This window comes from Sprattus sprattus, assembly GCF_963457725.1.
Source record: "Sprattus sprattus genome assembly, chromosome: 7".
NCBI lineage: Eukaryota > Metazoa > Chordata > Actinopteri > Clupeiformes > Clupeidae > Sprattus > Sprattus sprattus.
In genome coordinates this window covers 28,135,811-28,207,899 of record NC_137926.1, presented here as the reverse complement: position 1 = coordinate 28,207,899, position 72,089 = coordinate 28,135,811, and positions in this window count along the sequence as shown.

Below are 72,089 nucleotides of genomic sequence, written 5' to 3'. Positions count from 1 at the left end.
GTCTCCGAACACCCGCTTCTGTATTTATGTTTTCCAATGCCTTAACTGATTAGTGATGTGTACTTTCAAAGTTAATCAACTGAGAAGAATTGGTGTGAAAACAGACACACAATGTATCTTTCGAGTTCAAAACTTCAGACAAGTTTTCAAACAAGAGTGCTCATGACTGTCAGTTGCAACTATCTGCGCACAATTTCAGTTGCATTTTTGAAAGCTTGCCTGAGGTAATCAAGCAGAAAGGGAGCTGGACTGGGCACACCTGTCAGTCATCTGAAATACGAAAACTGTGATATTATGATATAATGTGATATAACGTGTGTCAATTGCATGCAGAGGGATGTCAATGGACTTCTGAGGTCACTTTAGAACAGTTCGCTTTGGGATTCAACATGTGAAACCCCTGAGTAAAATTGATAAGACAAAAACAACATCAACATCTTTTATTGTTTGGAGACTTCAAAAGCATGGAACCCTAACCCTTGACAAGATATGATGTCCACATTTGTAAAAACAGTGCCATCATGTAAAATATTCAAAATCCCCATTCAACCAGCACAATCAAAATGCAGTCACCACTCGCATACACTAGTTAAGCAAAAGATGTTTCGAAGAGTACAATGTTTCATGAAAGACTTTTTTGAAAAAGAACAGCAGTGCAAGACCGGTGAACTATTGTTACTCAAATGTGGGTCTAAATATAAATTATGTCAGCCCTTACTCAAGCAGTAGTCGTGTCCCAGAAAAAAAAAGAGTGCATGTCTTCACTCAAACAACAATAGTCGTGTCCTAGAATAGAACAGAGCCTTGGTGCAAAGAACAAATTCAAAATGTATGCTGCACAAGCGCATTAGCACGTTATGTGCCACGGGATCAGATGGATTGCTCTCTGGCATGCGTCATTCGTTGAAAGGTGATATCGTCAGAGATGTGGACACCAAGGAATTTGAAGCTTGACACACGCGGTACTACAGCTCTGTTGATGTCTATGGGGCATGTGTGTGGTCTTATGGGGCCAGGTTGTTGTCAGCACACCACACGGCCAGGTGCTGGACCTCATCCCTGTGGGCCATCTCATCGTCCCCTCTGATCAGGCCTAATACCGTGGTGTCATCTTGATTATGGTGTAAGAGTCATGTACAGGTCGTGGCTGAGGAGGGAGCACAGAAGAGGGCTCAGCACGCAGCCTTGTGGCACGCCAGTGCTCAGGGTGAGAGTGGAGGAGGAAAGGTTGTATAACTTAAAACATTGGGGTCTTGTTTGGGGGGGATCGGTGTTTAATGCTGAGCTGAATGATGAACAGCATTCTAATGTAAGAGTTGGGACAGGTAGGTCAGGGTAGTGGAGATGGCATCCTTTGTTGACCCGTTGGTGCAGTAGGCAAACTGATGGTGGTCCAGGGTAGTAGACATGCTTTCAGATGTGACAGGACCAGTCTCTCAAAGCACTTTACAATGATGAGGGTGAGTACAGTTGTCTTCCGTACACTTACCCTGCTCAGGGTGTTTCATCCGGGCCAGTTGTCTTCCGTACACTTACCCTGCTCAGGGTGTTTCATCAAGGCCAGTTCTTTCATCCAGGCCAGTTGTCTTCCGTACACTTACCCTGCTCAGGGTGTTTCATCCGGGCCAGTTGTCTTCCGTACACTTACCCTGTTCGGGGTGGCGCAAACATTAGAGCATATACCCACATGGCAAAAAGTAGTCCCTAACTTGGCAATTTAAAACAAACTCCTAAAAATATAAGGTGTGTCAGAGAGCTTAAAAAGTAGAAGCTCCTAAGTAAGAATTATTGTGGAGTTTAAGGGATGCCAACCAACTGAAAGAACCCATTCTATGACAAAATGTAATTGAATGTAACGTTTTATTGTAAATTCAATTAACTAGTTCTCTAGTGCTTCACTACTTTACACTACTTAATGTTTTCTTTTTGCAGAGTAGCCGGGGAATACAAAAATAATATCCACTGGCATAGATCTGTCTGTCACCAACCAATCACAGAGGTTATTGAGAGTAGCCTTGTCTATGAGACCTGACGTCAGTCATAGCATAGTCTTTCTCTTAGCTTAGGAGACGCTGAGTTGGTCTCAGCATCTTTGTGAATAGGATTGATGGGAAAACTTTCAGTTTGAAACTTTTAGTGCGACTTGCAGTACTAAAAGTAGAAAGCAAGAGAGGCAATTCATCAGGTGGGAGATACACTTAGAGGGCGATCCTCGTCTTTCTCGTGTCCAAGCAAGCGTAGAAGTGGTTAAGCTTGTTAGGGAGGCAGGCAAGCTGTAAGGGGGCACGGTACTGGGTGGTTTAAAGTCTGTAATGGTGTGTATGCCTTGCCACATGCACCAGGGGTCTGAGGAGTTGAAATGCTCTTCGATCCTCCATATGTGTGCTAAGCCTGAGAGATTTCCCTGCTTAGGTTGGCCCAGGCTGAGCTGTAAGCCTCACCGTCTCCAGACCTGAAGGCTGCATCTCTGGCTTTGAGCAGGACGTGAACCTCCATGTATATCCAGGGTCTCTGATTGGGGAAAGATTACATTTGTTTAAAAGAAATGCACAAAAATAGGGAATTCAATTACAAATTTACCTTTTGCATCAAAGATGATTGAAATGATGATCATTACAATAAGAGTGCTTTCACACTGGGGTTTTGAATTCTGCATGTAGCTTCATTCTAACTGCCTCTTCTTACTTGTCTTCTGATCCTTCACACCCTCAGTTCCAGCTAGTCTTTCCCTCAGTCTTTCAGGAATCATCAGGGTGGATCACAGCCATATTTCTTTGCATTTCATAAAAAGGCAGCAGCTGTATAGATAATTCGTCAGTTATTTTACTAAAGATAAAGGGTCAAAGTAGTCCTTGCCATGGTATAATGTCACCGTTAAATACAGTGTTTTTAATATGAAATTCTGCTGCTGTCTTGCTGTATAGGTATTTCAGGAGAACATTGTGTTGAGGCATTAAAACAGAATATGTGTATACACTTTGGGGAGTATCTGCTGATTCCACAAACATAAGGTGTGTTTTTTTGGGTCTCACCCTGATTTTCATAAAGAAGAGGGGGGAAAAAATCCACATTTTTGCCGCATGCGCATTATCCCACATGGATTCACCTTCACAACTTGTATGTATAATGTATGGCATATGATATCTTGTAAAACATAAATAATACACACCATTACAAGAGACATTTATTTTTCAGTGTACAACAGGTTGCAAGAGATGCTGTTATGCAGAGAGATTTACCAGTGTAAACAACACATCTTAGAGACATTATCATTTATGCTGTGTCCACCTTAATACATCTGGTCAGGGCAGAGAGGCAAGACCCAGCTTTAATGGGGCCCTGGATAATGATTGCTTTGAGTGATGGCATAATGAGGACTTTATAAATATGCATGGCCGCAGAGGGCTGTCTTACTGGGGATGAATAAACCTACTGGGTGAGAGGTCAGGCTAACGAGCGGAAACTGGAAAAGGTTGTGACCATGGCTACTGAAATACAGAAGTCAGCTGTTACAGTCCAACACAGGCTGTTGTTACATTAATTTGTGTTGTTTAAACAATGAGGCAATGCTTTATATTTCCTTTGATATACTGTAATTATACAACGCAAAAGTAACACACTGACGGTTTGGTCTATAACAGCGCAATGACAGTATGCAATTACATGTACCGTATTACATTGCTACATGTACAGAAGAAAATGCACTGCTGCTTGTGCTTTATGACTATTCTGTATGTTTATATCTATGATTATTCAGAATAAAATGTATAACTTTGCTATGGAAAACCTGCTAAGTATTACATCAAAATCGGAAAATCGGCCTTTTGCCACAGCACAAGCCTCACCACTGTTGTGACCACACCCCAGAACAGCCAACATCATATCTCCCACTCCAATGTAGTTTCACAAAGGTAACCAAAGCAACCTCCCTTCCTTGTGTTGCAGAGAAGGAACAAGGACGATCATTATTTTCTTTCATACAATCCAATTCAATAAGAAGCATGACGCACATATAGGTTGGGCTAAGTTAATCAGCGATGAGATGGGCCATGGTTATCAAATCTTTTCAGCCAATTATATACATTCAGTAAATTCAGTGTGCAATGACAATGAATATTATTGAAAACATCACATTTCAGGCATGGCTTGTGCAAGCCAGACAAGAGTGAATGCTGGAACATGTAATGTGAAGGGGAGATAAATATATCTGTCATTCCTAATAGCTGCCTCCACTATTCACAATATAGTTTGGTGATCCGGGCAAGAAATCCCGTAAAAATGTATAAACAGCTTTTACAGCACAATGCCACAATGATATATGTCACTGAAATACAGTAGTGGGCAGGCCAGATAGCTTTTGTAGGTGCTGGTTGTGTTGTTGGTGGGTTTTACAAGGCAACTCTGTGGGTTGGTAGGTAGATAGCTCACTTGTTTCAGGCAAAATATCCATTATGACTCTTCAAGATTAAAATAAATGATTTAAATTATTCAAGGCAGAATACTTTTATGATAAACAACTAGACGTAACGCAAAGCGTTACAAAATATGACAGCCGAACTGTTCAGTAGGTTTTGGCACAGAATGAGTCATGGTTGTCAGTGTGTTTGTGTGTTTTTATGTGTTTTGTGTGTGTAAGTTGGTTTGTGTTGAATTTTTATGTATTAAAGGAATTATTTGTGATAGATTTTGATGATTTGGTTATGTAATGTTTTGTGTACTACTTTTTTCTGGATTGTTTTGGTATATTTTTCTTTTGCAATGTAGTTTGTTAAAACAGGTCAAATAAAGAGGTGTGGAAACAAAGTAAAGTTTCCAACCACCAACAGGTGGCGCTATAGGTGATATCAGTCAGGCATATGTACGCGTTCGAGCTGGATCCAGCGTCCACCCTAAGACATTTTCTCTGGATCAAACAATGTACGCAAGAGTTATAAGAGACTTTGGGCCCTATCTTGCCGATCAGAAACGCAAGTAGGACGGCGCCAAGCGCAAGTAGCTGTGTGGGCGGCTCTATGGCGCAGTTGCTATTTTAACGGCGGAAAAAACACACTTGCGTCCAGCGCAAGTGTCAAAAGGGTTGGTCCAAAGGAGGTTACTCAGCCATAGGTGTGGTTTGGGCGTAATATGCATTAAACCAATCGGAGCGTCATTTCACATTTCCTTTAAGAGCGAGAAGCGCATAGTCCATAGCGGCTTGTTATTTTGATGGCGGAATTACCTGGTGGAAGACCGGAGAAGTTCACAGCCGAGGAGACCGACGTGAGATTTACACCATTTTTTTGGCAAGCCATATATAATTACAAGGAAAATAAAGTATTTACCACTTGAGGAAATCCTTGTGAAATCCATATCCAAGATATTTTAAAAATAAGCATACATGTAGCCTACACATTGACCCAAATGATTCAGGTTAATTGAAGCTGCGTGACATTTGATTTATTGTATGGCTTTGTAAAAAGCCGGGAGATAGATATATATGGGGATGCGAGAAACCCTCCAAAAGTAAGCAAAGTCAAGCAAGCATGTCAAGATATTGCCGTGATTGTTTCTGCAACGGGGCACCCGAAAACGTTGCCGAAAACGCTATAATGACGTCCGGAGACGTGGGACATCCAAGCTGGAAGGTAACACACGTTCTCGTGCCTTCACGGGAGGTGGATCTGCCTCGACCCAGGATCTGACGGCAGCAGAGGACATCGCCACGTCTACCCTCACGCCTGAAAGCGTGCAGGGATTTGGGGGCATGGAAATCGGCACCCAAGCCAGTGCACCAGCTGACCAAACCCAAGGTACATAAATAAAGTCCACATACACACAGATGAGTTTACAAGATTTATAATAATACTGGCATTAAATAAATGCAACAAAGCCATACAATAAATCAAATGTCACGCAGCTTCAATTAACCTGAATCATTTGGGTCAATTGTGTACGCTAGATGTATGCCTAGTTTTTAAATGTCTTGGATACGGATATCAAAATGATTTCCTCATGTGGTAAATACTTTATTTTCCTTGTAATTATATATGGCTTGCCAAACAATTGGTGTAAATCTCTCGTGAAGACGACAGAAGTAAAGTGTAGCCTACAGGTCCTATACTGTGCGGGCAAGCACATGCGCCCTTAAAATAGCGTTCTGAATACGCGTTACAGACTTTAGACATTGCGCCTCACATTAGACCAGCTTTTTTTTGGTCAATGGCGCACGGCGCACGGCGTTGTTTTGAAACTGCAAAATACCACTTGCGCCAGAGAAACGCCTTCTCTGTTCCGCCCCCGCCCATGTCGACGCAAGTTCATTTCGAAGCGCGCCTCTGGAGGGAAAATCGCGCTGTGCGCCGGGTGCAAGATAGGAATGATACATGCGTCGGTGACAATGTCAATTGCGCTGGGTGCAAGATAGGGCCCTTTGTGTTTTGTGGCAAGCACTGGAAAGTTGGCAAAGTTTGAGGGTCTGCCACGCCCACACCTTCCGACTAATGAGAAAATCTTATATAACTTTTAGTCGCCCATGGCTGAAGAGTAACCTGACCACATTTCAAGGCGTTACCATTAAATTTGTCGGAGGAGTTCGATCAGATGCGAGGTGTGCAAACGCCGTCAAAATGCATCTTCCACTCAAAATGGCCGACTTCCTGTGGACCTGCCACCATGGCGTCAAGAGACTTTTTAGTGCGTCCAAGCATGATGAAGACGTGTACCGAATTCCGTCAAGTTACGGCAAAATAACGCCAATGCGCAGGTTTTTTTGCAATGTTCAAGGGGCGCTACACAAAACATACAAGAACAATTTGGCCCTCCAAGGCCCTACGGTTCTCGGGATATTCGAAGAAAACTGTGTCGCGCCACCTACAGGCCAGTTGGTGTATAATCAGAATCAGAATCAGAATCGGCTTTTATTGGCAAAGTTAGTCTGCACAAACAAGGAATTTGTCTTGGTGCAGTGGCTCTCAGTGTGCTTACACATATTACACATATCAACACATCACAACACAAAACAATACAACAGTGAAAATCAGTGCAACAGTGCAAAACAATTCAATACAACAGTGCAAAACAGTACAATACAACAGTGCAATGGATAAACAATAGTGCAAAGTGGAGAGTCCAGGAAGAGCAGGCATAAATAAATACTATATGGTATTGGGTTATACAGGAAGGGTGAAATAAATAGATATGGTTACGGGGGTCATTTTACATTGGTTATTTTTACAGTGCCACAGAGGGTTAGCTGTTCAGGAGAGAGACAGCAAGAGGGAGGAAACTGTTCTTGTTTCTGGAGGTCTTGGCGAACAGAGATCTGTAGCGCCTACCAGAAGGGAGGAGTTGAAACATGTTGTGTCCAGGGTGGGAGGGGTCTGCAGTTATTTTTCTTGCCCGCTTCTTGACTCTGGATGTGAACAGGTCTTGGATGGTGAGCAGGTTGGCACCAATGATCCTTTCTGCAGTCCTGACAGTCCGTTGAAGTCTGTTCTTGTCCAGTTTGGTTGCGGATCCAAACCAGACAGTGATGGAAGTGCAAAGAACAGACTCAACGACTGCTGTCTAGAATAGGATCAGCAGCTCCTGAGGCTATTTATATAATCATATAAATCAATTTATTGCATGCCCCCCGTGAACGGAATTCCACGAAACTTAACGTGCAGTCAGAAGGTGTCATAATGATCCCACACCTCCGATTTCGTGCAGTTCTGACTTGGCAACTTACAATTAAAATGTTTTACAACACTCCATTTTTGCTTTTTCATTTGTAACTAGGTGGCGCTATACATGAAATAAGTGATAGTGGAATGGTTGATGTGGCCTCTTAAGTCCAACATACAAAAAAAATACGGTCCTCCTTAGCCCTACGGTTTTCGACTTATTCACAGAAAACTGAATCGCCCCACCATCTTTAAAATGGGTCCAGTCCGATGGGGGTGCAACGGATCAAAACGAAAATCTGTGGTTCCGCGCTCATCTAGTGGGGCTACATGCCCACCCAATTTCGTGCACCTCGGTGTTTCAGTGTCCCGGGAATCGTTGACTCCGACTAAACCTATAACCTAAACCGCTGTCGTGCGGCGGTCATAATAAGACAAGAAAAATGGCCAAAAAAATGTATCAGAGCAAAGTTTAATCTTGCAATCTTGTGCCGGAAAGCGGCATGTTTGATGTGAACCTGGCCAGGACAACCACAGTGAATGCATAGTCCAACAGTAAAGCACAGTGGAGGGAGTGTGTCGTGAGGAGCAGGTGAGCTGGGAGATTATATTTGTAAATGGCACCATGAATGCATGTGGGTATACCGAAGATGACTCCCAGTCTGCAGCAGCTTGGCAGAAGAGGAATTTTCCAGCATGAAAACAATTCAAAGCACACTGCCAATATTACACAAGAGTTTCTAAAGGAAATAAAAAAGTGAAAACTATGAAACTAAAACTATGAACTATGTCCATCAAATGTTGCCTGACCTGAATTCAATAAATAAAATAAAACACCGTTGGGGTATTTTAAAGAGAAAGGTAGAGAAACAACCACTCTAGCAAAGAGTATCTGAAAGAAGAATGGAATCTCTGAAAAATGTCAGAACATCTCTCAAGAAATGTGTGCAATGCCGAGGGGGATTGAGAATGTTATCAAAAGCTAAGGTAGGCATACAAACAAAGTATTAAAAATAATTGAATCTCAGTATTGAAAGGTGGGCCTGTATTTTGAATATACTTAATCTTAACTGTTAGTTTTTTGGTGCAGGTGAAAATACCTTTTAGCCTCTGTGTGAACAACAACAAAAAAATTCTAAAGTTGTGCTTCAGACTGTAACAATGGCTGACAGCCTCAGTGGGCAACATTGATGCTGAGTTCATCAGTTACTTTGAGGACAAGAACAGCAATGAATTAGAAGATAATTATGTAGTTCATCCACTGAGTATTGGTCAGCAGGTCAGCAGAGGAGGTAGGCGAGTTTGTGTGATTCCAAGATGTCCACCTCTAGATCCACCCATGCTCAGATTTGATACAGCATCAGCCAGTTGTGAAGACAGACCATGTGTGCATCTTGTTTACGATGAAAATGGTGTGAAAAGCCACAAGCCACAACACACAGTATCTGCTTGTAGCTTGATTAATTCAGAAAACACCATGCTTTTTGAGGTTTGCTATGTTTGTCTAACAGACGCTATTACTGTGTATGTTATATTTTTGAAATATTATGACGAGGAAGGACTCGATTCCAGTAAGACTGAAATGTACTGGGTCAGTTGACAGGATGATCAGGCATTGCTGGAGGTGATGTTAAATAATTCATGGCTGTATGATTTGGTCTAAGCAGCTTGCTTTTCGTGGTGCTGCAAAAAGCATCTGTTTCCATTGCGGAGAACAGCTGCATGTACAGCATGCCTTCAATCCATGCAGTTCTACTGTTCTCCCACAGCAGCCGAGGTCACATGACTTTTCACACAAGTCCTTTAAATATTGTAAGACTGTAACACACACATAAAAACTGCTACAGGCTAATAGTGATGTCAGATGCCTTTGCTGTCTACACAATGCTGTTAATTCTCTCCACCATGTCAGAATGTGAATGGGAACACGCTCCTGTACAGGACACACAAAGCTGCTCCTTATTATTCAGAAAAAAATTCCATGATGGACATGTCTGTCCGTCAGCCATTATATTTATTTAAATTGATGAATCGTTGATGGCCACAGAACAAAAATGCCCATTATGTTTGAAACATAAGACTTTGACACTAACTAGTCATTTAATTTACTATACATTAATGAGAAGTGATGGTTATATTCTGTAGCCGTCCCCACCGAGATAGTGCACAGCAGCCAGCATGCTGATAGGCGGACCATCCCCAGCTGTCACTCAAGGAAACTTGTATCGAGGAGGAGGAGGCACCACGAAAAGTAGCCAGTGAGCTTAGAACCTGTAGTTTAATTTTAGTGTCATTGGAATTTAAGATTATTCCCTTAAACTGAAGGCTATTTTTTTTTTTCGTTTCGATCGATGAATGGCCCTCAGTTAAAGGGGACCTGTGATATCTATCTATATGTATATACACACCAATATTAAATAAATGTTATGCTTTGAAGGCACAACAATTTTATTGCCAATGAATATTAGGTTAGAAAATGCAACATTTATCCGAATACAGGTACAAAGACAGATCATTTTGTTGGTTCAACAGATACAGATACGGATAATGACGTCAGTGTACACCTCTAATTAAATGGGGCATCAGGTTTGACAGTGTGAGCGTGCAGTGCTTCTCTTCGAGGCATCCTGCTCAACATGCACCCATGTCACTCTCAGTTTGCTTATGCTGCATGAGTGCTGTATTAGCTGGGACTTTTCAGTGGAGTTGCCTCAAACGCTGTAGCTATTGTCTTGACTTTTGGACAATTCCTTGCTTATTACAGGATACTCAAATAAAGCGGTGAGGATGGGGCTATAAAGGCATCCTGTCGATACCTTCCTAAACTGCCTCCACTCTCCTCCAATCCTTTTTTTGGCACATTTCAATACCCTGTTTGGATCAGTGATGCTCAGCCCATCCCTAACAGCACCACATTAAACAGTATCACACCTTCGCACTTAACCTTTCCTGTTGTCATATTGCAACTTTGGGCTTCTTTAATAATCAGCCTGCTTTGCCTCAGAGTATAAATCACTGTTGTCTGAGAGCAAGACAAACAGAGATGCATAGTGCAGCTGAGGACTGGACTGGATTCTGGAGTAGTAAGAGCATCTAAGCAGTTTGCAGCGTCCTGGCCTCATCCCTGCTCTTTTTTCCCCCGTTTCTGCCTTCAGCTGCCAAGCGTCTCTGTGCTCTCCCGATGCGGCAGCACCCAGATCAAAACGGGGAATTGAATTTCATTAGTTGCATCTCCAGTGTTTGCACAGATCATACAGAAGCTTTCTTCCTCCTTTATTTTTTTTTCTAGTAGCCCCCTCCCTTCCTCTCTCTCTTTTTTTCTTCTCTACATTGCAGCTCCTCCCTCTCTCCACCTTGTGCCGTCCGAGCCCCCTCCTCTGCTACCCGTTCTCTCTGCCTCACTCTCCTCTCCCTATCCCTCTTCCTCCCGACGCTGTCTGCCTGCCGCTGGTGCTCCCCGTGGTTCTGTTTGGCTGGGGTATCTAAATTTGCGTTTATCCGAGCCGAAGTCTGGAGGTAGGCTTTTAAAGTATCTGGGACATGGATTCTGTACACCTTGCCACCCGCGCCATCTCTTCAGACTGATTGGACCGTTTTTTTTTTTTATGATATAGCAAGAACCATATTTTTCTGCCTGAAAATCACTTTGATGGCATCTTCAATTTTTACTCAGCAATTTGGATTTAATGACTAGCCGTGTGGATTGAAAGAGACAGCTCCATAATCAGAATTCTGCGTACTGCTCTGGTAAGAGCTCTCATTCTACATAGTTCTGTGTGATGGTGTGTTGCTGGAGCACTGGGATTATTCTAAAGATAGGAACAGAGAGTGAGAAGACTGTTCCTCAGTATATCAGATTATGAGTCAGACTGATAACGCTTTTGTAATGCAACCTTTTGTGTTGCTATCTCACTTTGATCTGTAGTTATTTTTAATGAATTCCCTTTGAGGAAACTTCATGCATTGTGTACATCCTGGGTAATGTAAAGAGATGAGGAGCTTCTGTCTCCATCCTCTAGAACACACTGTGGGCTTTATGATGGGTGACACAGAGGACTTTTATAAGTATAGGTATTCAGAACCAAATATGGATCTTAAGTAAAGAGTTTTGTTGAGCTTATTTCTGCAGTTGATAAAAGGCAATTGTCAATGCCCATTTCGTCCGAGACTGAAGTTCCGCATTTATTCTGCTTAACACACAAACACACACTGTTTCACAGATGGGGCTTTGGCAAGTTGTATAAATGTAGTCCAAAACTATGAAAACATCATTATTTTTGCAGATGTTCAGAAACTGACTTGTAAAAAGGTAATGACAAAAGCGTTTTAAGTCCTGAAATAACTGGCTGTATTAGAATAACTAATTTGATAGATTACATTAGAAAACTACATTTCACTGACTTGAGTATAAAGTCACGTGGAAACCTTAGAAATAGTATAAATTACAAGATGCGATTAAAATACATAGATACACAGGTGATCTCAGGTCAATATTTCATTTGCATTCAAATATGATATATAACACATTCCTAAGAGATACATAAAAAGAGTACAAGACAGAAAGGGAGCAGAAAAGTAGAATATAGCTTTAAGTCGCCGGAAGCGTTTTGGTGATGGGATGAAATGCGCAGATACATACACACAGACACGACTACAAATACACATACACACACACACACACACACACACACACACACACACACACACACACACACACACATACTCATACACACAAACACACACATACAGAGAGAGAGAGAGAGAGAGGAGGGGAGGAAAGGAGGGAAAGGGACAGAGAGAGAGGAACCAGGAAAAAACAACAGAAACACAGAGTGCAATTTCTACTTCCTCTACTCTGAAGAACATCAATATTTATTACATTTCCCATGTCAGAGGTGGGACCACAATAACATAGTGTAGGCCGGAAAAGTAATAAAAGATAAATACAATTGTGTAACTGTGGGCAGGGATTCCACCCCTATTTCATTTATAATTCTTCTCCTGCATAGAGTTATTGCATATTAAGATGTTGCTTTTTGAAAATACAGATCTTCATGCCCTCTGTTCATTTGAAAGTAAAGAATCCTTGAACATATATATTACAGTGATGTGAATAGGAAATGTATCTAAAAACATCTACACTTCTTCATTGGCTTGCTTTTCAGTAGAGTAGTGAGTAAAATATTTTCTGGGAAAAGGAGTTTATGCCAATGACATAATCTTATATGGATTGTTCATTTTAGATGTATTACTGTTGCAGTTTTGCCATTTGTCTAGTATGCTTAGTGACCTGTTTCATAATATAAAATCTCATTGTGTGATTTACTTGTAGCACATAGCTATTACACAATAGTACATTTGACCTCAGACATTGGCTCTCATCCATGTGGACTGACATTTTAGGGAGATTATAACAAAACTCCTGTACTTGTTAATGAAGGGGTGACACCACCCACTAACTTACTGCTTTGAAATATTTGAAATCTTTGTTTGGAAATATGTGTCAGCGGCGCTGGCAGGTTTACAGACAGAACCATATACAATCAGTGACAGGCAAAAGGAGAGAGGGAGTTCAGCACAGTGGCACAGTTTCACCAAACTGAAACCAGTGGTCCTATATGACAACGCAGGTGTATCTCTGCTCTGAACTGTAACTGATGATAACAGATGAGTTATTTTAATTCATGTTACTTTTGAACAGGAATACAGTTACAAAGGGATACATTGATTTAACAGTATTCAGTATGCCTATGGTAAGCTATTCAGCTTGTTATGGTACAACTTGGTTAGCTTAAGAGCAGTAGTCTGAGTATTGTGCTGGCTCCTGGGGTGAACCATGATCTAAGTGTGAAATCCATTGAGAGTGAGTGTAATGTTGAGCCTCTGTATACTAAATCTTGAATGAAGGAAGGCTGACTACTATATCCAGCCAGGGCGGAACTATGAGATTTCAAATAATCTGCTTCGCAGAGGATGTGGCGTCATGTTTATCAAGTGCCAGACCTTAGATTGGCTAAAGGTTGATCCAATCTCTTTAAATTGAATCAAGGACAATGCCCATGGGCATGCCGTGGATGAACAAATCCCCAGTAGTACTTGGGCCAGACACACACACACACACACACACACACACACACACACACACACACACAAACAATCACACTATACTCACAAAACGTCAAGGCTTACATAAAGCAGCACAGAACCCCAAAACAAAATGGAAGACAAACAAAGCTTAGACAAGTAGCCAGTGTTTGCTTGTCTGTAATGTTAGTGTATGCTCTTTTACAATGATGTGAACTAAATCCCAGCACAAGTCTTTGTGATCCACGAAGAGATGGTCCCTTCTGGATAAAGGAGGCTGTGGTTAACCACTCAAATTTAGTGCAAATCGTTAAAGAGAGTCTATAAAGAAATTCAGTCAACCAAAATATTTTTCTCTATCCCCAACTGCCATTAAATCAGTGAGCAGTATTATGATTGTATGGCAACTTTATGCTGATTTGATAAGACTCATTTAATGCACTCTCACAAGGACAAGGCACAAACTAAATAGACATGCAAAAAAATGTCGCTAGAATCACATTCGCTTCACATTATTGTTCTCCACAGTTGAGAGGAGCTGAAAGGATGAAACTACCAGTGCACAGAAAATAGTTTTTTCATGTTTTAGGTAGCATATTATCGAATTAAACAAGATTTGCTTACTTCTGATGAGACAGTTTGACCTTTTTTGTCCAGTAACTGTGCGTGTGAATGCGTTTCCATTCAAATGTCCCCCCAAACTATGAATATCTCTCCTTTTTAACACTAAATGATAGGAATCATTGTCCAGCTAATGACCCACAAAGCAGTCCCAGCCAGAGGTTGCTTTGGTTGTCAGTGTGCTGTGATTAGACAACTTTTTTTAGATAGTAGTGTTCCAGAGCCAGCATACGAACACCAATCCCAGCATCAAATTCAGACACTAACATAAGATTGCACAGATTACACAAATAGTACTTCATAGGCATAGCCAATCTGAAAGGACATCTACAGTATGTGTCCTACAGGTATTTGTACAAGCTGCTTAGTAGCAAATGAAAGCAGGCGAGAGTGGCTCTAAATTCCGGATAACAGACCTATTATTCTTTGTTCTAGTTGCTCAGTTTTGGGGGAAATAAGCCATGCATTCGTGCTTTTGATTCTAAATAAGCTAAAATATATTCTGTATCTAGGGGAATTTTGGTTCCATATTAGCCATGAAGAACACCTCTTGGTGTTTTTGTTTTCATTAGAAGTATCATTAAGGGCCCTGGCCTTCCAGTGGCCTGACACTTATTTGACACAAACTGATTTATTTGAGTCTGGACCCCTGGCACTGGATCCTATTACGATATTGCCATGTACTCTAATGAAATGATCTGTTTCCAATATCACCCATAGTTCCTCCCTTACCTCACCATTGGTTTGTCTCTTCTGTGACCGTCTCCACTAGGATGATGTACACTAATGCTTTGTCATTTTTCGCTTTCATTGTGTAGTTGCCAAACCAATTAGAGTGACCTCTTTGGTTGTGTCCACTGCTGATTGGTTGGCCTTTGTGAAAAAGAATCTCCTCCCTGAATGAGACATGTTTATAGGGCCTTCGTTATATTTAAGGGCTTTAGTCCTTAAAGTCCTTCGGGATGAAAACAAGTGTGCAAAGACAGGGTGTAGACAGGTAAAGGCCAGAATGTATAGATTTGTTCAGAATGATCAGGATCAAAAATCTCTCACAGAGTCTGGCCTGAACCATAGAGGCTATTTACAATATGTAGGTAAATATGACGACCAGATATAAGTAAGACTTGATGGATTATCCAGTGGAAATGTATTGCTTTTAAGTTACTGTAAGGTAACGCTTTATATTGCATAACCCTTGATATGAATACTATTTAGAAATGTCTACAAATGTACAATAGAATAAGAGTACAACTAAACAAATGACATCTGCTTCCCCTACTTCCCTTGTCCCATCCCTAGTTTATTAAATAAAAGTATCAGTGTGCTATAACACCATTAATGTTCAACTGTACTCTGTGTAGTTACACAGTATCAAGTCAGGTGGTACAGGAGGTAGAGCTGGCTTTAAATAATCGTAAGGTTGCAGGTTCTCCTCCTTACCAAATGTGTGAGTGTCCTTGAGCAAGACACTGAACCCCTAACTTATCCTGATGTATAAATGCAAATTCCTTTTACTTTGCTTTGGATAAAAAATGTAAATGATAGTGAACCAGTTAACATTGAGAATGTTTATGTTTATTACTACTTTTTTTAAATGAGCTTGAACGCTTATTTTCTAAACCTTCACAAATAGCCAGAGCACTTTAGGCTAATTCTGTGTCAAATGTGTCTTGCCTTTAATCGAATACTGTCACCAGGACGGTATGTGACAAGGATGTTATTCCATGACCCTGGAGACACAGGTAGTAGCTCATGCTTCAACAATTCTTTTGCAAAGCAATAGGATTTCATAATAGCATATGAAACAAAATAAAACATTTATACTATTTTATTACTATTTTACATTCATTCAACGTATACATTATATATATTATACAACGTTCATATGCAAGGTAAAGAGGGACTGTACCCAGAGGACACAGTTTCAAGACGATGTCTTCACACTTTCATTGTTTATACTGTTTCATTAAACGCAGTACAAGAAAAAATGGCTGTGTATAATTGGATAATCTCGTAATTTTTTTACACTTAGAAAACTGTAATACTCAGAGGTCAAGAAAGGTTATTTTGTGTTATGCCAATATATGGCTAACGCTACATGGTAAAAATCAAACTTCAGTCTTGAAAACATTTCAAAGGCAAAGATGATTATTTGCATTGATAAGAAGATATGTTTGAATAGCTGAGACCAGCATAATAAAACAACTAACATTGAGAGAGTCTAGGCCAGGATTAGGGTAGGCAAGCCACACTTGAAACAAATTGGACAGGCACTCCAGGAGGAAAGCAGGTGGTGACTGTTACCCAGCCATATATCTGGGGCTTTTAAAGGAGGTATTAGTAGCTGAGATCAGACAAAGCATTTGTGATGAGATATATAGACCCATTTTAGACTAGACTGCAGAATGTTCCATTAAATGTATTGACCACTCCCAACGTTGTGTGTTGGGGTCCGGCTTGTCTTATCACTATTTAGAAAATCCTGGCGGACCAGACATTATCCCTGACTCACTTTTCTCACCAACAATCACAAACAAGACTTGCATGTAATTGACCCTCAAGAAACAGATTTATTTATATCCATGAACAGCTCATTAAGTATGGATACTTGGTTCCACTTACCTGATAATGCAATTTTGACAAATATGAATAAGGGGAGGGCCCTAATTTCACAGGGCAACAAGCAACCCATCAATACTGTGAAATTAGGGGCAGATAACTATATTTGCAAATTTCATTGACACAAAGCAGGGCGCAATCAAGTATAAATGGGTTGAGTAATTAGTGGATGGGGCAATGAAGTCATTCTTTATCAACCAATCACAATGAATTGAACATACCTTATTACCGTGCACAGGGAGCTCAGTAATTGTTCTGCAGTCGAGCAATCGACAACTTTTCCGTCGCAACATCCTTCCTTACCAGAGTAGGCGGATGTTCTTGTGCGGGTGTTCTGCAGGACATTAAATCATTAAGAAGTTTCACGGCCCCACAATGTGTAAAGAGAACACTGTGATTTGTCAGGCTGAATTTGAAATAGAAGTATCTCATCTCATGATAAATCTCTTTGCACTAACTGGTGCTGGGAAAGTGCTGAGAATAATGGTGTATTTTAGCAGAGGTAAATAAAAGGATTGGTATGCACAGCAAGGGTTAGTCACAAAATTAAGGTTAACTTCATCATTTACTTGCATGTCTCCCTGCTATCAATCTACAGTTTCTACGGTCTCTCTGTGGGACTTCCAATTCTTTAATTCTTAAAAGATTACCTTTAAAGAAAGCCTTCAGTATACTGAGAACACTCTTCATCACTAGCAATTTCAGCTGCCTAAAAAGGTTTTCTTTTTTATCACTCTTTTTTAGCATTGCAAGCAACAAATGCTGTGAGGCTACTTGTACACGTTTGTATGTACATGTTAACTTGCACATTCCATTAACTCCCTTTCCTTACTCGAAAACCATGTCAAATGTAATGCTGAAAAAAAGAGCCTCTTTCTTTTTAAGGGTATGGTCCATGAATCTGGCAAAAGGCTGTTGATATTAGAACACAGCCGGCAAGATTATGTCCCTCCCTTCTGTGCTCCTGACACAACGTGTTGATTGGCTGGTAAAGTACAGGACTGAGTACAAACACCAGAGTGTTTTGGCCGTGCACACAGAACCACATTTAGGGGAACACGAGAAGGAATTTCACTGAATCTAACAAAAAGCGTATTGGATTTGAAATGCAGACTCTCCTTTTAAGAAAAGAATATTTGGTACCACTTTACAATAAGACTCCATTATAAATGGTTTATAAATGGTTTATAAATAGGTTACTAATTAGGTTGTAAACCCTTTGTAAGTCATTATTAAGCCCTTATAAATTAGTTATAAACACAGTTTTTATACATCGATGCGGGCTCACTATTTGGGAAGATCCCCATCTTGGCAACCCACTGTCTATCCCTTAACTTGCTCTACTAGCCAATAATGCTCCATTCTGCCAGTTATAAATGTTTGTAACTGATTACTAGATGATGATGTGTCACACACTTTACAATAAGGCTCCGTTTTGCCAGTTATAAATGTTAGTAACTGATTAATAAAGGGTGATTTGTTGGTAATGAGTAGTAAGCAGTAACTTGATCTTGGATAGATGGATACTTTATTAATCCAGAGGGAAATTTTAGGAAATCCAGTAGCATCCAGACACAACATCCATTTTTTTTCAATTTGAATTTGAATTACATGTCTTATCTGGCCCACGGCAAATAGGGAGCTTGAGTTTTAAATCCTGCCTATATGGGGGGGGGGGGGGGGGGGGGCGCCTTCTTGTGTTTCCATTCTGTTCCCACTCCTTTAGAACGTGTTCTCCCTATTTGTGGATGTTGTGTCTGGATGATACTGGATGTCCTAAAAATCAGTTCCGTTCCCACTCCTTTTGAACGTGTTCTCCCTATGTGGATGTGATTTGTCGATGTTGTGTCTGGATGCTACTGGATTTCCTAAAATTTCCCTCTTGATTAATAAAGTATCCATCCATCCAAGATCAAGTTACTGCTTACTACTCATTACCAACAAATTACCCTTTATTAATCAGATACTAACATTTATAATTTATTTATGCATTAATGCCACCAATAGCATATTCTTTATAATCGTGTTCTTTTAAACATCTCGCTGTAGGTGATGGCGGGCAGAACAACAATATGGCAGCGCACACATTGACTCAGGTTCAGTGATTGAGCGAACGTGAACCAATATATCTATCTCCACTTCGCTGAAGCTTCATTTTCTCTTCCTAAATAAATACCATGGAAAATGCGCAAAAACACTGTGCGTTAATGTGCGAACGCAGTTTAAGCAGCGGTCGCAATGTTAATAAATCAGGCCCTATATAGGGCGGAGTAAACACAGTTTGCCCAGCGCAGATGTGGTTTGATAAATACCACGGAAAATGCGCAAAAACACTGTGCGTTAATGTGCAAACGCAGATTAAGCAGCGGTCGCATGTTAGTAAATCAGGCCCAAAGTCTCTTATAACTGTCGCGTACATTGTTTGATCCAGAGACAATGTCTTAGGGTGGACGCTGGATCCGGCCCGAACGCGTACATATGCCTGACTGATATCACCTATAGCGCCACCTGTTGGTGGTTGGAAACTTCACTTTGTTTCCACAACTCGCATGTGATTGAACTCCTCCTACAGATTTAATGGTAATGCCTTCAAACGTGGTCAGGTTACTCTTCAGCAATGTGGAATTAAAAGTTATGAGAGTCTTTTACAAAGTTTGAAGGGTGTGGGCGTGGCAGACCCTCAAACTATGCACTCTTCACAACTCCAGTCACTTATAACTTATGCATATATTGTCGAAAGTGCACGAAATTGAAAGTGGTGGATCATTATGAGACCCTCTGAATGCATGCCAAGTTTCGTGCAATTTTGTCCATGGGGGACCATACAATAATTTTTTTTTTATGTGACTGTACACCAACTGGCCTGTAGGTGGGCTGACACAGTTTTCTACGAATATCCCGAGAACTGTAGGGCTTAGGAGGGCCACATGTTTTTTGTATGTTTGTCTAAAGGGGTCACGTCAACCCATCCCATAACCACTCATTTTATGTATAGCGCCACCTACTTAAAAATGAGAAAGCAAACATGAGGTGATGTAATTGCAGGTATCTCTGGCTGACATGGTCAAAACTGCACCATAATGCATGGTCAAAACTGCAACATACACACACATACACAGTAGACATTCGTATGCACACATACACACACAGTAGACATATGTACGCATGCACAAATAATTCCTTTAATACATAAAAATGAAACACAAACCAATTTACACACACAAAACACATAAAAACACACAAACACACTTACAACCATGACTCATTCTGTGCCAAAACCTACTGAACAGTTCGGCGGCCATATTTGGTAACGCTTTGCGTTACGTCTAGTTTGATATTAATTTGTCCATGAAATACCTGCATGCTGGTTCACTTTTGCTCTGCCATTGCGATGAAGGATGCAGGAAAGATCAGGGCCATGAGAGAAGCAGAGGAGAGATCAGGTCCATGAAAGATGAAGGAGAGATCAGGTCCATGAAAGATGAAGGAGAGATCAGGACCATGAAAGAAGCAGAGGAGAGATCAGGACCATGAAAGAAGCAGGAGATATCAGGGACATGAGAGATGAAGGAGTGATCAGGACAATGAAAGAAGAGGAGAGATCAGGGCCATGAAAGAAGCAGAGGAGAGATCAGGGACATGAAAGAAGCAGAGGAGAGATCAGGGCCATGAAAGAAGCAGAGGAGAGATCAGGGCCATGAAAGAAGGAGAGGAGAGATCAGGGCCATGAAAGAAGGAGAGGAGAGATCAGGGCCATGAAAGAAGCAGGAGATATCAGGGCACATGTATCTCTTGGGTGAGATCAGGGTGATCTCTTGATATCTTGTTATTTTAATACCACACCTCTTTACAAACACACTGTACATATTAAATTGATTAAACCTGTAACAGTTTGTTATTTAAAGGAAAATACATTTTAAAATGAGATTATGCATTTATAACATGTACATTTGAATGGAATATTTATCTCACACCTGTTCAAGATTTCCATGCCTTTCCAAAGGTGTCCACACACAAACACACAAATTGCACACACACATTAGCACACCCATGTGTCGTGTCAATCCTAGAAATCCCGATCATTGCCTTGAAAGTGTTGGGGGAGTCATTTCCTGCCAGGGTTCCATTAAGGGCTTTTATGTCTGTGGCATTTTGTTCTTTGTTCCACTCATGATTCATTGTTTTTGTGCCATTGGCCACGTATTAAATGACTTACTCACTTCACCATTAATAGAAGAAAACTACACAAAAGTTCCAATCCTCTAACACAGAATCAGAAAGAAAATGTTCTGCCGGAAAACGTAAATGCTGTTCCACTCCAAACGCACGTATTAAAACATGTCTTCAGTGAATGCTGGTATATTATACTATCAGTCATGTTCTAATATGGAGAAGAGACATTTTCAAAAGGCTCCATTTAGGCTCATTCATATATAATTTATCCATATTGTAGTTAAACTTGGTTATATATATATATGTAGCTTAAATAGAATTATGATGCATTCTTTCCTCCTTCACCACATTTAGTAATTTAGTAATGGCAGCAGATACCAAATAGAACCTGTCCTTGTGTAAGTGTGTCCATGATATATCCACTACACTTAACTGCCATCAGCTGGTTCTACAAAAATGTTTCTCTTCTTTCCTATCCATCAATCATAAAAATGTTATCCTTCATTAAAGGCAAGCTTACAGGGTTTCTGGCATAGAATAAAAATATCAGTGATCTTCTTTTATAGTTGTGTTCCATGTATTTGTACAGGACTGGATGTGTATGTAAGGGTGTGGCTGGCAATATGTCATTTGTTGGGTATAAGGTCCGAGGTGGTAGTATACCTTAAATGCTATTTAATGAAAGAAAATTCTAAGGATTCGTCTTTATGGATTATTGTGCCTGTAAGAGTTTGAAAAGGACAGTGTTACAATGGTTTGATCTTTTAAAACAGAGTAAACAGCCACAAACTCCTGGGTTCCTTCCTGTGTTTGAAGGTCAGTGCACTTATTGTGGTACTCCAGGAAATGTTTTACAATGCTTAATGTTGAACAGCTGGAGACTACCCGGCCCCCACAGCAGGAGTGAGAGACTGCAAAATGGCTGAAGAGCTGATTGCAGCCATGCTGATTTTGAGGACGAAGGAAAACTAAAGGCATTGAGTGGACTGTGTCATTCCAGTTACAATCACAATAAGTCTTTCATCAAAACCAGTTACTATCATAAAATGCTTTAAAATCTGTGGCTGTTGTCTAGAACTGTTCAAAAAGCTCAATAGTTCACGATCAGTAATTGTTTATAGACGCAGATGTGTTTTGAGATTTTCTAAAAGTTGACATGAGTTTGATTTGATCTGAACTAACTCTCTTTGTCCAGGCTGATTTTCTTCCTTCCCTGGTGCACAAACAGCATTAGTGGGTCTACTGGCTGTTAATTAAAAACAAGTGGTTGCAAGAACAGGGCACAGAGCAAGAACAGACCATCAATAATTTATCTCTGCTGTCCATTTTGAAAACCATTCAACACCGAAGGGCGTTTCCCAAAGGAATACCTTTGTTTGCATGCACAGAAAGCCTGTTTTCTGTTACGGAATATTAAAATAATTCAGATACCAACACTACTGCCTTTTTAAAGCCAACCCATGTTCCGACTCTCAGTCCGGCCTTATAAACACAAAATCACATGCCTCATGGGTTGAGTTCAATCAAGCGCTAAGAAAAAAACAGTTAAACTAATGTGCATTATGTGTGGGAGTGCCAGTTAGATAATGACTAATTATTCTCCATATCTAACTTGAAAATTAGGACACTTTGGTGAAAATAGATGCCAGTGGCCCACAGCATTTAGCAGATACTATCCTCCCTATTAACATCAGTCGTTTTTAAACAATGAGATGTCTCTGTAGAATGTCTCTGTATTTGCTGTATTGCATCTAATCTGTAGCATTCAGTTTGAAATTCTATACAGGTAGCCTACATAACTGTTATAGCTCAGTAGCAATAAGAGCTATGCTAGCTTAATTAAGCCAGACATAGCCACTGAAAGAATCCACCGCTTTCTTTTCAGCTTTAGGCATTTCTACATTTAGGCATCCATATATTTATTTTAACCTCCATTAGTAACTACTCCGTTTGCTTTGTGATTAATGGCGAGCAGCTATTTTATCAGGATTAAATGGCATTCTTAATGCCCGAGGAGGGTGCTACATTTGCCATGTATCTTGTGCCTAACCCCTGCACGTAACTCATCACGGCTAACTTCCACAGCCCTAGCATTTGTTTTTGTGCGCACACTCAACCCACCACCTCCTCTTTCACCAACTCTGTTCCTTTGGTATTTAACAAAGCAAGACAACAAGGCCTACGCAGTGACTCGCGCGCAATCCCTGCAAAGTGTTTCAGGACCTTGGCTAGAGACCTTGCCAAACATGCTCATCTGCTCCCATAATTAAGGCCAAGTTCTGTACTCAAACTCGAAACAATATCCTATTTCCAGAACTATTTTCAGATGCATTAATTGTGTCAATTCTTGTTTCCTGTAAAGAACAAACAAACAAAGGAGTATATAGTTCCCCTAACAGTTTAGGAATTCTGTGGTACGCTGACATAACTACATGACAGTACAAAAGCACCACTGTGATATATAACGTGTGCCAAATGCTGCTCTCTGGGGAGAAGATGATAAAAAAAACATTATTCATCTTTATTCAGTTTCTTCTCAACCAACAAAAGTGAAGAACCTTTACCGCATCTTCATGCAGCTGCACACCCAAACACACAGATAAGTATGCACTCTTTAAGTGTTTATTTGAATTGTAGTTTTTAAACACACATTGCTCAGTCACAGCACTGGTAGGTGGGGAAATGGAATAGTGAGGTAATGTGGGAGAACATCTAGAGTAAACACAAGCAAATACAAGTCAGGTTCAAGCTGATGGAGATGTAACTACACTCAGTGGTGTACTGGCCATCTGGCATACTGGGACAATCCCTAGTGGGCCGACGCACCTGAGCGCCGGTGGACCATTAAACCAAAATGTATATTACCTTTGTACTAGCCATCACTAGTATCACTGGCCTTCTATACCTCATCACTGGCCTTCTATACCTCATCACTGGCCTTCTATACCTCATCACTGGCCTTATATACCTCATCACTGGCCTTCTATACCTCATTACTGGCCTTATATACCTCATCACTGGCCTTATATACCTCATCACTGGCCTTCTGGCCGATGGTAGCAGAGAGGTCCAGGGCCTAATCTCTCCCCAGAACATCCTTGACACGCTTCTGTCCACTCATAGTGCTATGAAGTAGCAGCGGAGCAGCTACTATTCCAGGCAGTGATGCAGAGAGAGGATTGTCTGGGAATTCCCCGCCCCTTCACTGCATTTCATTTGCTCAGTTAGTCTGGCCAACTCCTCAATGGAGGTCCACTTCACTCACGTAATTGGACACGCCTTTAACCAATCAGACCAATGATACTATACAACGATACAACGATCGGTAATAAAGCAAACACATCTTTTTTCTGTATGAATTGTTCCAGAGCAGGTTTCTGTTCTATTTTCAAAGAAAACTTGCCTTTGAAATCATCCAAGACAGCCGCGAGAGCAGTATATAGTTTACTGTGCTTTTCTCTTAAGTTTCGCTTTTGTTACGGTAGAAGTGGTTATTTTAAATCCGCCAATGGCGCGCCAGGTAGCCAAAAGCCAGTTTGTGATTGGCTCCAAGGATTCTGGAAATCTTGAAGTGAACTGCTATCCTAAGTTTGCCAGACCCCCTTCAGAGGCTAAATCAAATTGGCCGGAGGGGCGGGACTTCCCAGACTAGAGAGAGGATGCTCTCAATGGTGCATCTGTAAAAGTTTGTGAGTGTTTTAGAGGACATGCCAAACTTCTTGAGTCTCCTCAAGAAGTATAGCCGCTTTTGTGCAGTTTCGGTAGTCATTTAAGCAGGTGATTGATGTTTTCTTTGGTAAGGGGGTGATGGTGGCCTGCTTGAAGCAGGTGGGGACCTCAGACAGATGTAGTGAGAGGTTGAATATGGAGTTTCATGTGTTTTATAGTAGAGATGCTCCGATCAGGTTTTTTGGTGCCGATCACCGATCACTGAAATCAGTATCTGCCGATCCGATAATACCGATCACGGTGTCGATTGAAGCATTCCATTTATTGTGTAGCATTATTTATTAAATGAATTATTCTGAACAACATCGGTATTGTATTTTAAGTATTTAAATAACAAGACGAGAGAGTATCATGAAATGACAACCATCAACTTTATTGCAGGGAACGTGCAAAATTCAAGTGTAGAAGATCTCACTTTAAAATGTGAAAATAATATAATATAAATAAATCTTTAAATGACAATAGAAACACATTTATTATTCAACACTCCACTCTCAATAGAACTTGTAACTAGTCTAGTCACTTCAGTCTAGTCTGAAAAGTAGCTTTCCCGGGAAAAATAATAAAACAAACTTGCAACTGCAACATAAACAGGCTATAGCCAAATATCTAATCAGAATAAAGGTGCACAGGAAGTCAGCAATTAAACAAAAAACCTAAACATATCTTTCAGTATAGTGTCTCACTCACTCACTCACTCACTCACTCACTCTCACATACTTCACTCAGTCTCACATTATTCACTCACTCACTCTCACATACTTCACTCACTCACCTCACTCTCACATACTTCACTCACTCACTCACTCACTCTCACATACTTCACTCACTCACCTCACTCACTCACTCACTCTCACATACTTCTCATTAAGCAGCATCCTACCTCTGATGAAGCAGCATCACTGGCAGATTTGCCTTGATAAATATTAGCATTTCAGCATTTTTAGGAGTCAACCTGTTCCTCATCTCATCTAAAATATGTCCTGCTGTGCTGAAAAGTCGCTCGCTATCTACACTTGTACAAGGTGCGGAGAGGAAGACTCGTGCTGCTTGTGCGAGAGCAGGAAAGCGGTCTTTGTTGGCCTTCCAAAAAGCAAGTGGCTGTCCTTGACTGTTTGGGACAACTGGCTCTGATAGGTAGAGATTGAGTTGTGATGCTGCTGAGCTGATGTCACCCCCACAACACTCATGCCGTTGCTCATCTTCAGCCAACAGTTCAGCATGCATAGCATGCAAGGAGCCAGCTCGTGGTACCTTCTGTGGGGGCTCACTCACTACCGCATTCTCCTCCTCACCGGTCTCTTGCGCCGCTGCAGCAGCAAGGACATCAGTAAGCTGCCTGCGCACCTGTGGCTTGAGTCCGACGGGGAAATATCTGTCCTTATATCTTTTTTATGAGAGAAACAAACGGCAACATTAATTAATTAATCTATTTAATACATGTTGTAGGTCATCATGCTTAACTCTTGAATTTATTAGACATGGGCTCGGCCCCATAGCATAGCCCCAATTTCCATTTGTATTCTATTTATTCTTTATAGTTGAGATGAACTGAGTTTGGAGGAAATGCAAACCATCCTACACTACAGAATAACACATCAGTATTACATTTTGCCTTTAACTTCAGCATAGCCCCTTTTATCAATCATGTCTAGGCCATGGCTTAATAATTCATCGGTAGCGTCGCTCAGATCGCTCATCTACGTCACAATGGACTAGCTCCCGTTGAAATGTATTGGGTTTAGAAATCGCGTCGCTCACAACGGTGGCATGGGTTTTCACCGTAAGCATATGAATCATGTCTCCCTCTGTCTCTCTCACACACACACACACACACACACACACACACACAGAAATGTGGAGTTCTCACCCTGGATCAAGGAGTGTAGCGATGGTGTACAGGCGCTCAGATTCAATGTCACTGAATCTCCTCGACAGCTTCCAGGAGCGTGGTTTTAGCTGTCTTCACACCGTGGTCATTCTCTGTTGTTTTCTCAAGAAGACGAGTTAAAGCTTTGACGGATGGTATGACATCTGCAGCTGCTGAAGTTGATGAACTTATCGTTTTTGTAAGCTCGTCAAAAGGGTCAAGCACTGAAATCATATTCTCCACCAATTTCCACTCATGGACGGTCAACGTGGAAGGCAATTCAAAGTCAGCTGCATAAGCACATAGGGCACGTTTCTGTTCCATTAAACTTTTTAGCATGGCAACAGTGCTATTCCACCGGGTGGGTATGTCCTGTTGTAGCCTCTTTGTAGGCTGGTTCGGATTCATTTGCTTTTGAATACTGAACAGTCGGGAGTAAGCAAGCTGTGAATGCTTAAAATGACCCACGATGCGTCTTCCACTTGCGATGACATCACGCTGTGCCAAAACTCCCTCATGCACAGCGAGCTGGAGGGTGTGCGCCATGCACGGTAAGCTAGGTAAACCCGCGTCCCTCACAGCCTTCTCCATGTTCCTGGCGTTATCCCGCAGAATAACGTGCACCTTTTCCGTTGGGATTCCCCATGCTTGAATCATGTCTTTAAAAGCTGCAGCAAGAGCCTCCGCGGTGTGCGATCCGGGAAACTCTTGTGAGTGAAGCACCACTTTGGTCAGCTCGAAGTTTTCATTAATGAACTGCGCAGTTAGGCTCAGCATAGACATCGGACAAACACTCGAACTCCAAATGTCACTAGTGAAGCTCACTGCCCTGATGTTGTCCTTCATTAGGCTCTCGACGTGCGTGTAAACATTTTTGTACAGTTCCGGCAGACAAACATCAGTGAAGTACTTTCGGCCTGGCAGCGTATAGCGTGGATCCAAGCAGGATACGAGGCGTTTAAACCCGGTGTCTTCCACAACAGACAGCGGCTGCTGATCAAGGCATATGAATTCAATTACCTTTGCATTGATTTCTTTTCGTCTTTTGTTGTCGTTACTGTATTGTTGCTGTACTCTCAAAGTTTCTGTCACAGTCAGCTGAGTGAGAGGCGTTTGGGAAGAGGTTGCAGGCTCTTTGCTTTTCTCTGCCTTAACCCTTGCCAACTTCGTAAACTCCTCAAATTCCTTTACGTGACAAGCCTTCAAATGCCGTATGAGGTTTGTGGTGTTGAAACCTTTGATGCGTTCCTCCACGGGGAACTGCTTTGGAGCAGGCGTTGCGAATTGCAAATTTATTGTCTTTCTCCGACACCTTGTAAAACTGCCAGACCGGCGAAGCCATTTTGTCTCAGTAGTTTGACCTACCCGCCACCGACAACGGGGGCCAATTAAATTTCATAACATGGAGATACAGCCAATCACAAGCTTCTTTTTTTTAAAGAATCATTTTCTACCAGTAGCGGCCTGAAATGCCTGTCTCTAACGTTTTATTGAAACGTCTCTGATAGTAGTTCTCGCATATTTTAAGTAATCTGATCGGATCGGTTTGAGCGGCCGTTTTGAGAACTCCGATCGATAACGATAAGGGGGATATCTGCCGATAACGATCGGCGCCGATCAGATCGGAGCATCCCTATTTTATAGCCTATATGAATACAGTGGCGGCAACCTTTTGTGCTGATAGCCTGGTTGGCCTAGTTTGTAGCCAGGCTCCCTAGGCTGGTCTCAATATCAGTCAGCATGCCTGGGTCAGTAAAACAGAGAGGGAGTCCATTGATGATTTTGTACAGTTTTTTCCCCTGTTATCTTGTTAAGAAATCTAGGTCCCTCTCTAACCTTCCATGAGATTTCAGCTCATGTGATGACATTCAGATGTTGCATTCCAGGGGTATACTATTGTATTGAAACTCTGAGACACCAGGCACCGTTGTTTGGCCTTTAGGAGGTAATTCAACAAATCCCTGATGAAGGACTGAGCTTGCTTTGCTGACTCTTTGTTGTTGTTGCTAAAGGTGAAGTCTGTAATTCGGTTTTATGAAAGGTTGTTGATATTTCAGCTCAACAGCCAATCAAATTTAACCCATCCCTTCTTTGCTCCTGAAGCACCATATTGATCGGGTTGGATTGTTTATGACTCGGTCCAAGCCCTTATGTTTGTTTCCCCATTTACAGAGCCAGGGCTGTGTATGAACACCATTTTTTAGCGCAAACTAGACAGCTAAAGGACTATGAGCAGCGATTCACTGAATTTCACAAAAACTATATGGGATTAGAATCACGGACCTCCCCTTGAAGTATTGTTGAGTGTAAGTATGGTGTGTGTGGCGAGCACTGATGTGTTATAGTATATTGTTCAGGATGTTTTGGTATGGTGACTTGCATGTGACATCAAGTGCACCGGTCATTGTGAGAATAGCCCCAAAAATGATTGAAATAGCATCTTAACAGTCATACCTGTGTACAATAAATCTTTCACCCTGTTGGCGGATTTTAAAATAACCCATTTTATTTTAATTTGTCTGCTTCTTTTTGATTGCTTTTATACTAATAATATAATAATATTCTATTATTCTTTCTATCTTATTAAGCACATTGTATGTGCAGATTATGGGCTAATTCATTAAGCCTGTACTGATGTCTTGGGATTGCTAATTGCTTCCTTTGCGTAATATTACTGAAAGACTTTTTAAGGTTAGCTTTTGTAATACTGAAAAATAGTGGTAAAATAAGCCTCAGCTGTGGTCTCTTCAAAGATATGAATGGCGTTCAGTTTTCTGTGGTTTATGGCTTTGACCTCCCTTGACCTTTGTTAATCATAACTGGAGGTGCCTACCACTTAGTGAAAAATATATTTAAAGAGGGAAATCACACAAGTCTTGCTGCCTTGAATATCTAGTCAGTTTGTGAGGCTTGAAAATATAAATTCACTCCCCATGTTCCACTCTGCTTCTGCCTTGTTTCCATGGCAACACAGCAGAGCTGAGGGACAAACTATTGGCTCTGAAGTTTCTTACTGCACTACATACATAGATGAGCTCCTTACAGAAAACATATGGTGCTTCCCAATAGCAAAATGAAACCACACCTCAGTTTAGCTTCCATCTGGTCTTTCAAGGGAAAGAGACTGTTGGTCATACAAGCGTATGGAGAAAGACACTGGGAAGTCAATCCAGATTTCTTGTGGTTATTCTCCTGGGTCTATTTATTTTATCTGTTCATTCCTTAGAACAGAGAGCTTTTTCAGTCATTGGAATTGGTTGGAATCCATATCCATGTTTGTTTAGAAGAGTTCTTTATATAATAATAAATATAGTCATTTATTTAGGCACAGCTGCTGTGGTTTACGTGCAAAGGCCTAAGTTGTTTAGTAGAAATGTAACTGGGAATGCCAAATATAAAAGTGCACTGCCTGCCACCATTAAATGACAAAGAATGACTCATTTAGGAAAAAAGGTGTAATTATTTTTTCTTTTTTTTGCTGCAGTAGTGAAACATTTTCAGCTTCATCAAATGTATGTGTAGAGATTAGTAATCATCTGAGACTTTAATGTTCTGCAAAAGTGCACCGTGGGATAATGCTTCCCTAAAACAAATCAAAAGGGTTTGGATGGGCTCACCCACCAACGTCTGAAACTGTACACAGACACATTCTGATGGTTTCACTTGACTGCATTTTGACTCTGTTAGTTAATTTTCTAACTTCTGACTGTTTTTTTGTTTTTTAATCTAAGACAAGTAGACAACTGAATTGACTCCTGACTACTACTAATACTACTGAATGTGTGCTAACATATTTTTGAAACAGTGATCTCAGATTTGTTACGCAACTTTTACAAGAGCTTTAGAATTTAAAGTTTGTAGAAAATAAATCTTCATGTGACTTGACTATGGCTTCTAGAATTAGTTCTGAGGCGAAGCAACTTGAATCAGCTAATAGGATTGTATTGAATATTCTTGTCTTTGCTAATTCTATAGATATGAAGCAGTTACTTGGTGTAAATATTGTTATCAGCTGGTTGTCCTTTCTGCTGTGTTTCACAGTGATTTTTTGTCATTGACATTTAGATTTTTGTTAAAGATTTCAGTAATATTGTTTGACCACTTTTTCAGCCTCTTGTAATGGTTTCTGTATCTCAAAGGTAAATGTGAGGTGATTCACTGGATATATGTGTATTATTATGACCGCCGCGCAGGTCATATAGGTTTAGTCTGAGTTTTTTTTCTGTTTTTTTTTCTTTTCTGTTTGCCGATTTTCTGTCAACGATTCCCGGGAAACTGAAACACCGAGGTGCACGAAATTTGGTGGGCATGTAGCCCCAGTAGATGAGCGTGGAACCATTGATTTCGTTTTGATCTGTTGCACCCCCGTCGGACTGGACCCGTTTTAGAGAGGGTGGGTCGATTCGGCCATTTTAGTGGAAGATGCATTTTGACGGCGTTTGCACACCTCGCATCTGATCGAACTCCTCCGACAGCTTTAATGGTAACGCCTTGAAATGTGGTCCGGCTACTCTTCAGCCATGGGTGACTAAAATTTATATTGGATTTTCTCATTAGTCGGAAGGTGTGGGCTTGGCAGACCCTCAAACTTTGCCAACTTGTTAGTGCTTGCCACAAAACACAAAGTGTCTTATAACTCAATCGCATGTATGTCAAAGTGCTCGAAAAATTACCAAATTTGCCAGGGACATCAAGTCTGTAACCGTCCATCTTCGGTAGAGTTTTTGTCCATGGATGGAGCAAAATGGCTCTGTAGCGCCCCCTAGAACATTGCAAAAAAACCTGTGCATTGGGGTTATTTTGGCGTAGCTTGACGGAATTCGGTACACGTCTTCATCATGCTTGGACGCACCAAAAAGTCTCTCAACGCCATGGTGGCAGGTCCACAGGAAGTCGGCCATTTTGAGTGGAAGATGCGTTTTGACGGCGTTTGCACGCCTTGCATCTGATCGAACTTCTTCGACAAATTTAATGGTAACGCCTTGAAATGTGGTCACGATACTCTTCAGCCATGGGCGACTAAAGGTTATATTGGATTTTTTCATTAGTCGGAAGTTGTGGGCGTGGCAGACTCTCAAACTTTGCCAACTTGCCAGTGCTTGCCACAAAACACAAAGTCTCTTATAACTCTTGCGAACATTGTTTGATCCAGAGAAAATGTCTTAGGGTGGACGCTGGCCCGAACCCGTACATATGCCTGTACATATGCCTGACTGATATCACCTATAGCGCCACCTGTTGGTGGTTGGAAACCAAATCATCAAAATCTATCACAAATAATTCCTTTAACACATAAAAATGAAACACAAACCAATTTACACACACAAAACACATAAAAACACACAAACACACTGACAACCATGACTCATTCTGTGTTAAAACCTACTGAACAGTTCGGCGGTCTTATTTTGTAAAGCTTTGCGTTACGTCTAGTTAAAATATGTATTATCATGTGGTTATGTGTTACTACATCATTTCAACATTACTAGTATGGTCTGGTGTGGTTTCCCATAGCTGTTCATATTCTGGCCAAAAGATGAGCCAAGTTCCACCGTCTTTTTTTCCAAAGTTTAGCTTGAAGACAGAAAACCTCACAATGATCTCAATATTGTATTTTGCGCACGGTACATTTGCATTATTACATTAAAATTACTACATTCCCTTTAGAACAGTGTTTCATTTGCAGTGGCGGTTCTACACGGAGGCCTGGGGTGGTAGTCCTCCGTAGTCCGTAGACATGAGGAGAGGAGCTATGATTAAAATTTTTGGCTCGCTCTCTTTCATTAATGGATCGCTGGTTCTTAAAGGCACAATATGCAACAATTATGCTTCAGGATTAGGGTTAGGATAAGCAGTTTAACCTTAAAATAACAGCTTAAAAAAAATTGGGGCGCTACAATGACTTTTAATATGGAGAATTGCGTCTGTGCCAATGGCATAGCAGGGTCGATAGGCATATAACTGCGTTCAGTAGTTTTGCCTGCCGATGCCCGCCGATCTGACTTTGATTACCTTCTGCCGATCTAGTAAGTAGCTTATTTGCCGTCTTGCTTAGTCTTGTGTTGCACATGATTGATGTTTGACTGTGTTAGGACAGTCGTTGAGTAATTAGTTTGTCATAATGTCAAAGTCAGCACATTTCAAGAGATTTCGTTAGTTTTAGCTGCTAGCATACCTTTAGCGAATAGCTATTAATCCTTAATGCACCTTTAAGAGGAGCTGGTAGTCTGCCTGTGCCTGTAGTGGTAACCATAGTGATCATATACAACTGTACCGGCTGAGCTGTTGATTTCTCTGCCACATGAAGGCAGGGAAGAAGGAAAAATAACCACAGTGCTATTTTCAAGAACCAAAAGATGGAAATATCCTATGCCTGTTGACTTTCACAGATCTTATGTGTATTCAAATTGTCATAGATGAACTGAACGAATTTGATTTCACAACGACAAGAATTTGTGTGGGTCATACAGTCTTTCACGATCACTTTATTAATTCCAGGATAAAAAAAGAGTCAGTTCTCGTGACATAGTCGCTGTTATCTGCCAGTAGGTAACATATCTAGCTACTAGCTTGCTTTAGATTCCTGCGCTAGCAAGAAGCCTTTGATTGCTAACTGATGTAGCTAGCTCTTGCTGCTGAGTTTTCAAAGTTGACTTCAATGATGTAATTGAATGTATTCCATGATCAGGGTGTTTTCACTGCTTTCAACACTGCAAGCTACAACAGTTAGCAAGCAAATGCTTCTTGCTAGCGCAGGAATCTTAGATCAGCAGTAGACTAGCTAGCAGCTAAACAATAACATTTAATAACATGAGGGTCAGATTACATCGCCTGTCATGAGAACTGACTTTTTCCTGGAATTAATAAAGTGATCCTGGGTCAAATGCCACAATCACCACTAGTATTTAATCAAAACAGGTTTAATGGGTACCGTTACTTCGGTTCGACATTAAATGCAGTCTTCTTCACCATACAAAGACATATGTAGCTACTTAACAGAGTTTTGGTAAACAGTTGTCGTGAATATGAGACTCTCCTGACCTGCTGTCAAATCAGGACCAATCAGAGAAGAGCCCGTCCTGCTTTGGTCCCTGCCCACACAGTGTCAAAAGTTGAATTGATGCTCTATTTGCACCCTGTACTGTATTTTTAATTTTTTATGGCCCTACCTCTCTTGCACCTGAACTCCTTGTTATAATGTAAAGTTATACGTGTTTATATGTTTTTAAAGTAATCCAGGTTTATTATCTTAAAATATAATTTGTTGCGTTTTTTTAATGTGCCCCCCTGGTTAAACCTTGGCCCCCCTAGTAAAAATGGTCTAGAACCGCCACTGTTCATTTGCAAATATCTTTTGTGAAAAAGGTGACTGTGAAGAAGTTGTATATATCCCCATCACATCTATGGTTGAATATTATAATGATTTGGCTCCCATCCATATCAATGGGATGCTTAGAGGATGTGGGAGTGATTGGTCCTCTGGAATGTCAGTCCAATATGAGGATGCAGGTGGTGGGCTGGGTGAAGCATGGGAAGGGAGGGAGGGGAGCAGACAGTTTCCGGTCAGATCACTGTCTAGTGCCACCTTGACTAGCAGGGCTTGCATATTGTAGCTTTAAATATACATGAACCAACACAGTAAACGTCTTGGTTACTTACGTAACCTCGGTTCCTTAAGCACGGAACAAGATATATGAGTCCATGACACTAGGTCAAGTCCCGTTGTTATATCGCAGCTTCCTGCGATAAGGAACCATATAAGTTAATAATATTCTAATTATATTTCACTGAACTGGAGAAGGAATAGGAAGGTTCTGACATCATCATCATTTTAAAAGTGATGCTGATCAAAAAGAAAACTCCAAATACAAAAATAATTACTAACAGACAAACCAGTAACTGCATCATGTTTTTTTTCGTCAGTAATTTGCCATTCATACCAATCTACCGTATACCAGTAATAACTAGTTCACTTGATTAGAGGGGTGGCACTTGACATTTGACATTGATTAAGGGGATGCTTGAAAAGACAGCAGCATAAATTATAACTGACAAGCAGTTGAGCATGGCTTCAAGCAGGGCAGTGCCTAATCAAAGGTGACAGATATTGCCCCTATTTTGTTTTGGTTTCTCTGAACGAATGGGTTCCTCATGCTATTTATTTGTTTGGTTTGCATTAAGGAGGAAATAATCAGTATTTTATATGATTTCTCCTTTTGAAAGGTCTTCATATATTAATGATGAAATTGTGTGCAATCTAAAAATAACCTGATGTCAACAACCAGGGTACATTTAATCCAGCAGTTAAAAATAGTAACAATAATAATAATGATAATAAAAACCATAATTGTATTTAGTTGCCACTCCTTTGTTATCAAGTAGCTAAAATAAGAACTATGAAGCCTTCTGTTATGAAGTTCCTGTTCCTTCAAAGAAGCTGGGTGCAATGTGTTAGTCTAGTGAGTCACTTCCAGTGTTAGATACCAAGGTGTTGAGGTGTTACATTATGTTCTTATTTGCAGTCGTGTTCTACGTTTGATTTCATCTTTCATACTTTTACTCATCTGCAATATAACATTGGTTATAACACCATCTTCATAACCCTGCTGTTTGTTTTAATTTGATTTATTTTTGTAAATGGCTGTGTGTGTGGGCAGACATGCATTTAACCATAAATGAGTAAAGAAAGTTGTTGGATTTTCATCCAATTAATTTGCATATTTTAAGCACATTTATGTAAATCCAGATAAAATAAATGCAAGTCTGTGCATTTCCATCCACTGTTTTGTGCAAATTAAAAATAGACAATCTCCTTATCAAGGGAGGAGTTGCTAACAGCTGTGGTTTCAAAACGTAGAGTGGTCAGGGAAACTTAAATAGAAACAAGTAATAAAATATCAACAAATGCAATTTGATGCAAATAAACCAGTTTCCAACACACTAAATTGCAACATACCCTAGGCAAATTGGGGGTTAATCCACCCCCCCTGTCACAAATTGATTTCTTATTGGATTTGGAAGATGTTCTGCTTCACCCCCCAAAGGAGACCATCAACCAACGACAGACAATACTGGAGCTTGGATTCTATCTTGATCTTCTGTTGTTTCTCTATAAGGGTTGCAATAGTGGGTAGCAGTACTCCATAGTAGGCCATCTTGTCAGATTGGTGGTATCAAGGGCTTTTGCCAATGGAGCAACCACCTGAATTACAAAGTGGCACAGTTTTTAAAAAAGATGTGATATAAATGTATCTATACAATCTATATAGCCTTTATGTATCGTCTTCAATACACTGCTATAGGCAACAGTGAATTATAATCCCTGGATTTCTTGTTCTAACACGACCTCAACATTCTCTTACACTACAACACATGCTGAGAGTATATTGTAGACGTGTTTCCAAACCGCTATATCAGTAACATTTACCTTGACTTATGCACTGATGAACGTCTCCTCTGCTTGTTTGAAGCGTGGTTCCTTAAGTCTTCCACACACATCATCCAGGTCTCTTTCTCCTGCAGTGGGGATTCTGTTCAGTCTCTCCAGGGGATTGTAGGCAGAGTTCCAGCAAGTTGGATTTAGAATGACCAGCTGGCATCCAAGTATTTTCTGGATGATGCGTGCTGCGGCTGTTTGTTCCACAGGACTTGACATTTCCCCAGGGTGGATCTGGATATTTTTTTAATGGCTCAGAAACTTTTGCAGCCTCTTCTGTGTCTTGGGTTGCCACAAGGTTCAGTGTGTGACTGGCACATCTGTGTTGTGGTGAGAAGTAATTATCATTCTCTTCAGCATCATCGAGAATGTTTGGAACTTTGGTGAAGATCAGGTCTCCATCATCTTCCTCTTCCTCCCTTTCATCAATCTCTTTCATGTCGGCAATCACTTGGAAGGCTACAGTCTTTAATTGTGAGACTAACCTTGTGCTCGATCTTCCATCTTCCATCTTGGTTGGCAAGGCATCAGATGTTGTTGCTACATGTTCTTGCTGAGAGAGAGTAGTGTAGAAGTTTGTGCGCAACTCTTCTTCCACCATTTTCACAAGTTTCTTTCTTGTCAGTTGCGGCCTTCCAGGTAACTCTCTAAACTCTGGTCTGTTAGCAATGCTGAATCGATAGAGGCCTTGCGCAACAAATACTTTTTTTTTTTTTTTTGTCTGGGACACAGCAACACTGACTGTTTGCTGTGTGAGAAACGTTGCCATTGCACCGGGCTGCTGCCTGGCAGATCCAGACTCATTATCTGACAGCATTATCAACAGCTGCAGCCTTTTTGGGGAATTTCTGCTGCAGTCTTTCCATTTCCTCGCATTTGTGTGAATGCATGCTTTAATAATAATAAAAAGAATAGAATTGCATGACATTTAGAATGGTCCACAGAATTAGCCTCTATATCTCCAGATCAACTTAAAGATGTATGCCGTTAATTGTCACGACCCAGCCTGGTCTTCCCCGCCCCCTGCTATCAGTGTTCTCTATTCTCTACAGCTGAGTAGCAGAGTCTGGGCAGGTATGCCGAATGAGGGCTTGATGAGCTTCTGCATAACGCCCGACTCACATTGTTGCGTTGGAAGGCGTTGATGAAACGGACGGTGGAGGAGGAGTCTGGCGCATGCGGTTCTGTTGATAACGGAGACGTTATAGTGAGATTGACAGGTCAACAAACCAATCACGTCACTAGTAAGCTTTTACCCTGTGAGTAGTAGCATGCTAACCCTAACCCATCATTAGACAGTGTGCTCAGACACCTCGCAAATCCTATGATACGTATTTCTCAGTTACAATAAAGGGGTTTTTACATTGTACAGTGTCTATTTCTCGGTAACTTTTAAAAAATCTAACCAAAAAAAAGTCAAACAACCAACTTGTAGGTACAAATACGACCATCTACGGAGTTTGGCAGCCATGTTTTTTTTTTTGAGTTTGCCGCTCTGTAGACGTGAGCATATACGGGATATGATTGGCTAGTGCCTGTGCTGTCAGTTATGCATGAAAGGCAATATGATTGGCTGATGCATGCATTGCCCGTTGAAAAGTTGAACCTTCTTCAACTCTTGTCGCGAGCAAAGCATGAAACGCAACGCACGCGAACCAAACGGAGCCACAATTCAGTTCGGCAAAGGATGATGTCACCCCATGCAAAGTGAATGGGGATGCGTTAACCCTGACGCATCAACGCAGCAATGTGAGTCGGGCGTCAGAAGGCCTGGGAGCAGTGTGCGGGAGGCTCCCTCTCCTCGACGCATGGTTTATGTTTGTTTGTTGGACATGTGTACACGACTCATACACCCGCTTGCACCACACTTTGATTTTAGACAATTACACTGACTGTTTGTACTATACTTTAATAAATGTCATTATTTTATACAACCTTGCGTGTGGAACTCCCGTTCATGTCACATGAAAGAGCCATCATGTGACATAATTTACAATATTAACCTTAGAGTACCTCAGCCTAGCCAGACATTCATTTGAACACAGCTGACTGTATTCAAATAGAAATAGTGTGTGATGGGGGGGCACATGGGTTCGAATCTGGCCCGTTGTCGTTTCTCCTGTGCACTCCCCACCTCTTCTCCCACTCATTTCATGTCCCACTCTTCACTGCACTATTGATTAAAGGCAAAATAGCCCAAATTAAATCTTAAAAAATAAATAGTTGGTGATTAACATGATAGAGCGGTCCCTTGCATTGTGCCATTTTGTATGGGTGGCAAAACGCATCATGAGATTAGTATGAATCGGTCAGTTAACTTTAGTTAATGTCAGCAAGCAAGACATTAGCTGGTCAGTGAAATATTTTAGCCCCACCAATTTTTTCAGGTCAATTGCCAAGACAGACAATACCCTTTTGCAGGATTTCAACAATCAGGTGAAAGATAAGTGCACACATCTGCATGCTATTAATCTCCTCGATGTCAGAGCTGCAACGTGTAATCCACTGGGAATGGAGAACAGCAGAGAAATTCTTTCAACTTGGCTAACTAGGTTAAAGTTGACTGGGGGAAAACTTGGAACAAAAAACCCTCCCCTGACCAGCATTCCTTATTATTTAGATAAATATTAAATGGAGGTTTTACACAAGGGCCTAACATTTGTTCCTACACTCAATCATTTTAACAAAAATATGTGATTAAAAGATCTACATAATAGACATTGAAGTCTTCTTCCAGTTTGAATGGAGCACAGACCTTTTCAAGATCTATCGACTTGGGAATCGCCGGAAGTGATATGTGGTAGAAAAATAATTGAAAAGAATAATTGAAAATGATTCAGTAGTACTGAAACGACTGAGATCACACTGTAACAGGTTGTATGGTGGGCAGTGCATTAAACTGAGGAATCAGTCACAATTGGCAGTTAAAAGTAGGTTTTTAATTCGGTTTGCTCACTCAAACAGGTACAATTTAGGATTCTCTTCAAAAACAGGCAAAGGGTAGGTTCTTCCAACCCAACTCTTAAAGTCCAACACAAAATGGTTCTTTGTTCCTCTTCCTTCAATGCACGAAAACTAAGATTATCGGGCCCGTATACGCTGTGATACAGCCGCGAATGATCAGCATTCCTGGTCGATCGCGGACATTCCCTCGAAATATCCGTCTGCCGCATATGAACGGAAATTCCCGGAAAAGGGACCGCATACTTCTCACCTCCCGCTGACAGAGGTGTGAAAGGCTCTTAAAGACGGTGGGCCGACGCTCCATATCTGTTCAATTTGGAAAAATGAGCCATGGAAAACTACTCTTTTCTCCATTCCGTACGATCAATTTATTTTAAGTGATATTCCACTTGTTGCCACGGATATTTCTCTCGCATATACTTGAAATAATAGTTTTATTAACTCCTAGTGGTACAGGCAAACGCGGCGGTTACCAATGTCAATCTAGCCAATAGCGTAGTAAAATAATGATGTAGGAATATGACAAGCCTATCATATTTGGCTATAAGAATCAGCTGTTGGACCACAACACACTTTTTGGAGCAGCCGAGCTGAACATTGCCGAGGAGGGTGACTCGTTTTGTGGGGGTAAGTATATTTAATATTACGTTATTGCTATATACCATGTTGGTTACGTAGACAGCGTTGGTCATTGAGTGTTGTCAATGCAACGGTAATCCTAGTTAATTGAGGTACAAACTTGTATTCGTCTTTCGGGAATAATGCATGCAGCTAGCGTGTAGCTAAAACTGTCTTTAGGTACATTTAGTTTGAACAACAGCCCCGTGTACAACACTTCTGAGATTAAGTTATAATGCAGTTGTTTAAACGGGATGATTCATGGTGCTACCTGCTAACTTAGATTTGAAATCGTAATATATTGATTATCCGGCTATACTCTGGCACACGTGCGGCATACGTAAGTCACATAGTAGCTATAGTCGTAAATTAAGGAAACCTTGTGTCAGTGTTGCATTCATGAAGAGACATTACATTTATAATAAAACATTTAATGAACAGAATTTCTTCAGCAGAAAGAAACAGAGCTCAATATGAACATGGGTGAAATGTTTGAGGCTACAGGAGAGAACCTGCCACCCTAGTCATCGCTAGATGACCTGTTTTCACAGTCTGTGCACAGGCATAGGTCAGTACATGGCAGATCATGCTGTTTGCATGTACATTTGCCCTTCTTACACTGGTTTTTTTTTTTGCAGGCACAGTGTGCCAGTACAGCCTCTGGAGCTGGTGGCAGGGACATCCACTCCACTACGTAGCCATCTCCAGACATCTTCCACCCATGGTTCACTGGAGGTGGGATATCCGGCATACACTCAAGGCTTTGTCGGTGCGCTGCAGCCTGATAGCTTGCCCGCTGAATGTGCTTATACAAGCAGTCTTTATTTGGAGGTAAGTCCCTCTCTGAACATTTCCCTGCCTTAAAAAGTTTGGCCCTTGCAACATTCACTTCCCTACAGTCTCCCTGTTCATATAGGTGACATGTGAAGCCCTCCAGTGCTTCACAAAGTTCTGAGGCTGGGGTGAAGCTAGTTCCTAGCTCTTGGAACAGATGGATATTTTCAGGTCTTGAACAGAATGTTTTGTAGGCTTTTGCTTTGCCAACTCTATAAAGAGCACTCACAGTGTCACATCCAGAAAAGGCATGTAGACCTACAAGGGCATTGCATTTGTCGTCACCAAGATGGCTGTGTAACTGGCTTATGTTAGTTATGTGTGCTGCTTCTCTTCCTTGGCTGTGTGGAAGAACAGATCACTGTTTATTTGTGGACTAAAAGCTAAAGCCAGCACAAAAACATCCGTGTCTGGACTCATAATTGAACACAAACTGGTTCCTTAATATGTACCCTTATACGAGACTTGCCACTAAATGCCATTTATTTTCTCATTTACAGGTCCAAGTTGAGTTCAACATTAACACAGCATTCATCTTTTGATACCAACCTTTTGTGACGTTTTGTTGAAATAAAGCTGATTTCTCTCTCCTCTTTTGGGCTCTTTTGATCTTAGTGATATTTGTGAAATGGCAGTAGCATTCTCGGTGGTAGCCACTGTTATCTGGTATCAAAGATTCCTCCTGGCCGTTCAAATTTAATCTTTGCATTCAAGTTCTCTCCAGAGAAACACAGATTCACAGACATTTCCCCAACTAACAGCTGTAAAGGGGCTTATTGGGCCATCAACTTCTACTACACGCATGCAGCAGGTCATTGTAGCTGATACAGGTAGGTACCATGTGTCAGAAGAAGCTCCTGCCTGGCTCTATTTTATGACGTGATAGATGTGTAAAACTTGAAAGAAATACTATCCTATCCATCCATCCTATAAACTTTTTTCCCCTTTGCCATCTGGTAGGCGTTACCGAAGTATTCGATCTCTCACCCGTAGATTGGAGAGCAGTTTCTTTCCAAGGGCCATCAGGCTTTTAAATGGACAGTGATAACAGTCTTGCACCTTTCACTTTACATGTTAGTTTTCCATTGTTTGCACTACAGTAATGTTGCACTTCCTGATACCAGGCACATTTGATTTGTCTTTAGGTTAGTTTAGGTTTCTATATTTGTATTATATGTTTAGCAGATGGTATTGTATATTTATTTTGTAGATTTTGTTTATTATATGTGGAATTTATGTTCAGAGTACTTATATGTTATGTTATTTTATGTTATGCTATGGTAGGTTGTTGTGCAGTGTCTTGTCCCAAGAATTTCAATGCCCAGTCTGACTCTGTTTTTCTGTGTATATGACAAATAAATACTTGAACTGAACTTGAACTATTGATTCAGACTGCTTTAACGTTACCTCTACATTCATAGTTGAACTCTTTACTCAACTATAAATAGAACATCACCTCGATTTGAAAACTGAATCAAAAACGTCTAAAAATGACCCATATATTCCACAATTCACACTACATGGACAAAGATGTAAACAGTGTTTTTGGACTGCTCATTAACTTCACTGGCGCAATTCCAAGAACGCGATTGGATAACAACGACAAAATGCCACGAGTATCGGACCCAAAGTTTAGCTGCCCTCTCTATTTGCCTCGGAAATAATGGGGAATAAAGTTATCGATAACGACTTTGTGAGCAATAACTGCAAGTGGCAACATTTTTTTTTAACGTGAATACAAACGTAGAACATATTTACAAAAACGTGGCTTCTCCATATCCAGGGAACGTTAAAATGCACGAAATCGCACCTCGGCCCACCACCTATTATTAGCATATTGACTGTCAGCAGTCTAGCCTCACACACCCTGCTGCAGCCATTGGTTGAAAACGAAAAGGATTTGAATTAAAACGTCTTGTGATGAGACGGAATGAGATTCTGTCTATTGGTCAGCTTTCAACTGACAAAAACATATCCACTCCCATTTACAGCTATTGCCCAATAAAAACGAAATTAATAATTTACTTGATAATACTTGAATTGTTAATCTGTCTGGGTTTTGGTCCGGGATTATCACAATTCTTGATCTGCCTTTCGTTTTCAGAGTCGAGGATCACATATGCTTTCGAGGCTGTTCCACTCATAATATGTGGCTTTCTCTCTGTAATGTTCTGGAGATCTGGAGTTTACTTTTGGCATGTAATTATAGAGTCGGGCTAACTCTGATACTGGGGTAGTCATTTCGCAACTTGGGATATGATTGCCACTCGTGAGTACGTAATCTGTGTCGTAGAGTAGTGTTTGAAATAGTGCCATTCACGAGTTTAGAACCTGTGCCCCTCAGGTTTATGGTGTTGGGTATTACCCGCTGAGCCACCGTGCTGGTACAGATTTCCACTCGTCGGTGCGACCAAGTCACTGGTTTATACTTCCCCCCTCCTCTGGGGTATTTCTCTTCTGTTACTGGAGCTTCTGATCTAGTTATAGGTAGTTTAAGTGGTAATTGTTTAGTGGACTTATGTGAAGTTTTAATTATGTTCACTTAAAGGCGCCCGAGGCAACATTAGAGGCTTGAGACTTGAATAATAAACGTTCAATTTCTAGTATTTTTTTTTACATGTAGTAAGTTTCAATAACACCATACCATTAAATATCGACATTCAAGGAGCAAAGATGAGACATCGTTGTGTGGTGAGAACTGATAGAAAATCGCCTGGCTTCTATTTTCCACGGTAGACCACTAGAAATGGCTTGGTGTGATGGGGAAAGATAACATCTTTCCATCCAGACGCAAACTTAGCTAATCGGAATCTGTAAGTGGTTTCCAGATATATATATATAGTTGATCTGTCTTATTTGACGAAGCAGTGAGTTAGCTGTCTTTCAATATCTCTTGTCGAATTATCTCACATGTTTACGGTGATCGGCGGGGCAAATAGTGTGAGGATGGAATCTTTCATACACGTTTCAGTACGTTTTTTGGTGGCACAAACATATAAAGGGCTACGCTCTTGTGGCTAGTTTTAGCGCTCGTTTAAACGCCCACCAACGTATCAAATAATGATGCAAATGTGCTAATATGGTGAAGTAAATGTCAATATCATAAAGATTGTCTTATCCAGAATATTTCCAGTTTTTATGCCCTAATGTTGCTTTGAGCTCCTTTAAGCTTGAGCTTTGTGCTATGTGTTTAAAAGTTTTAACTTAGGCTATGTGTAATGTTCCTAACTTATTTATTATTATTTCACCTTAATGTTCTTGAGATTTGAGTCAGGCTTACTCTGATAACAGTCATTAAGAGTCGTTAACAGTCGTTAAGCAACTTGGGCCATGGTTGCCACTAGTGGGGATCGAACCTGTGACTTTCAGGTAGTTTTTTTAATCAGAGAAGCAGTGGCGGGGGGGGGGGGGGTTTCAATCCAGGTCAATTCAATTAACATATGAAAACCTCAGCCAGCTGGGCAAGGGGAAGGGGGGGCCTTTCACACTATTTGGGCTTCCACGGCAATACACAGGGTCGGCGACTGTCGTAAATCCCACATTTCATGCAGTGGTTGTATAAAAAACATAAACTTCAATTTACTTCCCTCAGTTCAGTCAGCTTCCAGTGGGCCGTCCGGGTCCTTTCAGGCTTGGGCATATCCTTCTCCCTTCCTGTTGCACTTCACTAAGTGCTTTAGCAAGCGCTTCCGTAAAAGCTTCCACACATGCTCTCGGTTCTTTCTGGCTCTCCCTCACACAACAGGCACCACCTGTCTTAACTCTCCTTCCATCAGGTGCCTTAAGCACCTCCACAGGAACACCACACCCCTCTGCAAGCTGGCCCACCGTGATGCCAAAACACATACAGAGGATGATGTGACAAACCTTACTATAGAACTATGTAGTGCCTGCTACTGTCTAGGAGACAATAACCATATTGTTTGAAGGCAGCGGATAAGGATCTTAGATCACACTTAATATTTACTGTAGGCTAACAGACAGCTTACCAATACCAATCAATATAGCAAACTCATCCATTCCCTCCAGTCAGAGACACAAAATCGGCAAAGACCTATCGTAGAACACTTAAAGGAGGATGGGTACATCACAGATCATCAAATGCTCCACTTGATAGGCCTGTATAGTCTACATTCAAGATTATTTAATTTACTTCCAAAAAAAATCATTCCTATCCTTTTACTTGTAGTTTCAGAAGTTAACTACACAAAAATGGCAAACAAATAATTTTACTACTTGAATCACTATGCAAATATGAATGTAGTTGAACTACCAGAAAACTAATGCAAAATGTAGTTAAACTACTAGTTTAATTACACGTAGTTCACTTCTCCCCAACACTGGTAGCGTGCAGGGCTGTGTGCTGTTCCAGGTACTCTGACCCAAACCCCACCTCTCTGTGTCCACTATGGAATACAAAAGTGCAAGGCAAACTGAAACTAATATCTGACCCGGACTGCGCTCAGGTAAACAGACACAATGTTATATTAGCTATTTTCAAGCCTGTCAGTGGCTAAAACAAGTGGTTTACTGTGAAGACTCTGCTTGCTCAATAGGATTCCATTGCATGGCAATTTTGCAGTTGCCTGTTTTAGCGTTCTAACTCAATACCGATCCAATTTGAATTGCTTTTGTCTCGAATAAAAATTTGGACCCAAAAATATCTAAAAATAGGGCCAGGTTTGAAAAATCCTGAAGTTTCCCTTTAATGTGATCATTATGTTACCACAGTGCTTTCAACTAAGTAAACAGAACAGTTAAAGTAGTGAAACTGTACAAAAATAGCTAAATAACTGACATTGATCTGTCTTAAGGCCGAATTATGCTCTGTTTTAGACGTAACGGGTAAGCACGTAAGATACACAACCCCCCCTTGCGCGGTAAAATACCCCCCCTTACGTGCTTAAGTGCGTCGCCCAAAATTCCTGACTATGCGACTAAAACACTACGGCCCTACACAGCTCGCAAAGGCTGTGATTGGCCGGCTACCACAGCCTTTCACACAGAGTCTCACGTTTCCGGGTTAATAGCATACAGTCTTTTTTAGACCCAGACATTTTTTTAAATCATGAATACCCTGCAGACCGTCTCACAAGCCTTTTCTTATGGATTAGGAACAAACATAACAGAAGAGGTCCGAAGACATGAACTCCTTTACAAATCCTCTTTAAACACTTATAAGGACGCTCAAATTACCGCGAATATCCCATTCTCACCCGCGATTGTTTGGAGAGAATGTGGTCATTCACGAACAAATAGGTACTTTCATATTCATTTTCCGCCACTTGTGAGTCATGGTGATATCTTTCATTGAGTTTATATTGACGTGAATCCATCAATTGCACCAGCGAGTTTGATAGAATGAGCCCGGTCTGCTCATACAAAAGTTAACAGTAACCTGCCGTTACCTTGTGGCCAGCACCATTGTAGTTACAAGCATTGACAACATTATGAGATTCTTTCGCCGTTTACCACCTCATCTTTGAATAATGTAACTCATAAAAACATCGTTTTAAAGCCTGTCGCAGTCATTAAAAGATGTCAATAAACGAACTTTTGCGTCATGTGCTGTCTTTTTCGCCACTGGTACTGAATTGCCAACATTTGTATTTTGTGTAACACATGTATTCATAACATCAAGCCTTTCGCCCACTACACTTTCATGCTCCGGTAAGTTTCTTTCCTTTGTCCTGCTGCAATAAATAGGCTTACTTAGAAAAAAATCTACAGTTCTGGCGTCAATTTGCTTTGCAACACGCAACACGGCTCATAAGCCTTGCAACACGGCTCTGCGTCTAAAACGAACCTTAAATCAAAACTTGTCTAAAACAAGTTCCTTGTGTAAATTACGTGCTTACGCGTTACGTCTAAAACAGAGCATAATTCGGCCTTTATCTGAGCGCTGCAGAACATCTTTGTACAAATTTCAAACACTAGTATAAATGGCATGCATTTTTTATATTGAAAGTGCAATTTCACCAAGCAGGCCCAAACAGACCTCCATGATATTGCTTTGGTAGTAGGACTCCATATTGACTCGTTTCACCCTCAGTATAATTTTTACGTGCACACATTCACTGCAAAAACATAAGACTCACCGTGCAGTGAGATTATGGTTGTTTATCACCAGTCTAAAATTAGAGAGAAGCTAATGTATGCTGAATGTTTGCAAGACTTTTTGTGCCAGTGAATGTGTTCTTCCATGAAGAACATTGGTTTGTCTCTCCCGGTATTCCCGCCACTCTGATGCCCTTGCGTAAGGTATTTTCACCTAGTTCATCGGCCGTACCACATTTGTCAGACCTCTAAAAGTGATGCAAGATGTGGTTTCAGTGTCTTTGAGTTGTGATAGGATGAAAGCAGCATAAGAAAGGTACTTTTGGAGCAACCTCGTCTTATGCTGATTTTTTTTTATTTATTGTTGTCCTTTTTTCTATTTTTTATGATTATTTTGTTCTATACTTATCTTACGTTCTGTGAAATACATGCATGCAACAGAAAAAAATTAAGATTAGACTATTTTATAAAATGAAACCCTTTACATTCCAAATGTTTCAGTCCACTAAGAGCTTTAGCTGAAAATGATATACACTAGGGAGCAAAGAGGTGCTTGTTCAATCTGTTCTGAGTCTAGAATATGTTGTATAATGTCTGAGACTGATAAAGAAATTAAATCGCAAACATAAAAACCTTGTTGACGGATTCATCTGCATCATGGTCCTGTTTTCTGCCTATTTCTGGTTCTGTCTGGTACATTTCTTAGGTTTGCTTGAGGCTAATTGAACAACATGCTCTTCAGTGGCTGCCGTGCTGGGGATCTGACTGGCAGCCCTACGGTGATCTCAGCCATTGATATTCATAATATAATGCCACCTGCCTGTCATGTGAATGACATACCATAACCTTTCATAAAATCAATTGTGTGACTGAAATAAATGCAGATATCATACATATAAGCCTCTCAATTTACTACAGGCAGCCAATTTCATAAGGAGTAATTTTCTGTTTCTTAACACGTTCACATCTTTCTGTCTTTCTGTCTTTAAAAATGTCCCTTTTTAGTGCTGTGAATATATACATATATTTTACTGCATATCTTAAGGTAGGGTATTATGGGTATTAAAAAGTACTCTATGGAGAAACTATTCCTGGAGGACACGAAGGTGGCGTCCAAAATTAATACAGTGAAAACTAAGTTTTGGTGAAAACTGAGAAGTTTTGGGGCATTTTGGCCTTTCGTCCACAGTGGAGTGGAGACTTGCACAAAATGCAACCCTTACAGGTTACCCCATGTGGACAGGCAAAAACGGAGCTCTCTGAAAACTATTAAAACATGGCAACAACTTGATCCAATCACCTTTCATTCTCCATGAAGGCTGACCTGTGCCCTTCAAAGCCTCCACCATGTCCTCAGTGGCAATGATTAGAAAATCTATTTTTGTTTGTGAGGGCACATCATGGTAGCCAGCCAGTTTTTTTTTTTTTTTGGGGGGGGGGGGGTTGTTTGAGTCATGCTAAATGCTAGCAGCTTTCAGCAGGGTAGGTTCACTTCACTGGGGAACATCTGTTCACCCAAGCCATGTTTTGCTGAAGTTTAAAAATAAATAATTTCTCTAGTCTCATAGTGTCATTGCTTTGATAATAATCTTGTCTCAATGTTGGCTATATCTAGCAGCATAATTTATGCAAGATATGTGATTAAGCAATAAGCCCCAAGAGGCCGTGGTTTGCGCTGATTTTAGAACAGGTAAGGGAAGCATTAAACCCCCTTACCTGTTCGAAAATCAGCGCAAACCACGGACTCATGGGGCTTATTGCTTTTCTAAAACAGTTACTACAAATATTTGATATGGTTTCATAAATAAAGACAATTCAATTTAAGAAACAATAGTTTAATGATAAACCGTCATTCTTCCGCCACTAAAAAATATAGTTCCTAAATAAATCTTTGCCACGCAACCCTTGAAGCAACGCAACAGCCAGATGGAACACTGTACACAGCCTTGCCTTGCTATTCACTGCGCAGTAATATGGAAGGTTATCATGGAATGTTATGAGGACAAACTGTAAGGTAATGCTGGATTTTACAACGGCTTTTAGCCAATCACAATCAAGGATTTGAACGATCAGTTTTAGAATTTAAAACGACCTAGCTAGCAACAGCGTTTTCACTCATTTGCGTTTCTGTGTGGACATGGATGAACTCTCAAGAACTGTCATGTGGATGCCAATCTTTTTGAAAATGCAAAGGAAAAACATAATTTTCAAAACATAATTTTTCGGTTGGCTCCCACCATGATCTGAGGGCCATTTGATATTCATTTCTAAAACACAGATTGGGTATTATGGCTACAAACTGAAAATTGACATTATAATATAATAATATTATAATTAATCTGGAAATCTACAAATTAAATCTTGAGTAAGATAAGCACAGTTTGTCATTCTGCATTCAGACACTGAGTAAACTACTCTACAGCCTTGGGTACCTGTTTGATGCAGTACATTTCAAATGTTAGGGGGTAGGCTATCACATGTCTATTTTTATGTGGTATGTTTATTTCCCTGCTGAGGAAACCAAGGGAAGCCGTTACTGTTTCCCCTTCATACATATGGAGGCTGTGATTTTGGGCAGTCATCTTAAGCTTGTGCACCACATGGTGTAGACAACTCTTGTTTACATTCTTCAAGGTGAATGCAAAACATTTTGCTACTGTTATTTTTCATGCAGATGGCCTTAAGAGCGACTGACTGAGCTCTTACCAATGCCATTGCACTCTCAATATGTATGTAACATTTCCTTATTTCTCTCATGCTTTGTATTGTTCTAATTAATTAAATTTTTTGGGATATAATTAATCAATTGCATTGAAAAGTTATCTATTGTTGACTTACCTCTCCTACATTCAGTGATTTCACCTTCAATGAGGATGACCTGATGTACTAAAAATTGCTTTTACATATGGCATATTGTACACGTCTTCTTGCCTGTCCTCAACACAATAATTAAACCGGGAAAGTGGACAGTCCTTTTCTTTTAGTCTCAGTCTCTCAGTGGACTGCTGTTAATTTACTCAAGATACATTGAACAGAACATGTCCTGAAGCGATATTCTGAATCATTGTTGAGATTAAAAAACCAGCAGCTTGGATCAGTTAATGGCGTTTTATAGTCCACACTAGAGGTGCCTTCCCCATCACTATGTGGGCTACGTCCATCTTGTTTGCTAATATGCCCTCAGGCCAATACTCTATAACACAGCCATTAGAGGAGGACAGTTAAGCATCTTTCAAAGAAAAGGAAATAGAAGGATGTTTGCCTGTGAGGAGTAGTTAAGGAGAGCATGGCCTCCTTTAAAAATGGTTAAAATTAAGAGCCGTTTGGGGGCTTCTTTTTTGAGTGGATTCGTTTCTAGATAATTGCCATGGTGAATGCTGAGGTTGATAAATGAGAGACTATTGAAAATTTGGTCTCCCACAATGGATGAACCTGCCTTCTCATGAGTCAATCACACTGACTGACACCCCTTATCTTTCCCCAGAACAGATGAACTGAAACCCCATTTCTCCCTGTCAGCTCTTACACTGAGTCAAGGTGCCTCTGATTGTTCATTAATTGCTTATCTTGAAGGCAAACCATTGAGACTGGTGTGTTTGAATCCAAGTTATGCCATTTGAAGATGGTGATTTTGCATTTTAGCATCATTCATCATGTGGTTTACGAAGTTAGTCTCAGAGTAAAGCAGGTGACATCACAGTGAAATTAAAAAATGGCTGTCCTCTTTGACCAAAATGTCATAATTTAAAATAGGGCAACAGTTGCCTGTATGAATTTCACTTTTCACAATTTCGTTTTTGCCTTAACAACTTCTGAAAGATGAAAATAACATTCATGACCAAATCCAATTTCATCAGTAAGGCTAGAGCTGTCAATTGTCTTGAAAGAAGGCAGAGTAATCAAGTGGATGGTTAAATGTGTAAATGTAAGGTTGATTAAAATTATTTTGAAATCTACTTGCATTATCATTTTAGCCCAAACATAGAGTAATAAAAGCCAACCTTTCTGGAACTATGTGAATATTTATAACAACATATTCTGTTTGATTCCCTTCAATTCTTCTTATTTCCTACAATGAGACCTTGTTATCATTCCAATGCATCTCAATCAAAATATATTATCCTGTGCCAATGTGCCAATGCTCATTCTATATTAAAACATTCCAAGCTTTGCATTGTCCCCGTCTGTAATGATCTGGGCTTACATGGAAGATATTTACATATTTTGCATTAGTCACAGTCATAATTTGGAAAGGGAAGCCATAACAGTCAAGCAGGTGTCAGAGCCACTGATATTTGTGTTCCTTCAACAAACACCTTTGTATTTGTATTTCAATTTTAACAATAACATAACAGCTGCAGCATTTTTATATTCTTTATTCAAGGTTTGTGTATATAGTCTGTATTGCCTGATCCCTGTTGACTCTGTAGTCACCAGCTAGCATCTATCAGTCCATTATCTGTATTTAAGTGCTATACTGGCTGTCTTGTTTAGTGTAGCTGGAAATGTAGAATGGATACTAATGAGCTAAATGAAACTAGCAAAGCTATCTATATATCCAGGGCTTCTTAAAGCATATGATGTTTTGTGTGCGACATGCACTGCATGTTGAAGTCAAGTTCTTGAAGTTATTTCTTGCAGTTTTCTCATTAAACAACAAGAGTATCCTCATTAGTGTGTTAACTAGCAAACAACCTTGGCACAGTGGTTCTCTTCCATTGACAGTTCCATTCACTGTTTAGCTTATTAATTGTTTTTATTCACATAAATAATTGCTTATCAAAATAATTTAGTTTTGCAGCTCTGCTTTACTGACTCATGCTTAATCATACTAATGGAGCTAAAACAGAGACTTTAAGTTTGGCATTGAAAAAAGAAAACGGCATTGACTAATACAAAAAAAGAGAGATAACTAACTGAAAAATAGAACATTGACATTGAATCACTTGTGTTAAAATTAACTCTGGGCACTGAAAAGAGTTCCACTGAACTAACAGTCCACTAACAGTAAAATAATCCAATTTCCCAATAAAAAATAATTTAAAAAAGCCCTATGGCCCTATGTTTTGCTAGGAGAATGAAGCCATTGGGCTCTTCTATTGTGAGGTTTACCACTTACTGTGAGTTAACGTACCCAGGTTTTTTCACTAATCCATTAATGTAGAATACCTCTCAGGACTGGGCAGGGACACTAGAGTTTTTGAGATACTTTGACACTGATATGGAAGCTGGAGGACCCTAAGGAGCAATTAGCTGAAGTGTATGACATTGAATGCAGACTTTACATTTAACCAAGTTCTCTTCATTTCTGAGTCGGGCAAGAGCCTATGTTACACCTAATTGAGCACTATATGATTGTCTTGTGAACATGAGACAAGTTTTTGTGTGCATAAGACAACTTCCGAGTGTGAACACGATAAGAAATATTGCAAATAAGATCAGAAATTGTGCTCACAAGGTCATAAGTTATTAGCCTGGCCATTACCAGCCTGTGACTCCATTTTTTTCCGTCAGTCAGTCTGGCCTAACCCCGTGCATTTTCGTTTCCGAGATGGGCGGGTGCTTAGCTTGAGGTTTAAAATCATTGGAGTTCCCTTAACCAATCAGCAACGTTTGGTAAGCATTCGGTAGATTAAACTCTTCCCAAAGCCAGTTGGGAGAAGAGCTACGACGTCCTTTCCAATCATAAAACTTACAAGACAATACTCTTGTTCTCCTTTAAATTTTCTGATGTTCTCGAGAGTTGAGACAACTTTCCCGATAGCTTTTCGTGTTTCTTCCTCCAAGGTGAGTTTTGCGTCACAGCTCTGAACTGTTTGCTGATTGGTGCGGTTGGATTTTGAGTCCTGGAGACGATTGTCAACGGGGTTGGGCCAGATTGAGTATGAGCTTGAAATCAATTCAGGCGGAAATACGTAGGCTGGTGTCACCAGGCTAATAAGTTATGCTCACAAGGTCATACATTGTGCAAACTAGGTAAAACAAATAGACTGTTTTAGGGGCTTCAGGGGCTCAGTATGCTACAGTAACCACTGCAACATTGCATAGGCTACATTGCATTTGTGTGGGTCGGGAATTCCAGAGAGACATTGGGCCTCATTCTCGACAGCAGTTGGGAAGACTTTCCGAAGGATTTCAGAAGGAACTCCACTTCGGAAACATTTATGAAAACATTTGCATTCTCGTTATTTTTTTCTTCTGTGCTTTCTTCTGAACTTCAAACAACTTTCAGAACTCGAAATAGCAGTCGTAACTCTACCGGAATCTTCTCAAATGGGATTCCACGGGCCATCTTGTGGTTATTTGAGGAATCGCGTTGAGGAATGACATTTGAAAAAACTCTGTATTACAGTAAAAGGGTTAACGGTTGAATTTGTGAGAACCCGTTGGTGATTGCGTTCACGTCAGCTCTACAGACATCCTCGGATTAAAATAATTATGATAATAATAAATACGAGAATATTTGTATCATTAACAATTACGTTTCACATTTATAGTCATAATTATACGAGGTAGTATTTATTGTTACACTAGGTCTACATGGCTCGTAGCTTGACTGTTCTCTCCCTTGTACGTCACTTTGGACAAAGGCCGCGTCTGCTAAGTGACTGAATGTGAATGACATGAACACTGCAAATGTAAGTGAATAAATAAATAAACACTAAACCCAATCTGCAAGTATTTCTGCATGAATTCGTTGCTATTTATACTCCTACTAGGGACCGGTCTTCACACCTATGGTGACTATTTTTCGATTTAAAAAAAAAAAAAAAAATGACTAATTAAATGTGTTTTACGGACTTCGGACGTTCAACGTAATACAATATCTCCACCTTATTAATGAACACCTGTTACGAGGTGGATTCGGGAGATTGCGACAGCACACGTTTCTAAAATTGCGTCTCCTAATAAGGAGCTGGCAGGGCGTGTATGTATGCAAATCCACTTTCACGAGAACGCGCATCAACCTAAGAAACTAATCGGAAGGAACCCAGCTGAGAAGACTTCGGCTGCTTAGGAACACATTTTCAAGCGTGCGGGAATGCAGCGGAAGCGTTTCTCTTACGTTGTTTTTGCGAAGTCGTGTAAGAAACATTTCTGAAGAATTACAGAAAAAGGTCAAGAATGAGGCCCATTGGTCTCTCTGCCAACTGGTAGACACTGAAAAAGGCTGACATGTAGAAACAAATAAAGATTGCCATTGAAAAAGCACTTCAGAATAAACTTAAAGAAAACTTTTAAATTAACATAAAAATAGAATTTCAAATGTAGTACATTTATTTTTTATTGAAGGCTTGGATTGTTTGAATGATTGTCTTTTAGTTCATTGGAACTCTTTTCAGTGCACAAAGTTAATTTTAACACAAGTGTTTGAATGCCAATGTTCTATTTTCTGTGTGAGTGTGTGTGTGTGTGTGTGTGTGTGTGTGTGTGTGTGTGTGTGTGTGTATGTGCGTGCTCGCTCAGCTCAGGAAAACATTAATATATATTTTAAATATAAAAAATATGTTGGTGTCTCATTGTTTACCACTCACAGGAACCATTTGGACATACTGTTCAAGGAAATATTGTTTTGCTTCCTCATCTACAAGACTTTTATTGCTGTTAAGTATGTTGGTGGGCTCTGTGATTGAAACAGGGTTCACGTTGTCCTGAGTCAGCAGAAGATGTGTATCTTTGCTCCTCCATGGTTGGATGTCAAGGTGAAGGCAAGGACTCCTATAATCAGGACTGTGGTACTGTATGTAGAAATGTAATTAAGTAGCTTGCTCTCACCTCTAATGAAAGCAACCAGACACCATTCAATAAACCAAGTATATAAAGAGAAGGGTCAGCGGGGACATTTATGTAGAGATGTCAGTAAGTAGTTACACCTCGAGCATAGACAGGCTATCTCTGCCATTCAGTCACAAACACAGTCCACCTTGGGGGTCATACTCAGTACACTGGAACATTGAACCTTGATTTATGTTAGTTGAAAGATTTAACTGAACGCTTCGACTCTAAAAGGCCGACCTTGAAAGCTGCTCTTAAGTTGTATGACTCGTGCCATAGGAAAGACGTGTCTAGTTTAGTATGTGCTTGTCCTCACTGAACGCTTCCTGTTGTTCTGTGCACGTGTTAGCTTTGTATCTAAAACATTAATGGAATCTTTAATTACTTCCCACTTTCAGAGACACATGATGCCCTGATATTCTTATTGTTGCAGACTGAAGATACATTTGGGGGAGGTTGGTTGAACATCTGGTGACTGTGTGAATGAAATAAGCACACTTTCATTACCAGGATTTTTTTTAAACAGTTTGGATAACAGCGTGTAGTTATAACCTTGCAACCCCTTGCTTCTGGTAACTCTAACCACTTGCTCTCTGCTTCATGACACTGCTGTAATCACAAGCCAGAGGATCATGAGTTGCCCTTCTGCCCAGGAGTTTAAACGCATTTATTTGTTTACAACGCTAACTGACCCTTGTGTCCGAGTAAGAGCCTCAGAGTGGGACAATGTGTTTTCAAAGTAGTGACTAACACGTTGAAATTAAATTTAGCAAATTCTGATTAATTACCCTTGCAGCCAACAAATCAGTAATTGGCAAATTGTTGCTCCTCTAATTAAAGTGGATATGCACGGGTCCCCTGATATTCTCCAGGTCCATTAAAACTGCTCTCTCCTGATTAGAAGTGTAACTAATGCGTTGAGCCCAGTAGCTCAAATAGAATTTTGACCATTGGAATAGGAAAGTCTTTGTACCACAGGATTTTTTTTATTGAAGTAACGAGATAGTATCTTGAAATTAAAATTTGATATTTTGTTAATTAACAACTTAATATCTTGAAATAATGACATAATATATCATTATAATTTCAATTTTTATTACATGACTATCAGGTAAAACAGCAAAAAATGTATCTACTTGAATGTAGTTGACTACCAGCAAGCTGCTGCAAAATGTAGTTAAAATACTAGTTTCATTACCTATAGTTCCATTTTCTTTCCTCTGCACTGGTTTTCTGATAATAACAGTATAGTTTTCACATAAAATATAATACAAATATAAAACCTCATAAATGTTTTCTGTGGGTAACCTATGATGATGTTCATGCCCCGTCTCAGTGTGACCTAGCATAAAAGTGTTTTCATGTAGACAAGCAGTGTGGTATAATGGATGAGCCGATGCTTATGTGAGACAACAGGCCCTGCATGCCATGGGCTGTCTTTAGGCTTACTGTTTCTGTCTCAAACTGTGCGAAAATGGTGCATTTAGCTGACAGAAGTAAAAAAAAAAAAAAAAAAAAAAAAAACATCCCGGGAGAGGATGTCCCTGGATCCCTCTACAGGACTGAGCTAAGCCCCAAATGTTTTTAACTCCTGGCAACGAACTTGTTTAGAAGTACGACTGTTGCACAGTTCAATCATTAATAATGGTCTAGTGTGATAAGGAGTTGTATCCTTGGTTTAGCAGTAGTTTGCCATTAAAGGAATGAAGATGTTAAAGTAAGCCTTACGATTTACATAGTTCTGGAACGATTCTTCTTATCTAGAGTTATTTCCTTTCATGTTTCTAGATGTTACTTCATTCAAATTAGAAGGATTAGTGAAAGCAGAAACCTTGCATTGGAGAAGCGCCAGTTCTCTGTAGTCTGAGAATTCTGTTTTCAGGTGTCAGGTGGCCGGTGGGGAAGTGGGGGACACAATGTGTTCCTAGTCTATGGTGTGGAAGACAGGAGGGTAGGTATGAGGCCTTAAGAGCCAGGTATTCAGCTGTGAACACCATGGCCACAAGGGAACAGGAGAAGCTCCTACGTGACAGTAGCAGTTGGTACTTTGGCAAATTATATGTGGCTCTAAAACATGAGGAATGCATGTGATAGTTCTTTCAATGCAACTTGTCATTAACCTGATTATTTACATCAAAAGTGTTAGTCTTGCTTGGATTCTTTCCCCTATTTCAGGCCAGTGTGGAGGTAGAATGTATCATTTGCTTTTGCGGGCGTCTGCCAAGAAGGTCAGGTGTAGCATTGTCTTTCAATTGTCATGTCTCCAGAGCAAATCTGGAAAGATGCCCAAGCCACACCACTCCACCCCAGTAATTTGTGCTCTCCTTGCCTGGCATTGTGTGAATAATCCTCCTCTCAGCGCTGCCCTCCAAAGTGAAAGGGATTAGCGACTTTTGTACAAGCTATCAGAGGGGAAGCACCAACAGTAGTCCTGTCAGTGTGATGGAGCCTCAAGAATAATTACTCCAAGACTGATAGATGACCGTAGCATGAGATGAATAGAGTCATTCTCATATCCAGATGAACGACAAAGTGGCAGTCGTGCTAGTGATGAGAATGACAGGGAATTAAATCCACTGCTCCCTTTCAACGGATACTTCTACTTCACTGAAAGAAGGAATCTTGCCAGCTTGGAACGCAAGACAGAAGTCAGACCATCTTGAATCCCAGTTTGCAAGATGATTTCACTCATCTAAAAAAAGCAAATTTCCTGTGAACAGTGCTTAGCCATGACATGTAGTGGTAGAAATATAAGAGCCTTGTCCAAGAAGATAAGCTTCATTGCAATTAACTTGCCACTGTCATCTTCAGTCCGTAAATCATAATCAAGTCAATTAACTTTGCATTTATTTAGTATTTACACAATTAACCCACTCGTTGGTTTCACTTACACCACGTTACATTAGCCATAAATCAAAGGGAAGCTAAACACAGATATGCCTTATAAAGCTGACATGCTCAGACGCATACATAATACTTAACCTGGTAGTGATATCACCAGGATGATTTACAGCGATTTGGTTGAATCAATAGTGCATAGCGATATGTTGTTCCCACTCCAGATGGTTGCATCATTAATAAGGACAACCTCCATGCAGGTGTTCTTGGAGTCATAACAGCTGACCTCAGAGGGGTGGAGGAGTCCTTGCTGTGAGACCATAATTGGACCAAATTTACAAGCAGGGCTGCATGTGTCAGATAATCAATAAGTTGTAATTGGTTATTGCTAATTGTTTACTATAATTCCTCGTGACTTTATTATGTCAAATTAGCTCTCATGGGTGCATATCTGTAGTGACCTTGGTCTGGCCATCACATGGTAATCACATGGTAGGTCTATTAAGTACATGAAAACAGCATACTTGTATGTATTCATATTAGTATGGTGATTTTCAAATGAGAATCCATCATTTAAACCTCGGTTTTTTTAAAGCATGAAATGCACACTATTATACACGTTCCTATAGCACAAAACTGAGTCTACATATAAAGCCCTTAAAGAAATTGTGTATCAAATCTTTAAGGAACTCAGCAGGTAATAACACCACCTGTATGAAAAGACAGCCAAGATTCATCCTTTTCAAATGGCAAAGCCAATCCTGTAAATATAAATATTTAAAACAACTACTGAAATAGTTTTGCAAATACTGTACCATATGGTAGCCTACTAGATAAAGCTGTGTGGCCCGGAAGGACAGACACCATTCCTCGCCATTGCAGTTACTTTAATAGGGTAGCCTTGTGGCTAGGATAACACACTGCTCTTAACTCTTAGCTTTAGATTCATTGACTTGCATGCCTACACTGGCAATTCAATTGTTCATCTGTCTAGTCATATACAAATAAGCCTGCGTCACCTTGGGAGGTGATAGGTGATAACAGGTGATTTTCACTCATGTCGGTGGCCACCGTCAGTGTCATTGGGAAATGGTAGTTAACAACACTTAGATATAATAATGCTTAGAGGTGTAACTGCTTAGCAGAGGGAGTTTTTTTGAGGTAAAAAGAACAAGTAAAATCTGCATGTGGTTAATGCTGTCTGAGTTTAATTGCCAGTTAAAGCGTGAGCGCATGTTGGCTGAAACAATGAGCCAAGCACTACACAAACTAACAGCAGGACAGGCACTTGCATAAACACGCTTGAAATCACAGCGTTAAATCACATCAACTGGCATTGGAAATGATGGCTGTAGTGTTGTTGATAGACTAAATATAATTATGTTCAGGTTGGCCATTGGATCCTCATTGCATTCGTACTCTGCCACCTGGTTCGGCTCACATTCCATTTATTTGATGCAAGCCTATTGTTTGTCCATTCACATTTTCAGCTGGCCAATTCCAAGGCCAAGTGGAACCAGACCACGGCTGTCCTTAAATATCAAATCTGAAAAGGACAAAAAAAAAAGGTGAAAGGCTGAAAAGGTCTTTATTTTGAAAAAAATAAAAAATGAGTGAGTTCTCTTATCATTTTCTATGCAAAAACAGGCTGTTGATGCCGCTATACTAATTCCGTCATATATTATTCAATTTAAGTAGAGAATTATTAGTACTTTAAACCAATGCTGTGGGACAAACTCAGGGAACATTCATTTTACTAAGCTTTAATGTGTGTTGAAAAAAAGCTTAATAGAGAGTGTGATATGATGTTACACATTTAACATTTTGGGTTGCCATGACAATTGCCCATTAAAGTAACATGGCGGTTAACACCGAACCCTTACTGACACGATGACTAATGACAGGATATGCCTTCTGCCATGACATGTTTATGAAGTAGTTACATCAGTTCATGATGAATTGTTCAAGTGAAGTGCTGCACTCTGTCGGCAAGTGCAGTAGCCCATTTATCCATGTTATTGGCAGAGATTTCATTGTAGACGTCCTCTCGCCTTAAATGACAATGACAGAGTCTTCCAATGCACCAAAAGCACTTTAAAATTAGATTTGAGGTCAGATATGTTGGCTGAGCTGTGCTCCCTAGCTGGAATTAGCCAATAGGCTTATATGGTTGGCCAGTGGGTGGTTGAATTAAACTGGCATGGTGTGCCAGCCAGAACATGTCATGTCTCACAATAACTGCATCTGTTTGGGTGTTTCACTGTATGCTTCACATTGTACGTATGAATGTAATACAAATAAATTGTCTGAATGCACCTCCATGGGGAATGATGTTTTTCATATGGAATAATCTTAGCAAGCTTATTTCTCACAATTGTGATATATTGATGACTGATATGATGGTGGATATTTAGTTTTTTTTCTACCTTTTCTGGTAAGTAAGCAACACTATGATATATAGTGATGTGGGTTAGGATTAGTAAAGCCATCTCTACAGTGGTTAATTTCAGCTGGTGATCCAAGTGTATCCAAGTACTTGCCCAGACAGCATCTAATGCTGGAGTGGTACGGGTCTTTTTTTTTACTTGAATACTTATAACTAAGAACAATATATACTTATAACAAAATAACTGGTTCAAATTTGAGCACTTGAGTAAACACATAATTTCATCCAAATCAATAACTCATATAACTTGTATAAACAGTTTTGGAAATACAATTTTTATCTATCATTTGTTTTAATAAAAAAAATTCTGCTTCTATTTCTTTGTATTGTCAGGCTTTGATAATTTAGCTATTGTGAAACTGTATACTCAGCCAAAGGACAGGAGGTGACGAGATGAAATTGATGTATCTTAGATTACTATAACCTTTAAAGAATTCAGAGCATATTACACTTGGTGTCTTGTTACCAGCACTTCATTGGAGCTTCTTCCTTCATCTCATAGACTTACGTGTCTCTGCTATTATTTGCCTTCATGTGGATGTGGCATGTCACTCGCAAGGAACTGATGTCATAAAGTATCGTTGCCTCCAATAATACCACAAACTGACTTGCCACAGTTCTGTGGGAGGACATCTACCGCTAGTGATCAGCCATCTGTTGTCCTGAGCATCCCACATTTTGATATGACACTTCTTCAGCAGGCATAGCTATATTTATCTAAGAATGTTCATTTTTATCACCGTCATAAGAGAACAACTTGGCTGTGGCTGTGGTTGTGTCAAATCAAAAATGTGGGAATTCAATGAAAATTGTGTCACGCTGCAGTACGCTGATTTGGGGAAATATGGCCAACACCTTTGTGTTATCCTCATCGGATCTCTGCGCAGATTAAATCTCAAACATGATCAATTTAATGATTGCAGATGTCATCTAGGTGTGCCCAGAAAATGTGCAGTTGTAAGTTAATAATACATTGAACTTATGCATTGCTGCTGGTATGGTTTGAACTGTGCTGGGATGTTGAAAAGCCAACACAGAATATAAAACTATTTCACTTAAACAATTTAATATTTTCATAACAAGCATTGATGTCTGTTGCACCTGAACCAACAAACGTCACAAATGAGCTTGTCATCATTTCCATTGCCAACATTTCCATCAGTATGATTGGCATTGAGGGCACAAACTCAGTGACTCAGTAACACACCCTCAAATCAATATGGTGTTTTAACTGTGCCAAACAGACCTTGTGGCACTTTAGCGTATTATAAGTGCATAAATGTGAATAGCAATTCAGCTTGACCCCTCCACTCAAATTTGATTTCAAAGTAGGGTCCTTGGCCTTATTTCTTATTTCCTTAGATTTTTTTTTAAGATTTACCATAATATAGTAGAGGGTTTGGGTCTTCAGTTTAGGTCTATAATTATCAAGACCCCGCCCTGGACTCAGGGCTTCGGGGGTCAGTTGTGACTTTTCTCTGTTTCTGCTTTCATCTGCCAGCTTAAGGTAAATGTTAAACTAGACATGTTACTTTGCTCGCGTGTTGCTTTGTTTGCTTCTAATGTGTGCAGAAGTTTAAACTACAGTCATTCACACTGAGTGTGTATTTGGGAAACAAAAAATGTACATTTATATTTAACAGTTACTTTCATGTTAATTCATATATAATACTTTCTATATGAAAAATGTAGCCGGAAATTTTATGTCAGCCCATATCTCTCCTGTATTCTAGAGGTGTGCCGAGGAAGAGGAGAGAGGAATGTGAGAATGTGGCTTGAGGAGGGAAGGTGCCAGTCTCACTCTCATCTGCTCGCTTCCACTCTGTGAGCGAACCCCATCCCAAACCACAGGCAAACTTGAACTGTCTGTAAGTATCACACATTTCTCCCAGGTTCTGGGTTTTGTGCTGGCTTCTGTTTTGTGCTTTGACCCTGTAAAAACAAGTGTATTTAGCTCTGGCTTTGAAAGAACCCTGTCAGAAATGAAATGTGATAGATGAGGAATCTTTGCATTCTCTTAGATAGTCATCCCGTAAGGTCTGAAGAAACAAATCTGAGTTAACTGTCAAATAAGAAACAACTCTCAACTGATAGAGATGTTTTGAGATATAAATACTGTCTCACTGCATTAAGTAGCTTCGGGTACAACACACAAACTTTCACCATCTATTACATTTGACTCATCTTTGAAACAGTTTTAGTAACATGAAGTAGTTTCTGCTGTATGTCCCAATTATTGAGCTTTTTAATCTTTTTATATAACGTAGTATGTAAAGTATTCATAGTATACTTGGATTCCAGCTTGCTAACTCAGACATTACTGTGCACTGGCTTATTGGCTGATGTCCAACTCCAAAGAAGACTAATTATTTGTTCAGCTGATGATGAGAAACACTTAACTTTAATTTAAACTTTAATTTCAAAACTATTAGAAAAGTCTCTGTAGGTGGACTATTCAAATAAAGTGCTGCCAGCTTTAAAGGTACATGCACCTTAGTCAAGCACAGGGCTGATAGACTTTGTTCCAGAGATGAGATAATGTCCTGTTATCATAGGTCTCTCTTTGACAAGGGATCGTTAGTATAGAATTTGATGACATTTCTCCTTGAATGTGTATGGGCCCTGGCCTGTTTTCATGCGATATAACTATACAACTAGTCTAGATCAGCTGACTCTGTTGTCATGGTATTTTTGACAGTGTGTGATTGTATATATAGCAAAGGGTTTGTTTCCTTCAGTCTACTGTTGATCTATGATGCTAAGTTTACTTAGCTGAAAAGCTAGCTGTTGAAAGAGTTCCCAAATTGCAAGTGGCCTTGTATTACCTACATTAAAATGACAATCTAATTACAGCGTCTTTCCCTGAATAATTGTTGCCAATAGTTCAAGGAAAACTAAATAAGAGCTATCTAGATCAGTGCAGAATTAAAACAACACCAGCCTAAATATTATAAATGTTGAATGACAAGCAGATAAATACTCTTTGCTGCCTCCTTTCAAGTGCATCCAAAGCAGCCAATTTTTCATCCAGCTGTGAGGTTTACGCACACAGTATTCATCATGCCCGCTGGAACTATTTGAAGGAACTATGGCCATAACTCACTCCTGCTGTGCTGATAAGAAACCTGTGCAGTAAACTTCACAGACAGCAATCACCACAAAATGGCAGTCAGGAAACAACTCAGGCCAGTGGGTGTGTATATGCCAATGATCTTAATTACTTTAAATGCACCAGAGCCAATATTAATATTGATGGAAACCCAAAAAGTGCATTGCCCTCAGACTTTGAAAGCGGTCATGAACCCTTACGTGGACTTGAATTGAAAGCAAAGCTTACATTGACATTAAAAGGTTTTACCCTGATGACAATAAAGAGGATTGGAAAGACCAGTGAGAAACCTTAAAATGCGTTTTACGTATCTGAGAATTCATACAAATGTGTCTTGCCATCAAAGATGCAACAGTTTTAAGTTTTTTCTCCATCCTGGTTTACAAGGGCAGTATCTATGCATATTTTCAGGAAATACATGAAAGGTAACCTACCAGACAACTTAACGGCATCCGTCTAGACAGTGCCAGTATTGTAGTGACTGCTTTAATACATGTAATGCATGTACTGAAATCCAAATATCCCTTTACCTTAGATTGAACTCAGGCATTTCATTAACATGAAAGACCTTTGGTGATCATTGCATTGACAAAATTGTCTAAAATGAGGATTAAAGATGTCAGCATTAAATCTCCAAATGTGTCAATGGAAGGTTAGTGTGCATTGATGTATATTGCAAGCAATGGATTATAAGTAAGGGATAACGGCCGACGAGCTGTGCAGTTCTACAAAGTTAATGGACGCTGCGGGGCAAAGAACTCCACGAAGTCCATTAACTTTGTAGAACTGGGACTCGTTTCCCGAACGCGCACTTAGCCTAAAAAGCACTTGAAATCGCTCGTAAGAGGATTCCTACGTTGCAGACGGGTTTCCCAACGCCACACTTAGCTTAAGTGTATCTTTCATTGAGAGGAATTCTACGTGTGGTCAGGACCAGTAGTAACTTCACACTTAGCGATGTAATCCACCAGGGGCGTCGTTCGACCGTCGTTCGGAAGAAACGGGAATTAAAAAAAAAAAACATGGCTACTTGAAGCGAGGAATATTTTACATGAATAAAGCTATCTACACAACTTTTTATATGTTTATAATGACTCGGTTTGATCGGAAATGTGCTACGCGACCAATGCAGAGTATTTAGGTCTTGACTGAAGCTTTCAAACAGTAGTTTGATGGCACATTTAGCGCTTATGCCACCACTCCATTGGCTTATATGGTAGCTTCTAGCTAGATGGTTGTATATTATGTAGAAGAAATCCAAACGATGTTTCTGTGTATAGCACATCATGAGAATGTCATTGTTTCACCTGCCTATTCCCATCAAAATAGAAATAAAGAATATTGAGTATTTGAAAATAAAGATTAGGCTATACAAAACTAGTGCATTGCCCGTAGGAATTATGCATTCTGTAGTGTTAGCAGACGTAGGGCTGTTGGGTAGTGTAATGGCAAGACATATTTGCACTCCACATAGGTACAGGTTACACTGAAGTATTATTGTGATGCATGTTTCCTTTTCATTAAGAAATGTGTTAATGGTAGCCTTTTTGGAGAGTTACCAACAAATAAAGTTTGAGATTATGTAGTGGATGCAGTTGAATATACTGTAGATGTCAACGTTGCTGTCTAAACTATAAACTAAATGTCACAAAGAAAGACATTATTTAAAATGAAGTTATGGTTGAAATAGGATCACTTCTTTATTGTAAGGGTAAGTGTAGGGCAAGAATGGTCATGCAGTTGGACTCAAATGTAGGTTAATTTTATTGAATGTATGTAGCCTACTGTACTGTATGACTTTGATGATGCTAGCTTTGACAGCCCACTCTCAGACAGATCGTAATAAATGTCCTTACAATGGGAACACAGTTTAAATAGGCTTCTCTGCTGGAGATGGCGTTACTATCCCCGCCCCGAATTTAGTGCACATTGCACGTTCGATGCACGCATAGGCTAGCTAATTTCACAGCAATTAACGTAAACAGGTTAACCTGACGTAAACAGCTCCTAAGAGCTACTTAAGAACTCGTGCACGTTGCGCTCGTGCACCTGACTTTAAGTTGATGGTTGGGAAACGCACGTAAATACAAAGTGCTACTTAGTGTACGATGTCGCGAAAATCCACGTAGGCCGTTAAGATACATCGTTATCGGGAAACGAGGCCCTGCACAGCTCGGAGGCCGTTATCCCGCTTATCTCCCGTTTACAACATCCAAAAATGTTTTTATTATTATTATTATTATTTAGAATTTCCTTTATTTTTAGGAAACTTAATATGCATAATAACCTGATGAATTCTTGATTTGAAGCCTAGTGCTCCCGTTAGAGAAAGTAGTGCCTGAACAGGGCCTCGTTTCCCGATAACGATGTATCTTAACGGCCTACGTGGATTTTCGCGACATCGTACACTAAGTAGAACTTTGTATTTACGTGCGTTTCCCAACCATCAACTTAAAGTCAGGTGCACGAGCGCAACGTGCACGAGTTCTTAAGTAGCTCTTAGGAGCTGTTTACGTCAGGTTAACCTGTTTACGTTAATTGCTGTGAAATTAGCTAGCCTATGCGTGCATCGAACGTGCAATGTGCACTAAATTCGGGGCGGGGATAGTAACGCCATCTCCAGCAGAGAAGCCTATTTAAACTGTGTTCCCATTGTAAGGACATTTATTACGATCTGTCTGAGAGTGGGCTGTCAAAGCTAGCATCATCAAAGTCATACAGTACAGTAGGCTACATACATTCAATAAAATTAACCTACATTTGAGTCCAACTGCATGACCATTCTTGCCCTACACTTACCCTTACAATAAAGAAGTGATCCTATTTCAACCATAACTTCATTTTAAATAATGTCTTTCTTTATGACATTTAGTTTATAGTTTAGACAGCAACGTTGACATCTACAGTATATTCAACTGCATCCACTAGGCCTACATAATCTCAAACTTTATTTGTTGGTAACTCTCCAAAAAGGCTACCATTAACACATTTCTTAATGAAAAGGAAACATGCATCACAATAATACTTCAGTGTAACCTGTACCTATGTGGAGTGCAAATATGTCTTGCCATTACACTACCCAACAGCCCTACGTCTGCTAACACTACAGAATGCATAAGTCCTACGGGCAATGCACTAGTTTTGTATAGCCTAATCTTTATTTTCAAATACTCAATATTCTTTATTTCTATTTTGATGGGAATAGGCAGGTGAAACAATGACATTCTCATGATGTGCTATACACAGAAACATCGTTTGGATTTCTTCTACAAGCTACCATATAAGCCAATGGAGTGGTGGCATAAGCGCTAATTGTGCCATCAAACTACTGTTTGAAAGCTTCAGTCAAGACCTAAATACTCTGCATTGGTCGCGTAGCACATTTCCGATCAAACCGAGTCATTATAAACATATAAAAAGTTGTGTAGATAGCTTTATTCATGTAAAATATTCCTCGCTTCAAGTAGCCATGTTTTTTTTTTTTTATTCCCGTTTCTTCCGAACGACGGTCGAACGACGCCCCTGGTGGATTACATCGCTAAGTGTGAAGTTACTACTGGTCCTGACCACACGTAGAATTCCTCTCAATGAAAGATACACTTAAGCTAAGTGTGGCGTTGGGAAACCCGTCTGCAACGTAGGAATCCTCTTACGAGCGATTTCAAGTGCTTTTTAGGCTAAGTGCGCGTTCGGGAAACGAGGCCCAGGCTGTTTTTCAAAAAAAAAAACACTTTACGTTGGTTGTCAATGGTAACCATTCAAGAGCATTGATATGGAACGCGATTTAACTTTTCTACTGGGACTACGTCCAAGGTGTGCGGTTCCACGAACTTAATGTACACCCCATTAGCCAATCAGAAAACAGTATTTCGTTCCAGAGGGAGATAAGGTATATTGGAGCTATATGAACAAGGCTTTGGTAATGAGGGTCCATCTTCAGTAAGGGGCCTGTCCAAAGATGAAGGTGAAGCTCCATGATTTTGTCATTCATGCCCTATTAACAATAGTGTTTTATGTACATAGTTAGCCTATGATGACTGAGGCAACAATTTGAATGTTTAATGATTTAGATATACCCACAGATGAGTTTTGCCATGGCTAGTTTTGCTGTTCTACTGTGTAAAAATTGGTGACCTTGCTGATTTAATTACCAGAGAAGTGGTTGTCTTCCTCTATGGATTAACCATAGAGAACTGTGTGGATGCATTGGTGCTTTCATCTGTCATTTGTCATTTTATGACTGACTTCATTTCATGCAAATCTGATCTGGTTTTACAGCATCAAAAGAAGAGGGAGCAGCCATGTCAGTATTTGAAAGAGATTGTTTATGATGAAGCCTTTAAACCCTTCTGAGGCATGTGATTTCAAAATAGTTTGGAACACACTGACAGATAAGGAATAGACATCCATGTAACTACGGCAACCTTTTACTTAAACCCAGTATCCATAAAGCATTGTAAACACATTCATAGAGAATTATATTTATAATGTCTTATTATGATATAAGTCTATATAATTATTTATACATAGTAATGACTCTCATAAAGGGTTACTACTTATATAGTATAAGCACTTACCGCTTGAAGTATCAGAATGCATACTAAAGCTTCTTTTAAGTCTTAATAATGGCACTGATGACATCTTTGCCTGGTGTGAAATATTGTTTATTCACCAAGAGTTTATTGAGCCATATGTGACTCTATTTAAACTACCATAATAGTAGTTGTGTAGGGCTTCAACATCATAACTTTATGAATGCAGTCCTGTCTATTTATAAATGATAATATAGACATATTTCAGTCGCTATGATGCTTTATAAACATGTTTATAATGCTTTATGGATACTGGGTGAAAGTACAGTGTTGCCAGTGTTAATGACTACAAAATAATAATTTTAAAAAACACACACACAAAATGAACAAAACACCTGAAACTGTTTGTAATGATTTGGTAGACTCTCTACTGAGACTCATCCGGGGCTCAGTTCATGAAAGATGTTCACTGACTGTATCTTGCAAATTATAATCCAACATTTTAGCTTGATGGGCCACAAATCATGTTTAGGGTATTTAACAGGTATCTGACCATTAGGTTTAGCTGTCAATTCTATGAAAAGGTGTGTTGACTATTTATTCATAAGCCTCAAATGGTTAGTTGACTAATTCATTGATAAAAGTGCCATATGTATACATTTTAGTTTTGTGTTTAAAACATTCAAAAATGAACTAAGCAAGGGGCACATGTGTTTTTAATTGCTAAAATCCCAAAATAATGACAGTTTAAGTGTGATAAATGGGTCTCAATACATTTTCAGAGTCCTGTCGTCCAGTTGATCAGTTGTCATAAAATTCCGAGAGATGTTATGGCAAAGGTTGATAATGGGGATCGCATACTGTTATATAATATTCACCTTATTTTATTCTCATAAAGGTCTTTTGTTTTGTAGCCAAATTATAAGTGTCTTCAAGCAAAGTGTTACCACTAAGATATATTGTTACGCTAGTCTGGTTGAAAACTGTGTTCAAAGGCAATGGATAGAAATCGGAAAGTCTGTCAACAAATTACAGAAATTGAAATTGCTAGCAACAGATATGGAAAATCAGAGTGTGTAAGTGCTAGGGATTTGAGCTGGACTGAAGGAACAAACATCTCAACAAACATCTCTATTATGATTTCTGAATAGCAACATAATGCCGCAGTATACCGAATGATTTTCTTACTTTCACTCCTGCTTAAAATAATGAATCATGATTAGTCACATGATTTTATGGAGAAATCATGGTCAATTGACATTCTAACGTATTGGCTTGTACGATTAAAATGATCCATCATGATTAATAACATGATTTTATTAAGCTGATTCATGCCAGGGTTTCTGTGCTGAACTTGTGCTACAACTGTAGCATGCACTTACTTGTACAACAGATACAGTTTCCTATCACTCACTATAACAAGTTGTGACATGCAAGCTGTTGGTCTTTAGGTTGTCCAAATTACAGATGGTGTAAAAGGTCACTCTATGAAAATGTGATAACAGTGTTGAAATGTGTTGTTAAAAGTGAATCACAAACAATTTCGTCAGAAATATATTTGGCAGTGTAACAGTAAACATCATTTTTAATTTCCTGTAAACTGTAAGGATTGGACAAAGGACATAGACAAGTTGTTCATGAATGTAGTGGCCTCACAAAGTAGCCATCTTTTCCTGTTTGTATTGAGCACCAGCACCTGGATTTGTTCCATTGATAACAACTTCCTCAGCATAGATCTAGAAAACCTTGAATTGTGATTCAGCTCTTTATAAAATGTCTAATTCTTAACAATCAAATTCATCTACAGAAGGTCATGCACAAATGAACATGCCCCAGGTCATGGTTTTAAGACTCCTGCAAAAGGGTATTCAATAGTACTTTGCTTTTTGAATGTAGCCTTCTGTAGAACTTGATCAGCAGAAACTCAATGAAAAAACCCAGGAAATGCATTATCTTGTTCTTCTCAAAGTGCACTGAATATCTAAAATATATAGTTGCAGCAGCATTTTTCTGTTGTGTAGGACACAGTGGATAAGTGGATTAAGAGTAAAAAAAAAAATGAGAAAGGAGCTTTTGGACTAAAATGTGTCTGAAAAAGATTTACTCTTATCTTAGCTTGAGAGCAGAGAGCAGGATTGAAGGTCAGACTATCCTTGTAGAGAGGACATATCTCCAAACTGAGAGCAGAATTCTTGTGGGGAAGGTTTTTTTTCTGTGATAAGCCCACACAGAGAAATAAGCGTGTGCTTGGATCGGATCCTACCAGCTCGGCCTGCCCAGCAGGTTTCTGTGTTGCCTTGATCGGTGGTTTGCATAGCTATGCACATGGCCCACAGAGGCTTTCTGCAGTCCACAGCACGTCCCCACTGCTGCTCTTCTGGGCCAGATTTACCTTTGACCTTATTCACTACAATTCCACCTGAGATGGCAAATCCACACCTGGACACCATAGCAACCGCATTAAAAAGTCATGCCAGAGAGATTTGTTTTCGCAGTATTTCGCAGTAGTCTTTGTCCTCCAGAAGTCTTATCTTATCGTATGCAGTAGATGGTCTTAAATAAACCTGTTTTGAGTCTCAAGAAAAAATATGACACAAAACCACTTGAGGGTCTTATTGTTTATTATTACAGAACACTGTGGAAAGGACAATAGTGGTGAAGTAGTAATATAATAGTATTTTTGGGTAGAGGAGGGGGTGGCGGTGTAAGATTCTCTCTATGTTTAGTCTAATACTCTTAACTACAAAAGGTGGTTCTCGTTGGTTGTAGAGTGGAGTCTCAATCCAGGAAGCTGAGATGGTTCGGATCAGAGCCAAAGATATTTATTGTAGCAGACAAGAAATATCACTAAGTACTTTTCTGAGCCTAAGTATAACAGAGTTCTTTCAGGGCACACGCAAGCCCGCGTGGATCCGTCCTGGAGAGGAGATGGTGTCGTCTCTCGTGGTTCTTGCTCTGATCGACCCGAGTCTGGCTCACAGCCTAATTTAACAGCCAGTATAATTACGTAAGCCAAACAGAATGTATAACATCTCTACCAAAGGATTACACACACACATAGGAACACGTAAACAGTACCCATGCCCTTGCCCTTGGGCCTGATAAACCGGGCGCCTCGGGGGAATGCTACATGGTACTTACACAGAGGGGCCTGGTCAGATACAGAGTGAAACTGTCTTCAACAGGCACCAGCTGCCTTTAGTATACGTTATGGTGACATGTTAACCTTTCCTGGGTTTGGGCCTACCTGTCCCTCAGGAGGGCCTGAGAGACATGGAGGCACCTACACTAGAGAGCCATACAAGGGAAATACACCAGAATCTAACAGTCCTCCCTCTTGATCGTTCTTAAACGTAGTTTAAAACATCAACAACAACAGTGTATTTCTTTGAAACCTGAACAATAAACATTTTTCATGGCTCTGACATTTTGTTATGCTTATATGGAAAGAAAATACAAACAGGAACAGGAGGGTGAGGGATTGGAAAATAAAGGACAGAAAAGAATAAAACAAGGATACTTTGTCATACACTGGGAAAACCAGGGCAGGTTCAGTGGGTCACTCGGGGGGGGACCCTACTTAAAGTGGGAGGGGGAAGGGAAGGTAAAGTAAAAAGGAGCTAAACAATTCTGGGGAGATGGGTCGGGGAATGGGGAGTTTTCTCAGGTATGGCCTTTAGGGCGGCCAACCTGGGAGTTGGGGAGGTGCAAGCATGGAGCACAGCGAGGAACACTCTGATGGCGATATAGATCAGGATGATAGGGATGAGAACAGGTAGAGCCATCTGGGTGATCTGAGAAAACAAAGACCCACCCATATCACTCAACCACCCTCCCAGGGACCAGGATCTGGTCTCAGCAGTCAACCTTGCAACATTAGCATGAATATCTTTAACATAGCTGGTGACGTTAGTGGACAGATCAGGGACATAGGTACAACAACGCTGATGCAAGTGTTGTTTGATGAAAAAACAATACCCTCCCAAGCGGACTGCTAAAAAGTCAAGGAGGTATTGATGCTGGAAAACCATTGTTCTGAGTCCATACAATTCATTACAGGCAGTGACTAAGGTCGTTGAGCCCACTGGCGGAATCGTTAGCGATTGCGTCAAGGGTGCTAACTAGGAGTCTAATCTCATCGAGGGCCACTGTGGCACCATATCCAGGGACGATAGCAGAGAAGAATCTCTGAGTTGGGGTAGCAATGGGGAAATTCTTACCAAACAGATCACGCTTGGATCTGCTCTTCTCAGTGGCATTACCTTTAATATGCTTTTCATCTTCAATTCCTAGAGCAGGGACCACGTAGGCTATATAGCAGGAACCCGACCAGGAGACAGGGAGGTAAGAGTAAGCAGTGGACCCACATACAAACATGGACCCATTTATTACCAGCATGGTGTCAGTGTCTGGGGCCACCCTCGGAGGGAGGGGGACTTCAATCGTGACACCATCGTGTTCGATCTGAATACCAGGGCAACCTACCTCAGCAGTGTAGGTACATGTACTATTACCCATAACCTGTCCCTTGCCGGAGTTAACCCAACAAATAATTCCTACGGGGGCGTAGCTCAACCTAATCTCAGTGGGGGGACCAATGTCCATGGGAACCGTGAAAAAAGGAGCACCTATGGCGGGTGTTCCATAGGCAGCAGTGTACTCAGGGATAGTGAATGGGACAGCAATGTAAGGCGATACCTGTGAGGAGGTTTGCATTAGACCACAAACCCAACAAGCCTG